This window comes from Dreissena polymorpha, chromosome 10 (genome assembly GCF_020536995.1).
Source record: "Dreissena polymorpha isolate Duluth1 chromosome 10, UMN_Dpol_1.0, whole genome shotgun sequence".
NCBI classification, from domain to species: domain Eukaryota; kingdom Metazoa; phylum Mollusca; class Bivalvia; order Myida; family Dreissenidae; genus Dreissena; species Dreissena polymorpha.
Genome location: NC_068364.1, coordinates 70866776 through 70938864, shown reverse-complemented (window position 1 = coordinate 70938864; position 72089 = coordinate 70866776). Strand labels below are relative to the sequence as shown.

At 35.0% G+C, this 72089-nt stretch overlaps 1 protein-coding gene across 1 annotated transcript; it reads left to right on the top strand.

Annotated features, from left to right (window-relative positions):
• The first annotated feature begins 22415 nt into the window (after window positions 1–22415).
• On the top strand, window positions 22416–42897 carry LOC127849219 (carbonyl reductase [NADPH] 3-like). Its single transcript, XM_052381938.1, has 8 exons — window positions 22416–22457; window positions 24414–24495; window positions 25723–25901; window positions 34546–34658; window positions 35228–35356; window positions 39949–40090; window positions 40919–40982; window positions 42275–42897. The coding sequence occupies exons 1-8, from the start codon at window positions 22416–22418 to the stop codon at window positions 42370–42372; spliced, it is 849 nt and encodes a 282-aa protein (XP_052237898.1). The 3' UTR covers window positions 42373–42897.
• The last annotated feature ends 29192 nt before the right edge of the window (window positions 42898–72089 follow it).

Genomic DNA, 72089 nt, shown 5'->3' with positions numbered 1-72089 from the left:
GTAACAGATGATATAAATTAAACTGTTTTTGCTCATTCTATTCACATATTGTGAAAATGTGCATTTTGAATTAAACGAAACGAAACTCGCGTAAAGTGGTATAAAGTTGTTTATCGATCAGGTGCGCTTGATAATTGATCAAAAGCCACGCGATAATTAATTTTACAGTTCTGACAAACTTGTAAACGACTAAATCGTTATTGGGTTTAGTTATAGATGGCATAGACACTTTGTATACAAGCTTGTATTTTTGTAGAAACAGCATTCTCACAATTTGTGATAAAACGCGACGTTACAATTCCAGCGTTTCATAATTACCACAAAAATGCTGCACTGCATCTTACTTGAAAATGCTTACGAATGAATACATAGTTTGAGTAATCTTTGTGTGACGTGAACATGCTTATTAATTTTTAATTAAACAGTATTTTATATCAGTTGTTGTACCAATATTTTGCTCATTCAATATCATACACTTGAGAAAAATAGTGTATACCAACAGAGTCATCTGAAAGGTGAAGCTAAATATTTTTGCCATCGTCAAACATACTTTAGATACAATCGTTTATAACTGATTAAACGTTTATTACATTGTTTGCTACCAGATTTTAAAATTGTTACCCCTACATATTTAGCTTCAATTCCATCATCATTGTTATGTTTTGTATATGTTGCGTTGAACGGTAATTAGTCAAGATGAATAAATAAACTAAATAGGATATTCTGTTAATGAAACAGAAAAGCAGTGTAGCTTCAGTATTGTTTATTCAATAAGACTGCATATAATCAGTGTTTTTCTAGAAAAAATTGAGTAGCCAGTTATATAAGGCCGGCAGCCATGCAGTAAAACGGAAGCATTTGTGACATTTTACTTGATATATTTGGGAAAAGTAGCCGGCATCTAGAGTAAATGTCACCGGCGAAATGGCCTGCTGTCGGTACTTACAGAGAACACTATATATATGGCCTGCAGCTATGCAGTAAACGATTATAAAAGTCAACAAAATCATCCTTTTCAGGTTAAACACAACACGCAAACGTTATTTTCTCGATAATTTAAACATATTACAATGTAAATAGCGTTAAATATAGTGACTTTGGATTTTCTTTGAAATTGACCTTTAACGGAGGTATAGAGATTACCGAGGCATTTGAATATTTAAAATGAGTGCGTCGAAACGTGTTGCAGTTGTAAGTATATATTGTTTAATTTATAATACAAATGTATTTTAATAGCAATATAAGTTAAAAAAAATTTCGGTTAACGTGCACTGGTTGTATTGTAAAGTTTGTTCGTTAGTTTGCATTGCTAATTCAGTCAGTTTTATTATAGTAAACGTTGCATGAAAATATGTGTTTAATTATGAACAGAACAGAACAGAACATAACAGACAGTTTATAAAGACTTATACATAGGTACATCGTCTTTAATGCATATAATTATCAATTAAGTAATGTCACGTATCAGTATACCATAGTAAGTAACCAAATCAATATACTCATGTATATATGTTAGAAAGTTCAGAACTAAATTCAATGAAATGACATTTCTAAACAAAATAAGAACAGAGAACAATAACGATTTTGACAAGAAGAAACATAATAATAGTAAAGGCAGTAAGGACAAACTATTACAAATAATATCAGTGACTGAAAAGTGATATAAACACTTCTTACAAGCAAGTCAAACTATTAATTCAAGTTGTGTAATTTCAAATAGCACAGTTAATGCTTCCTTTACATATTTACATACATTTAATATTACAAATTTACAAGTTGATGTTAATAAACTATGGAACTTAACAACCGATGGATTTATGAAATAAAAAACGTTGTTTGAATTTTTGCCGTATAGAACGGTAACATGAACAAACACAGATGAAATGGAATTCATCCTCTATGTCCCGTTGATTACAACACAAGCAATAACGTTCTTCACGGGGAATATTGTTGCGTGCGTATCTTCCGGTCTGAATTCTCAATGGATGGGCAGATGCCCGTAATTTCACAAAGTATAAACGTAGACTCTTGGGTAATGAATCTAAGTAGTTATTATATTCAAGAGTAGTTTTAAACATTCTATACATATCTAGAATAGAAATTTTATTCATTTCACCAAACCATTCTTGATTAAAGGTGTCAATAATTCTGCATTTAAATTCACATACAAAAGCATGACTTTTAGTTATATTTGCAGCTTCAAAAACATAGGAAAATCCGTAACCGTTTAACAATTGTTTAACATTTGCGACCCAATTGTTGCGTCCCTTATTACAATCATTTAATGCTTGCATATAAACAGTTTGTATAATAATATGTTTAGTGTTAATAATTTTTAACCAATACTTAACAATTCTTACATATCTATTAAAATATAATGGACATCTTCCTAGCTCACCATAAACTGTAGCGTTACATGTGTTTATTTTCACATTTAACAATCACTTACAAAAATTTTAATGAATGCGTTCGATCTCTTTTGATTTATTAAAACCCCATGTTTCAGAGGTATAACAACAAATAGATCCAATAAAAGAATCAAACAACTGACAAAATAATTTCGGCTTAAGGTCATACTGCTTACATTTATATAGTAAAATATTCATAGCATTAAGGGCTTTTCCAAACAATGTTCTTGATTTAAAGTGAAACCACCAGTGTAATTCAAAACAGTGCCGAGATAATTAAAATTGTCGACGATTTCTCTATCTTGGCCATTATATGTCCATTTTTCATCTTTTCGAATTTTACCCCCTTTTACGAAAAACCATTATTTTTGTTTTTGAAGTATTCACATTAAGCCCCCATGTATTACAATAGAGATACAGGTTATCTAAATGGTTCTGTACTTCTTCTGGTGATTTGCCTAGAATAGCCATGTCATCCGCAAAATAACAATAAAATTAAGGTTATGTCGTCTATATTTAGGCCAGACAATGTGTTATCTTTTAAAAAATAGTTCCAAATCTTCTACAAAACAGTGAAACAAGAATCGGGGACATTACCCTCCCCTTGTCTTATACCGACAGCATAACTAAAGTATTCGGAATATGATGTCAACGACTTAACACACGATTTAACATTTTCATACATATTCTTATTTATTCTCAATAGTTTACCGTGTACACCAGATTTATACATTTTTAACCATAATGCATTACGATATATACTACAAAATATTTGAGCAAATCAACGTTTATAACATACAAACGTTTGTTTTCATTAAAAAATGCTGCACAACAGACAACAAGATATAAATAGCATCAACAGTTGAACATCCTTTTCTAAATCCTAATTGTGCATCTGAAATTTTAGCATTATCTTCACGAAACGATTCGTTACGTTTGTTTAAAATGGTTGTAAACAACTTGAAATTAACTAACAAGTGTTATCCCTCTATTATTACTAACATCATCAACAGATCCTTTTTTATGCAGAGGTATGATAACTCCTTCTGTACACTGATCGGGAAAAAAGCCCGAAACTAAAATACTATTAAACATGTCACATAAATGGTTTGATTTAATATCCAAACTTTCAAGAAAATATTCATTTAAAATAAAGAACAAGCCGCTTTACATTTTAAGGTCAAATTATTGACAAAGCCATGTGAACACTGTAGATACCCGTTAATTATTGTTTAACATTGAACTTAACATTTAACCCAAAGATATCTCAGCTGAGTTTTAAACTATGTAATGTGGGGTAAAACACGGTTACTATTTCAACTTATGGCAAATGGTTGTGAACACGTTAGAAGCGTTGTGGTTGTGCGCAACCTGTACGAAAAACTATTTTCTAATCTGTCTATGCCGATATCGAGACGGTTCCGATCCGATAAAAAAAAACATGGTTTGCAATGCTGCGGGTTAGGTTTTTATTATTTGAGTATAGAAATACCAATTTAAGGCTTTAAAATAACAGTGATGGCAAAATTATTCGAATAATCGAATTTTCGATTGAATGGTCAGCATTCGAATAATAAAAATGATATCCGCATTTTTTTCCAATCGTAATTTCACCAATATTAATGACCTGCGAACCGCTTCCTAAAAAGCAACCGATATCACTTAGGAGTAACATGTTTGACGTGTCGTGTCAAACTGATAACGCGGGCCCCGTATCAGTGTTGATTGCGCTCTAAGAAAGGCCCCCGACTGTTGTTTGCCAATGGGGTGCCAATTAACGGTTTCAATTGACTGGCGAATAATAATTAAGTTTTGTGATCACAGTATGTACAGCCATTAAAATGTGTGAATTACTCAAATCGCGCAATGCAATATACTTTCTTTAAGAAAGGGCCCCGAACTGTTGTTTGTCAATTAGGTACCAATTAAGGGCTTCAATTTACTTGCGAATAATAATTTAGTTTTTGTGATCACAGTTTGAACAGACATTTAAATATGTGAATTACACAAAAGTAACAGATGATATAAATTAAACTGTTTTTGCTCATTCTATTCACATATTGTGAAAATGTGCATTTTGAATTAACGAAACGAAACTCGCGTAAAGTGGTATAAAGTTGTTTATCGATCAGGTGCGCTTGATAATTGATCAAAAGCCACGCGATAATTAATTTTACAGTTCTGACAACTTGTAAACGACTAAATCGTTATTGGGTTTAGTTATAGATGGCATAGACACTTTGTATACAAGCTTGTATTTTTGTAGAAACAGCATTCTCACAATTTGTGATAAAACGCGACGTTACAATTCCAGCGTTTCATAATTACCACAAAAATGCTGCACTGCATCTTACTTGAAAATGCTTACGAATGAATACATAGTTTGAGTAATCTTTGTGTGACGTGAACATGCTTATTAATTTTTAATTAAACAGTATTTTATATCAGTTGTTGTACCAATATTTTGCTCATTCAATATCATACACTTGAGAAAATAGTGTATACCAACAGAGTCATCTGAAAGGTGAAGCTAAATATTTTTGCCATCGTCAAACATACTTTAGATACAATCGTTTATAACTGATTAACGTTTATTACATAGTTTGCTACCAGATTTTAAAATTGTTACCCCTACATATTTAGCTTCAATTCCATCATCATTTGTTATGTTTTGTATATGTTGCGTTGAACGGTAATTAGTCAAGATGAATAAATAAACTAAATAGGATATTCTGTTAATTGAAACAGAAAAGCAGTGTAGCTTCAGTATTGTTTATTCAATAAGACTGCATATAATCAGTGTTTTTCTAGAAAAAATTGAGTAGCCAGTTATATAAGGCCGGCAGCCATGCAGTAAAACGGAAGCATTTGTGACATTTTACTTGATATATTTGGGAAAAGTAGCCGGCATCTAGAGTAAATGTCACCGGCGAAATGGCCTGCTGTCGGTACTTACAGAGAACACTATATATATGGCCTGCAGCTATGCAGTAAACGATTATAAAAGTCAACAAAATCATCCTTTTCAGGTTAAACACAACACGCAAACGTTATTTTCTCGATAATTTAAACATATTACAATGTAAATAGCGTTAATATAGTGACTTTGGATTTTCTTTGAAATTGACCTTTAACGGAGGTATAGAGATTACCGAGGCATTTGAATATTTAAAATGAGTGCGTCGAAACGTGTTGCAGTTGTAAGTATATATTGTTTAATTTATAATACAAATGTATTTTAATAGCAATATAAGTTTAAAAAAATTTCGGTTAACGTGCACTGGTTGTATTGTAAAGTTTGTTCGTTAGTTTGCATTGCTAATTCAGTCAGTTTTATTATAGTAAACGTTGCATGAAAATATGTGTTTAATTATGAACAGAACAGAACAGAACATAACAGACAGTTTATAAAGACTTATACATAGGTACATCGTCTTTAATGCATATAATTATCAATTAAGTAATGTCACGTATCAGTATACCATAGTAAGTAACCAAATCAATATACTCATGTATATATGTTAGTAAGTAAAATGAAACTTCAGAACTAAATTCAATGAAATGACATTTCTAAACAAAATAAGAACAGAGAACAATAACGATTTTGACAAGGAGAAACATAATAATTGTAAAGGCAGTAATAATATCAGTGACTGAAAAGTGATATAAACACTTCTTACAAGCAAGTCAAACTATTAATTCAAGTTGTGTAATTTCAAATAGCACAGTTAATGCTTCCTTTACATATTTACATACATTTACTATTACAAATTTACAAGTTGATGTTAATAAACTATGGAACTTAACAACCGATGGATTTATGAAATAAAAACGTTGTTTGAATTTTTGCCGTATAGAACGGTAACATGAACAAACACAGATGAAATGGAATTCATCCTCTATGTCCCGTTGATTACAACACAAGCAATAACGTTCTTCACGGGGGAATATTGTTGCGTGCGTATCTTCCGGTCTGAATTCTCAATGGATGGGCAGATGCCCGTAATTTCACAAAGTATAAACGTAGACTCTTGGGTAATGAATCTAAGTAGTTATTATATTCAAGAGTAGTTTTAAACATTCTATACATATCTAGAATAGAAATTCTATTCATTTCACCAAACCATTCTTGATTAAAGGTGTCAATAATTCTGCATTTAAATTCACATACAAAAGCATGACTTTTAGTTATATTTGCAGCTTCAAAAACATAGGAAAATCCGTAACCGTTTAACAATTGTTTAACATTTGCGACCCAATTGTTGCGTCCCTTATTACAATCATTTAATGCTTGCATATAAACAGTTTGTATAATAATATGTTTAGTGTTAATAATTTTTAACCAATACTTAACAATTCTTACATATCTATTAAAATATAATGGACATCTTCCTAGCTCACCATAAACTGTAGCGTTGCATGTGTTTATTTTCACATTTAACAATCACTTACAAAAATTTTAATGAATGCGTTCGATCTCTTTTGATTTATTAAAACCCCATATTTCAGAGGTATAACAACAAATAGATCCAATAAAAGAATCAAACAACTGACAAAATAATTTCGGCTTAAGGTCATACTGCTTACATTTATATAGTAAAATATTCATAGCCTTAAGGGCTTTTCCAAACAAATGTTCTTGATTTAAAGTGAAACCACCAGTGTAATTCAAAACAGTGCCGAGATAATTAAAATTGTCGACGATTTCTCTATCTTGGCCATTATATGTCCATTTTTCATCTTTTCGAATTTTACCCCTTTTACGAAAAACCATTATTTTTGTTTTTGAAGTATTCACATTAAGCCCCCATGTATTACAATAGAGATACAGGTTATCTAAATGGTTCTGTACTTCTTCTGGTGATTTACCTAGAATAGCCATGTCATCCGCAAATAACAATAAAATTAAGGTTATGTCGTCTATATTTAGGCCAGACAATGTGTTATCTTTTAAAATAGTTCCAAATCTTCTACAAACAGTGAAACAAGAATCAGGGACATTACCATCCCTTGTCTTATACCGACAGCATAACTAAAGTATTCGGAATATGATGTCAACGACTTAACACACGATTTAACATTTTCATACATATTCTTATTTATTCTCAATAGTTTACCGTGTACACCAGATTTATACATTTTTAACCATAATGCATTACGATATATACTACAAAATATTTGAGCAAATCAACGTTTATAACATACAAACGTTTGTTTTCATTTAAAAAATGCTGCACAACAGACAACAAGATATAAATAGCATCAACAGTTGAACAACCTTTTCTAAATCCTAATTGTGCATCTGAAATTTTAGCATTATCTTCACAAAACGATTCGTTACGTTTGTTTAAAATGGTTGTAAACAACTTGGAAAAACAACTAACAAATGTTATCCCTCTATAATTACTAACATCATCAACAGATCCTTTGTATGCAGAGGTATGATAACTCTTTCTGTACACTGATCGGGAAAAAAGCCCGAAACTAAAATACTATTAAAAATGTCACATAAATGGTTTGATTAAATATCCAAACTTTCAAGAAAATATTCATTTAAAATAAAGTCACTACCAGCCGCTTTTTACGTTTTAAGCGTTTAACTGCATTTTTAACTTCACCTACTGTTATCGGCTGATCTAGTTCGGGAAAAGTACAATTTTCCTCATTAAAGTTATTATTTGAACAAAATTCTTCAGCTTCGGCATTATTGGTATGAGAAATAGCATTACTCAAATTATCAAAATAATCCTTGAATGCATGTATTGAAATTTTATTGCCATTTATTTTGTTTTTAGATTTAAAATATTTCCAAAATTCCTTTGACTTTTTACTCTTTAATTTTTTTATTTCTATCATTTTTCGTTTAAATGCATCCCTTTTCTTTTTGTTAATTAACTGCTTATAAAGACGTTTCTTTTCACACAACGTTTTTCTATTTATATCAGTCTTAATACAATTAAAACATCGTAAAGCGTCATGGTATTGATTTTGAGCAATTATACACTCGTTGTCAAACCAATCAGCGTGTTTAATACAACTATCAACAAATAACGTGGGTTTATTCTTGTAAACATGAGATTTTAAAAACAACGGAACCGCAACGTTCCGGATTGTATAAGTAAATTTTTCTACAGCTACGTTAATTGAAAGTTTACTTGTACAATCAATATTTTCAACAATTTCTGTCAAAACGGGAAGTCGAGAGATAATTCCTGAACGAAACTTATCTCGAAATGCATTGTCCCATTGATATTTAACATCAGTGAAAGAATCAACACAAGGCGAATAATTATTACAATACAAAGAAAACTGCAATGGTGCATGATCGCTCCATTCGTTAAAATCACAAACAGTAAAGTTTGGTAACGATTGAAAATTGCTTTCTGTTGTCAACAGATAATCAATCACTGAAGAACCGTTATTTGAGAAAAATGTGGGTTTACAACTATCGCCTATTTTACCATTGATAATGCGTAATGTAGATGAGTTACACAGATCAATTAATTTAATACCATGACTATTGTGTATTTTATCTATTGAGGCCCTGGCAAAGGCTTGGTCTGGTGAATAATCGACATCATCATGTTCGGTATTAATTGTATCATGTACAATAAAATCAATTTTATTACCGATTTTACTATTCAAATCGCCTGTTATAAAAACATTTCCAATTTCAGAAAAATATGTGATATCATTTTCTAAAATATCAAAAAGATCGACATTAATTGTATTGTAGACTGGTGAGTCCTCTCCTCAAATATAGCTTCCACATATGTAAATATCAAGGGCAGTATTAAAAACACATGATTTAATTTTATCCAAATAATTGTGTCTTAATGATTCCGTATAATTTCCATTCCATTTTTTAAATGATCTTTTTTATAAATAGCAATACCACCGCTACATCTTCGAGCGTTTCTATGTTGAAATTTTCTAAAGACATTAAAAGATAGATAGCCGTCAAGCGTAATGTTACTAGATAGCTTGGTCCATGTTTCAAACAAAAACATATATCGAATGAACTTAAAATATTTGTAAACTCTGTACTAGATCTTTTAAAATCAGTTAAACCATGAATGTTCCACGATAATACCGACACCTCATCGCCGTCGTGCCCCATGACCTTATATCACAGCCATTATACATACATTCATGCCCTTCTGTATTTGTGAACGCGGACTTTTGTGAATGTAATAACCACGCCAAAGTTCAATTATTGTTCGAAGTTGTTAGGCGTTTCAATCGTTTGAAATATATGTTTTCCACGTAACTTCGTGGTGGTTTTAGTATTGTCTTATTTATTATTATTATTATCATTTTTATTTATTTTTTTTTTTGGGGAGGATGGGGGGCTGTGTCGATCGTTTGAGGGCAGGTCCGTAAACCATTTTCGTCTCCTCATAATATCTTATGACCAATGTCTTATACATAATTAATTAATACCCGTTTTTTTTGTTGAATTTCTGACGTGGCAACATTGGTCGTTTTGTTAATTAGGCGATAAATAAAACTCCAATCAATGTTTAGGTCAACATGTGGAAGGTCACAAGGGCTTGCAACTTTGTACTTTTAATCAATGTCACAGATGTGTACATAATGCTTTGATATATCAGCATCCACAGTTTGTGTGTGTTTTGTGTTTCTGGTAAGGAAATAAAGACGCCTATTGATGCCTAGTGATACAATATCTGTATAACGCGCAAACATAGGATCAGGTACGTTGCGCTGGTTAGTCTATTGAATGACCCCCGCTCCCATTGATTCGATATTAAGAGGTCAAAAGTCAATTTACAGGTGCTTGCAATATTTAAAAAAATATATCTTACCAATTTCACATCGTTTTTTCATTCAGTCCTTATGGTACTAATATGCTTATTCCAATCCTTATTTGGTTCAATGGCAACGCGTCATTGAATTAGTGAGATGTGACATAAACTTTCCCGACGTTATGACCTCCTTTTTTTTCCTAAACGATTGTAACTTTCCAATTGAAAGCAATGGCGTAGATAACCTCCAAACATTGGGGTGGCGGTCTAGTTTATGTACTGGTAACATAAAGGGATTCGTTTGAGAGGGTTGTCCTCTCCCGTGGTTCCGATAATTGTTACAATAACAATTAATATGGTGCGTTTTGGGGAAACGATTTTTGTCTCACTCTCAGTTTGTAATGAAATCAGTTTGTCCAATGCCGCCGACGACGACCCAGAAATCTCAACATTTTTTTCTTTCCAAAAACTCGAGCTAATTAAAACATAAAATAATGATTGCTAATCAAATAATAACTGTTATACTAAGAGAACAAAAATATATTCAATCACATTAATGTTTTTCACGCGTATATTTACTCAATATTGTTTTAATTGGAAGTTACATCTGAATTAAAGCGATCCATTAAAATTAAAAAGAATAGCCTGTCCTTAATCAAAACACCGACAGCGCTATCACGGAAAAGAACAATAAAACAATTAACGCAATGACATTTACCCGGGTCCATGGTTTATGACACCTAACAAGGGATATTGACATTGGCAACCTCGGAGCAGACGGAGAGGGGACACATGGCTTCTGCACTGACGCCGCGTGATTACAAAAATACTGTTTTTGGGGTGGCGATTTTTGTAGATTTTACGTTTAATTATATAACGACGACTAGCCGAAATATTGGGGCGGCGGCTGCCACCCCATTACCTACGGCCTTTGGAAGTTTTTGGAAAACTTTGAGATGCCAATTTATCTTCCTATGCAGCTTTTTGAGTTGAACCACGAGTGTACCTTAGGGATAACAAAATATGCCGAATTCTTTGCGACCTGATGTGTGTTTTGATGTATATTTAGAAGAATGTTAATATTTTACCATCGATATCAATTACAAAGTTAATCATTTGCTAATGAAGATACAGTTGTATTACAATTAAACTTATCATTCGTGCCATAGCGTACACAGCAGTTCGTTAAATTTTCGCTTTTGATTATTTTTAATTACATAATATTGGGTTATGAAATTCCGTTCACTCGGGTTTGCTTTAAGTCGCTTGGTTCGAATTTCCGGTTACCTAGAAGGGCAATTTTTTATAAAATGTACTTTTGAATGAATGAATGAATTTTATCGTTTGGCTCGAATTCGATATGATCGAATTTTCAGTTGGTTCTAACTTTTCGCTCTGTTCTTGTCACAGTTTTCACAAGTCCTTTTGATTGTTTATCTCGAACCACTGTAATCCTTCTCCATTTATGCCCTTAAGGTTACAAAATACTTGAATAAAATGATCAAATCTACATTTACTAAACCGTTACACACGTGTAAATTCACATGATATACATCAGGGTGTCGCCTAATTGAAAACAATGGTAAAATTACACTACAGTGGTAAATTGATGAAAAACGGGTTACATTTTACTAGGTTAACTAATAACTCAGTAACCACAGTTAAAATAAATGTTTGATCTCTTGCAAGTAAACACTTTAATAATCGTAAATTTGGACCAAAAAAGCATTAAACATAACACAGTTTTGTTTATTTATAATTCTGCATGTTTTATGTTTTCACCGTTCTCTCCTGAACGCAATAATTAACCTTTGTTTTCTGTAAATGATGTGACTCTGTTATTATGTTGTATAAACTGTATTTGCTCATTCTATTCACATATTGTGAAAATGTGCATTTTGAAATAAACGGAACGAAACTCGCGTAAACTGGTATAAAGTTGTTTATCGATCAGGTGCGCTTGATAATTGATCAAGAGCCACGCGATAATTTATTTTACAGTTCTGACAAACTTGTAAACGACTAAATCGTTATTGGGTTTAGTTACAGATAGCATAGACACTTTGAATACAAGCTTGGATTTTTGTAGAAACAGCTTCCTCACAATTTGTGATAAAACGCGACGTTACAATTCCAGTGTTTCATAATTACCACAAAATGTTGCATTGCATCTTACTTGATAATGCTTACGAATGAATAAATAGTTTGTGTAATCTTTGTGTGACGTGAACATGTTTATTAATTTTTAATAAAACAGTATTTTATATCAGTTGTTGCACCAATATTTTTGCTCATTCAATATCATACACTTGAGAAAAATAGTTTATACCAACAGAGTCATCTGAAAGGTGAAAGCTTAATATTTTGGCCAACGTCAGACATACTTCGGATACAATCGTTTATAACTGATTAAACGTTTATTACTTAGTTTGCTACCAGATTTTTAAATTGTGACCCCTACATATTTAGCTTCAATTCAATCGTCATTTGTTATTTTTGTATATGTTGCGTTGAACGGTAATGAGTCAAGATGAATAAATAACCTATATAGGATTTTCTGTTAATGAATCAGAAAAGCATTGCAGCTTCAGTATTGTTTATTCAATAAGACTGCATATAATCAGTGTTTTCTAGAAAAATTGGAGTAGCCAGTTACCGTATATATGGCCGGAAGCTATGCAGTAAAACGAAAGCATTTGTGAACAGAACAGACATTTTATTTAGACTTATACATAAGTACATCGTCTTAATACAAACAGTATAAAATAAATATGTCACGTTTTCATTTCATTTAAGTAGAAAACAAATATATATATAAAACACGATTTTGGTCAATATGGCCAAATTGACAAAATTAATATTACTTTTTTACAATCTGTTAAACCATTAACGTTCCAAGACAAGATAGAAATCCTACTGTCATCGTGCCCCTATGCGCGCTGCGGTACCCCATCTATATAGAGGGTGTCGTAAGCAAGGTACGCACGCTTCCCTTGCCGCCTCGCGTCTTTCATCTTGGGAACCAGTTTCCGCCTCTTCTGAATCACATCCTGTGGAAACTGCTCAAACACCCTGAAAACAGTTCCATCGAGTTTTTCCACCGCTTTCGCACCATTTCCCTGTCTTTGAAGTACGAAAACTTCGCCACAATGCTCCTTACTTTTCCCGCAGTCGGTGCGCCAGGGAAACGATGCAAACGTTCGAATTTAATGGAATCCACCAACTCACGTGCAATATGGAAAGCTACCTCGAGATGTTGACGAAGCTTACGCTCCGTCACTTCCGGCGTCTCGTTACCCGAAGCGTTGTCTTCCTGAACACTGGTGAACATAAGATTATTTCTCATGCTCTGTGACTATTATATTTGCAGCTTCAAAAACATAGGAAAATCCGTAACCGTTTAACAATTGTTTAACATTTGCGACCCAATTGTTGCGTCCCTTATTACAATCATTTAATGCTTGCATATAAACAGTTTGTATAATAATATGTTTAGTGTTAATAATTTTTAACCAATACTTAACAATTCTTACATATCTATTAAAATATAATGGACATCTTCCTAGCTCACCATAAACTGTAGCGTTGCATGTGTTTATTTTCACATTTAACAATCACTTACAAAAATTTTAATGAATGCGTTCGATCTCTTTTGATTTATTAAAACCCCATATTTCAGAGGTATAACAACAAATAGATCCAATAAAAGAATCAAACAACTGACAAAATAATTTCGGCTTAAGGTCATACTGCTTACATTTATATAGTAAAATATTCATAGCCTTAAGGGCTTTTCCAAACAAATGTTCTTGATTTAAAGTGAAACCACCAGTGTAATTCAAAACAGTGCCGAGATAATTAAAATTGTCGACGATTTCTCTATCTTGGCCATTATATGTCCATTTTTCATCTTTTCGAATTTTACCCCTTTTACGAAAAACCATTATTTTTGTTTTTGAAGTATTCACATTAAGCCCCCATGTATTACAATAGAGATACAGGTTATCTAAATGGTTCTGTACTTCTTCTGGTGATTTACCTAGAATAGCCATGTCATCCGCAAATAACAATAAAATTAAGGTTATGTCGTCTATATTTAGGCCAGACAATGTGTTATCTTTTAAAAATAGTTCCAAATCTTCTACAAACAGTGAAACAAGAATCAGGGGCATTACCATCCCTTGTCTTATACCGACAGCATAACTAAAGTATTCGGAATATGATGTCAACGACTTAACACACGATTTAACATTTTCATACATATTCTTATTTATTCTCAATAGTTTACCGTGTACACCAGATTTATACATTTTTAACCATAATGCATTACGATATATACTACAAAATATTTGAGCAAATCAACGTTTATAACATACAAACGTTTGTTTTCATTTAAAAAATGCTGCACAACAGACAACAAGATATAAATAGCATCAACAGTTGAACAACCTTTTCTAAATCCTAATTGTGCATCTGAAATTTTAGCATTATCTTCACAAAACGATTCGTTACGTTTGTTTAAAATGGTTGTAAACAACTTGGAAAAACAACTAACAAATGTTATCCCTCTATAATTACTAACATCATCAACAGATCCTTTGTATGCAGAGGTATGATAACTCTTTCTGTACACTGATCGGGAAAAAAAGCCCGAAACTAAAATACTATTAAAAATGTCACATAAATGGTTTGATTAAATATCCAAACTTTCAAGAAAATATTCATTTAAAATAAAGTCACTACCAGCCGCTTTTTACGTTTTAAGCGTTTAACTGCATTTTTAACTTCACCTACTGTTATCGGCTGATCTAGTTCGGGAAAAGTACAATTTTCCTCATTAAAGTTATTATTTGAACAAAATTCTTCAGCTTCGGCATTATTGGTATGAGAAATAGCATTACTCAAATTATCAAAATAATCCTTGAATGCATGTATTGAAATTTTATTGCCATTTATTTTGTTTTTAGATTTAAAATATTTCCAAAATTCCTTTGACTTTTACTCTTTAATTTTTTTATTTCTATCATTTTTCGTTTAAATGCATCCCTTTTCTTTTTGTTAATTAACTGCTTATAAAGACGTTTCTTTTCACACAACGTTTTTCTATTTATATCAGTCTTAATACAATTAAAACATCGTAAAGCGTCATGGTATTGATTTTGAGCAATTATACACTCGTTGTCAAACCAATCAGCGTGTTTAATACAACTATCAACAAAGAACGTGGGTTTATTCTTGTAAACATGAGATTTTAAAAACAACGGAACCGCAACGTTCCGGATTGTATAAGTAAATTTTTCTACAGCTACGTTAATTGAAAGTTTACTTGTACAATCAATATTTTCAACAATTTCTGTCAAAACGGGAAGTCGAGAGATAATTCCTGAACGAAACTTATCTCGAAATGCATTGTCCCATTGATATTTAACATCAGTGAAAGAATCAACACAAGGCGAATAATTATTACAATACAAAGAAAACTGCAATGGTGCATGATCGCTCCATTCGTTAAAATCACAAACAGTAAAGTTTGGTAACGATTGAAAATTGCTTTCTGTTGTCAACAGATAATCAATCACTGAAGAACCGTTATTTGAGAAAAATGTGGGTTTACAACTATCGCCTATTTTACCATTGATAATGCGTAATGTAGATGAGTTACACAGATCAATTAATTTAATACCATGACTATTGTGTATTTTATCTATTGAGGCCCTGGCAAAGGCTTGGTCTGGTGAATAATCGACATCATCATGTTCGGTATTAATTGTATCATGTACAATAAAATCAATTTTATTACCGATTTTACTATTCAAATCGCCTGTTATAAAAACATTTCCAATTTCAGAAAAATATGTGATATCATTTTCTAAAATATCAAAAAGATCGACATTAATTGTATTGTAGACTGGTGAGTCCTCTCCTCAAATATAGCTTCCACATATGTAAATATCAAGGGCAGTATTAAAAACACATGATTTAATTTTATCCAAATAATTGTGTCTTAATGATTCCGTATAATTTCCATTCCATTTTTTAAATGATCTTTTTTATAAATAGCAATACCACCGCTACATCTTCGAGCGTTTCTATGTTGAAATTTTCTAAAGACATTAAAAGATAGATAGCCGTCAAGCGTAATGTTACTAGATAGCTTGGTCCATGTTTCAAACAAAAAACATATATCGAATGAACTTAAAATATTTGTAAACTCTGTACTAGATCTTTTAAAATCAGTTAAACCATGAATGTTCCACGATAATACCGACACCTCATCGCCGTCGTGCCCCATGACCTTATATCACAGCCATTATACATACATTCATGCCCTTCTGTATTTGTGAACGCGGACTTTTGTGAATGTAATAACCACGCCAAAGTTCAATTATTGTTCGAAGTTGTTAGGCGTTTCAATCGTTTTGAAATATATGTTTTCCACGTAACTTCGTGGTGGTTTTAGTATTGTCTTATTTATTATTATTATTATCATTTTTATTTATTTTTTTTTTTGGGGAGGATGGGGGGCTGTGTCGATCGTTTGAGGGCAGGTCCGTAAACCATTTTCGTCTCCTCATAATATCTTATGACCAATGTCTTATACATAATTAATTAATACCCGTTTTTTTTGTTGAATTTCTGACGTGGCAACATTGGTCGTTTTGTTAATTAGGCGATAAATAAAACTCCAATCAATGTTTAGGTCAACATGTGGAAGGTCACAAGGGCTTGCAACTTTGTACTTTTAATCAATGTCACAGATGTGTACATAATGCTTTGATATATCAGCATCCACAGTTTGTGTGTGTTTTGTGTTTCTGGTAAGGAAATAAAGACGCCTATTGATGCCTAGTGATACAATATCTGTATAACGCGCAAACATAGGATCAGGTACGTTGCGCTGGTTAGTCTATTGAATGACCCCCGCTCCCATTGATTCGATATTAAGAGGTCAAAAGTCAATTTACAGGTGCTTGCAATATTTAAAAAAATATATCTTACCAATTTCACATCGTTTTTTCATTCAGTCCTTATGGTACTAATATGCTTATTCCAATCCTTATTTGGTTCAATGGCAACGCGTCATTGAATTAGTGAGATGTGACATAAACTTTCCCGACGTTATGACCTCCTTTTTTTTCCTAAACGATTGTAACTTTCCAATTGAAAGCAATGGCGTAGATAACCTCCAAACATTGGGGTGGCGGTCTAGTTTATGTACTGGTAACATAAAGGGATTCGTTTGAGAGGGTTGTCCTCTCCCGTGGTTCCGATAATTGTTACAATAACAATTAATATGGTGCGTTTTGGGGAAACGATTTTTGTCTCACTCTCAGTTTGTAATGAAATCAGTTTGTCCAATGCCGCCGACGACGACCCAGAAATCTCAACATTTTTTTCTTTCCAAAAACTCGAGCTAATTAAAACATAAAATAATGATTGCTAATCAAATAATAACTGTTATACTAAGAGAACAAAAATATATTCAATCACATTAATGTTTTTCACGCGTATATTTACTCAATATTGTTTTAATTGGAAGTTACATCTGAATTAAAGCGATCCATTAAAATTAAAAAGAATAGCCTGTCCTTAATCAAAACACCGACAGCGCTATCACGGAAAAGAACAATAAAACAATTAACGCAATGACATTTACCCGGGTCCATGGTTTATGACACCTAACAAGGGATATTGACATTGGCAACCTCGGAGCAGACGGAGAGGGGACACATGGCTTCTGCACTGACGCCGCGTGATTACAAAAATACTGTTTTTGGGGTGGCGATTTTTGTAGATTTTACGTTTAATTATATAACGACGACTAGCCGAAATATTGGGGCGGCGGCTGCCACCCCATTACCTACGGCCTTTGGAAGTTTTTGGAAAACTTTGAGATGCCAATTTATCTTCCTATGCAGCTTTTTGAGTTGAACCACGAGTGTACCTTAGGGATAACAAAATATGCCGAATTCTTTGCGACCTGATGTGTGTTTTGATGTATATTTAGAAGAATGTTAATATTTTACCATCGATATCAATTACAAAGTTAATCATTTGCTAATGAAGATACAGTTGTATTACAATTAAACTTATCATTCGTGCCATAGCGTACACAGCAGTTCGTTAAATTTTCGCTTTTGATTATTTTTAATTACATAATATTGGGTTATGAAATTCCGTTCACTCGGGTTTGCTTTAAGTCGCTTGGTTCGAATTTCCGGTTACCTAGAAGGGCAATTTTTTATAAAATGTACTTTTGAATGAATGAATGAATTTTATCGTTTGGCTCGAATTCGATATGATCGAATTTTCAGTTGGTTCTAACTTTTCGCTCTGTTCTTGTCACAGTTTTCACAAGTCCTTTTGATTGTTTATCTCGAACCACTGTAATCCTTCTCCATTTATGCCCTTAAGGTTACAAAATACTTGAATAAAATGATCAAATCTACATTTACTAAACCGTTACACACGTGTAAATTCACATGATATACATCAGGGTGTCGCCTAATTGAAAACAATGGTAAAATTACACTACAGTGGTAAATCGATGAAAAACGGGTTACATTTTACTAGGTTAACTAATAACTCAGTAACCACAGTTAAAATAAATGTTTGATCTCTTGCAAGTAAACACTTTAATAATCGTAAATTTGGACCAAAAAAGCATTAAACATAACACAGTTTTGTTTATTTATAATTCTGCATGTTTTATGTTTTCACCGTTCTCTCCTGAACGCAATAATTAACCTTTGTTTTCTGTAAATGATGTGACTCTGTTATTATGTTGTATAAACTGTATTTGCTCATTCTATTCACATATTGTGAAAATGTGCATTTTGAAATAAACGGAACGAAACTCGCGTAAACTGGTATAAAGTTGTTTATCGATCAGGTGCGCTTGATAATTGATCAAGAGCCACGCGATAATTTATTTTACAGTTCTGACAAACTTGTAAACGACTAAATCGTTATTGGGTTTAGTTACAGATAGCATAGACACTTTGAATACAAGCTTGGATTTTTGTAGAAACAGCTTCCTCACAATTTGTGATAAAACGCGACGTTACAATTCCAGTGTTTCATAATTACCACAAAATGTTGCATTGCATCTTACTTGATAATGCTTACGAATGAATAAATAGTTTGTGTAATCTTTGTGTGACGTGAACATGTTTATTAATTTTTAATAAAACAGTATTTTATATCAGTTGTTGCACCAATATTTTTGCTCATTCAATATCATACACTTGAGAAAAATAGTTTATACCAACAGAGTCATCTGAAAGGTGAAAGCTTAATATTTTGGCCAACGTCAGACATACTTCGGATACAATCGTTTATAACTGATTAAACGTTTATTACTTAGTTTGCTACCAGATTTTTAAATTGTGACCCCTACATATTTAGCTTCAATTCAATCGTCATTTGTTATTTTTGTATATGTTGCGTTGAACGGTAATGAGTCAAGATGAATAAATAACCTATATAGGATTTTCTGTTAATGAATCAGAAAAGCATTGCAGCTTCAGTATTGTTTATTCAATAAGACTGCATATAATCAGTGTTTTCTAGAAAAATTGGAGTAGCCAGTTACCGTATATATGGCCGGAAGCTATGCAGTAAAACGAAAGCATTTGTGAACAGAACAGACATTTTATTTAGACTTATACATAAGTACATCGTCTTAATACAAACAGTATAAAATAAATATGTCACGTTTTCATTTCATTTAAGTAGAAAACAAATATATATATAAAACACGATTTTGGTCAATATGGCCAAATTGACAAAATTAATATTACTTTTTTACAATCTGTTAAACCATTAACGTTCCAAGACAAGATAGAAATCCTACTGTCATCGTGCCCCTATGCGCGCTGCGGTACCCCATCTATATAGAGGGTGTCGTAAGCAAGGTACGCACGCTTCCCTTGCCGCCTCGCGTCTTTCATCTTGGGAACCAGTTTCCGCCTCTTCTGAATCACATCCTGTGGAAACTGCTCAAACACCCTGAAAACAGTTCCATCGAGTTTTTCCACCGCTTTCGCACCATTTCCCTGTCTTTGAAGTACGAAAACTTCGCCACAATGCTCCTTACTTTTCCCGCAGTCGGTGCGCCAGGGAAACGATGCAAACGTTCGAATTTAATGGAATCCACCAACTCACGTGCAATATGGAAAGCGTCCTCGAGATGTTGACGAAGCTTACGCTCCGTCACTTCCGGCGTCTCGTTACCCGAAGCGTTGTCTTCCTGAACACTGGTGAACATAAGATTATTTCTCATGCTCTGTGACTGGAGATACGAAACATCATCGCGCATGGCTTCTCGCTCCTTTTCGAGCTCGTCGATACGTGACGCCATCTGCGCTGCGTGGATGTCCGCCCCGTCCACCTTGTCTTCAACCCGCTTCACTCGATCGTCCACCTTCTTCATCCGCTCGCCCAATGCCACCCACAACTTTTTGATGTCCGTCTCCATGCCCCCGATCCTCTTCTCAATGACTTCAACAATTTTTAATTTATTCTCTACGGACTCTAGTCGATTACTTATAGATTTCATAATCACCATAAGGTCCCTATTCGTAGGTTCGGAATTGCCACCGTCCGCAATTGTTTGTGACACTATTTTTGCATCCACCGGCACAAACACACTATCACTCAGTTGATCTCCATACAGCACCGAATTAGTCCAATTAAGCAAATCGCTTACCGGAGTAGATTCTGTACTCGAACTCCCGGGCGGGCCTCTTTGTTTATGCACTTTACTATTGTTGCTATTTTTTTGGCCATTGTCACTACTATTCCTCTGTTTTCTCTTTTTATTGTTCGAATTTTTCATCGTGCACCATTGTATCCACGTAGAAGAAGATTTAGCACGTTTAAATCTCTATACTAACATTCACAAATATGTGACATTTTACTTGATATTTTTGGGAAAAGTAGCCAGCTTCTAGAGTAAATGTAACCGGCGAAATGGCCGGTTGTCGGTACTTACAGAGAACACTGATATAACAATTTGAACAATTTGTTCACATCACAAGGTCAAATTATTGACAAAGCCATGTGAACACTGTAGATACCCGTTAATTGCCATTGTTTTAACATTGAACTTAACATTTAACCCAAAGATATCTCAGCTGAGTTTTAAACTATGTAATGTGGGGTAAAACACGGTTACTATTTCAACTTATGGCAAATGGTTGTGAACACGTTAGAAGCGTTGTGGTTGTGCGCAACCTGTGCGAAAAACTATTTTCTAATCTGTCTATGCCGATTACGAGACGGTTCCGATCCGATAAAAAAAACATGGTTGCAATGCTGCGGTTAGGTTTTTATTATTTGAGTATAGAAATACCAATTTAAGGCTTTAAAAATAACAAGTGATGGCAAAATTATTCGAATAATCGAATATTCGATTGAATGGTCAGCATTCGAATAATGAAAATGATATCCGCATTTTTTTTCCAAACGTAATTTCACCAATATTTAATGACCTGCGAACCGCTTCCTAAAAAGCAACCGATATCACTTGGGAGTAACATGTTTGACGTGTCGTGTCAAAATGATAACGCGGCCCGTATCAGTGTTGATTGCGCTCTAAGAAATGCCCCGACTGTTGTTTGCCAATGGGGTGCCAATTAACGGTTTCAATTGACTGGCGAATAATAATTAAGTTTTGTGATCACAGTATGTACAGCCATTAAAATGTGTGAATTACTCAAATCGCGCAATGCAATATACTTTCTTTAAGTAAGGGCCCGAACTGTTGTTTGTCAATGAGGTACCAATTAAGGGCTTCAATTTACTTGCGAATAATAATTTAGTTTTTGTGATCACAGTTTGAACAGACATTTAAATATGTGAATTACTCAAAAGTAACAGATGATATAAATTAAACAATCATCAAGGAATCATAATTCAAATCTGAAAATGCCACCAGCCGGAAGTTCCTTCTGCAGTGCGGTCTGTGGATAAGAAGACCGCAACGTGTAATGTGTGTAAACCTAGTTTTACGATTACCGGAATAAACCCCCTTCGGAAGAAACCCCCTTCGCTAAAAACGGCAGGGCGGAAGAAACCCCCTTTCATAGTTTGCATACGCGGAAGAAACCCCCTCGCTAGTTTTGCATACGCGGCACAAACCCCCTTCGAGTTTTCAGACAGGCGGAATAAACCCCCTTCGTGTTTTCAGACAGGCGGAATAAACCCCCTTCCTAAGTGTTAAGTCTTTCCCTTGAACATGTCGGCGGCATGGGTGTGCTCTGTCACTGACTTCACTACGGTGAGCTGAAACATAAAGCATACATATCGATGAAACAGGTCAATCGTTTTACTTATAATATCAAGTACTTATTCATTTGTCCGAGCCTTTTTAAAAATGTTAATATGACTAATATAGCGATACTCAGATGTGACGAATTGGAATTTTATGCAAAATTAATATTATATAAAAATAATCGCAATACATGGGTTTTGTAGAAAAAGACTCATTTATTTTTTAGTATAAGTACATGGTATAATATTACTTACCTCTAGATCAGTGGTAGCAATAGCACACCATTTCTGTGAACCCCGTTGGTCACACTCCCAACGCTGGCTAACCGCTGACTTTGCTTTCTTCGTGTAGCAGTACCCCTAGTAACACAACTTCTGCCCACCCTTGTTGTTCTTGATGATCTCCATTATTGATATATTCGAAATACCAACGATGTGTATATATATACATACCAATTAATCGAGCAAATGAAATTTAAAAAAAAAACTGTACATAACTTCACACGAGCCGCAAAGGCGCCGATCATGACACAACTTCTCATCATTATCTACAATAGCCGGTACATTAAAGGACCTTTTATATAATTAAATACAGGTGCGAATATCTATTTCCAACCTGTTATGTGCTGAGTAAAGAGGTGTACCGGCCGTATGTTCACAAGTTGTTAATGATGAGATGCTCGTGTGAGTTTGTCTTGCACTCGTTTCAGTGAGATTATACCGTTTTATATGCGTTAACTTGTACTAGATTGATAAAAGTAACAAAAACACAAAATTAGCGCCCAGAGCCGTTAGTGACGAAGATATTTCGTACATATTTTCCTATAATAACCGAAGCATTCGTCTTTAAAAAAAATTGAATCATGCAAAAAAACGTGCTTACCGAGAACTTTCTGAAAATGAAAGTGAATTTCTGTAAACAATTACCGTGCGTTTAAATGTAACTAAATCGTCTGGAAGGGGGTTTGTTCCGCTATGGAAGGGGGTTTATTCCGCCTGTCTGAAAACTCGAAGGGGGTTTGTTCCGCCTATGCAAAACTAGCGAGGGGGTTTCTTCCGCGTATGCAAACTATGAAAGGGGGTTTCTTCCGCCCTGCCGTTTTTAGCGAAGGGGGTTTCTTCCGGAGGGGGTTTCTTCCGTACACCTAGTTTTACATATGCGCGGTCTGCTATAAATCTGTGGAATCAATAAAAAATAAAATTCTATTACACGATGTTATTCATTCTATTTGTGACCGATCACAGTATCGGTCATAGTATTAGTCGACAGCGATACAATTATTCGATAGCAATGTTAATAAACAGCCTCGTATTTAGCAAACGGATATAACTTACAAACCAATGGAAATTAACACATAACAAGGTAAAATCAATCCAGCCGTTTTATGCGAATATTCGAATATTCGATTGAATGAATTTGCGAACATTCGAATACCGATATTGGTATTCGATGCCATCCCTAATTAATTTAAATAACACGTTTGATCCGTTCATCATGAGTCTTTCTCATACCATTAAATATTATGTTGTAATGGGATGCGTTCTAAATAATTATGTTGCTTGTTCAAAATCAATGATGTCGCATGTGAGGCAATTTTAATTGTCTATTGTGAAAAATTGTGAGCACTTAATGCTCTGAACAGGTTTGTTACTAGTCGGCTCTATCGAGCGCATTATAACTTACGGCTCTTTGTTGTTTTTTTTTAAACCAGTTCAATCGCTCAACCCCTCTTGTTTTTAAACCAGTTCAAACGCTCAACCCATCTTGTTCTTAAACCAGTTCAACCGATCAAACACCCCTTTTTAAAATCAGTTCAACCTCTCAACCCCTATTGCTTTTAAACTAGTTCATACGCTTTACCCTTCTTGTTCTTAAACGAGGTCAACCGATAAAACCCCCTTTTAAAACCAGTTCAACCGCTCAACCCCAATTACGATTGACACATATTGTTTTCTTTTGTAGGTGACGGGGTCGAACAAAGGTATAGGGTACGCGATTGTTCGGGGACTCTGTAAACAGTTTCCAGGGGACGTCATATTAACAGGTGCGTGTTATATAGAATTAGTCAATATTTTGTAGTTGATAACCATGCATATGCATATGATGCATATGATAACCATGTGGTAAGTTGGGACGCGAAATTTGTCATTCGATATTTCATTCGCAGCGTCATATGTCATTCTTAATGATCTCGATTATTTCTGACAATTGTGCTGCGTTTTGTGAGGTAAGTGCTATTTTGAATATCGTATGTCGCTCTGAAAGCGCTTTACACGAAGCGATAATCGACGATTTACAACGAAAGTAGACACTCGAAAACAGTACGCGACACTTGAACATTTGACTACGGAATACCGTAAGGGCCATCGTGGTTACACTTTGAAATCCAGAGGGCGACAATGCGATAGTGCGATAGTACGAGGCCGACAATGCGATAGTACGATGGCGACAATGCGAAAACGCGATAGTACGGTGGCGACAATGCGATAGTACAATGGCGACTATCGACAACGGGATAGTCCGATTGCGACAATGCGAAAGTCATATCGTACTGTCGTCATCTTATCATCGCATTGTCGCCATCGTACTATCGCATTGTCGCTATCGTATTGTCGAACTGTCGTCATCGTATTATCGCACTATCGCATTGTCGCATTGTCGCCTTCTTACTATCGCACTTTTGCCATCGTATTATCGCACTATCGTCATCGTATAATCGCATTGTCGCCACCGTATTGTCGCACTGTCTTCATCGTATTATCGCACTATCGAATCGTCGCCATCGTACTTTCGCACTGTCGCCATCGTATTGTCGCTCTGTCGTCATCGTATTATCGCACTATCGTATCGTCGCATTGTCGCCATCGTACTATCGCACTGTCGCCATCGTATTGTCGCACTGTCGTCATCGTATTATCGAATTGTCGCCATCGCACTATCGCGTTGTCGCATTGTCGCCATCGTACTATCGCATTGTCGCCATCGTACTATCGCATTGTCGCCATCATACTATCGCATTATCGCTTTCGTACTATCGTACTATTGCATTGTCGTCCTCTGGATTTAATCCGTGTTTGACAGCCATATTGTCTCGCTAGTATTTTGCAAGAAATGTTGCATCGGAAATTGTATTTTGTTTGCTCACTGTCGAGTGGCGACCTCCACCGACCGTAGTTTTGATCTCATATAGACATGGACTTATTTTAATAGTATTTAATTTTACTCGCAAAAATTTGATTAGCACGTTATTTTAATGTACTACACTTTCTAGCGCGCAGTGAGGAAAATGGTAGAGAATCGGTCAAGAAACTGAATGAAGAAGGGCTTAAACCATTGTTTCACCAACTAGACATCACAGATGACGCCAGCGTTCGGCGCATGCGCGACTTTCTGCAGATGAACTACGGTGGCCTGGATGTTCTCGTGAATAATGCAGCCATAGCTTACAAGGTTGGCATTGAGCTTTTAAATAGTTTCATGTCGTGCCGTATCCAAAGCTATCAATGAGATAAATCGCAAACTATACTGGAATACGTTTAAATGTAAACAAAAGCATACAATCAAATAAATGCCGCTAAATACCGATAATAAAATATAACTTAATAAAAAATATTTTTTTAATTACTTTTAACATAATTTATTTCAAAAGGCAAATAATACCATTATAATAAATCTATTTATAACATGACCTACGGTCCAGGAGTGAAATAAAGTAATGCTCAATTTTGTTTATTACACGGGTGTTATTACACTAGTTATATAACTGTGAAATGACGTCATTATTCCAGCGAATTTCTTCAGTTAAACTTTTTTACTATATGAATAAACGGTGAAAAGAGCATAAAATAAAAAGAAAATTTGTTGGTCATGTTATAAATAGAATCTTAGATTCGTGGTCATTTTGTATTGAATCCATTAAACTCGTCATCAAAATAAAGATAAAAACTCGACAAGCCTCGTTTTTATTTTTATTTAGATGACCTGTTTAATAAATTCAGTACAAAACGACCACTCATGCAAGATCCTATATATATTAACCCGTACATAATGGATAAAGGGTCAGACATGAAGTTCTACAGCATTATCGATGTTCTTTTTCCTGGAATAAAAAAATATTAATATTAGTCTATATGTCGTTATATCAATTGACCGTATAAGTCTTATAATTTTTAATACCCATTTTTACGGTTTGCAGTTGGCGAGGGAAGCTGTAGTGCGTTCAGTTACAGCGAACGTTCGCTATAGTTCGCGAACCGTCGCGAACGTTCGCTATTGAACGCTCGGTTCGCAGCGAACGTTCGCGAACCGAAGCGAACCCTCTCGGGAGGTAGTTCGCTAGCGAAACCAAGATGGCGGACATATAAGTTGTCGTTGTTGTTCAGTGTAACTTCGATATTTTTTGTAGTACATAGAATGAATTGAATTATAAACAAAGTGTATAGGAGGTTTTGGGGATTCCGATAATGACGTCAAGTTTGCGCATGCTCAAATTTTGGCCGTCAACACTGCGGCCATTCTGCTAATGTTTGCGTTTGATGAACCGCATCGTGATAAGGTTTCATTCATATTCGCGACCCTTTTTAAGAACAACAAAATACTCAGAAATTGAAATTCTTTCAGATTAAATAGAATCCAATGAACGAACACAAATAAGGACGAAAACAAACAACAATTTGATTGATTTTATGTAATCAACATAAAGAAACTGATTTGAACCTATATGTCTGTAAAAACTTACCTTGTTACAGATTAACTACATCCTCTTGATACATGTAAATGTTTTATTTAATTGTTCACACCAATGTTGACACTCTTTATTTCAGCATTTTTAACCACCCAGTGTTTAATTGCCCCTTTGTTAATCACAAAAACCGATTATCTCGATATGATCGGATACTGTCCAGACAATTACTAAGAAAACAGGGTGTCATAAACCCAGGGACCTATACTTGTATATCTCTGTATGGGGTCATAGACCGCATGTGTCTGGTCATTAAACACGATTTATGATACCTCCATGTCATCTATTGGCATGTCAAGCCAAAAACTTTACAGTTGCTTTAATAAAATATTTGAACATATTTTAAGAATAGACGTACATTTGTCCGAAATGGATCAACAGGAACTATTAAGTATATATATATATTAGCCAGTTTAAACCAGAGACCTACGTCTCTGTTTAAACATAACAATAAAGTGTTTAATAATAACAATACATTAAAAATATTGTGGAAATTTACTGCTACACAATTAACGTATTTAACGGTAACTTGCAAATATAACGTTTAAATATCGTGCGTTACTGCAGTGTTCGAAACATCATCGTGAAAGCAAGCAATCGCGTTTGATCATAATATGGATATAAAATGCTTGGGTAAAATAAATGTATTGATTTATGGTATAATAAAATGCCAGAATTGTATCGCTCATTATCACTACAAAAGAGTTTTCAATATACATGTACATTCAAAGACAGTTCAATTCGCAAAATATGCATGTGTTTTTTTCCATTTGAATGCTAAAATTTATTAATGTTTTCATTAAATGTAAACGAAACGAAAATTCATTCAATGTAAAAGAAAATTACAACTACATTTGAAGATTGTAATGTATTGCGCTATTTTAGGGCTTTATTTTATAACTGATTCAATGCACCTCTTACACTAAATTTCGATCGCTAATGAAAAATAACACTCGCATCCACACCACTTATAATTATAATAAAACTATTATAGGTTTTATTATTTTTGAAATATCTTTTATTTAAGTCTTAATCTAAAAAAGAATACGGGTATTTATAATTTTGTATTATGAAATTGTCAGTTATTTAGTCTTCCGACGACCTTTCCTCTGATACAATGTTGTTATTCGCGAATTCCTCCATCAAAATCGCAATCAATTTTCTGGGAGCCGCCATCTTGAAACGTTCGCGCCGAACTTATCGTTCAATAAGACCGAATCGGAAACGAACGATCATTGGCGAACGTTCGCTGTAACTGAACGCACTACTGGTGTCACGAGTACCAGCGGTGTTAAGACTCCGCCCACTGATGCGCTAATGGTAAGGGTATTTCTAACGGCGCATTTATAAAGTGTTTACCAATCATGATTGATTTTCACGATAATAACAATGTGTCCATGATCTTGATTTACTGATTAAAATGATATTAATACGAATGGACACACATTAAAACGTTTATGTTGTTAGTATCAATTTATTATGCCCCCCTTCGAAGAAGAGGGGGTATTTTGCTTTGCTCATGTCGGTCGGTGTGTCGGTATGTCCGTTCACCATGTCGGTAGGTCCGTCCACCAGGTGGTTTCCGGATGATAACTCAAGAACGCTTGGGCCTAGGACCATGAAACTTCATAGGTACATTGATCGTGACTCGCAGATGACCCTTCAAGATTTTGAGGTCACTAGGTCAAAGGTCAAGGTCACGGTGACCCGAAATAGTAAAATGGTTTTTGGATGATAACTTAAGAACGCATACGCGGGCAACAGGGCGAACTCTGAACAATATAACTGAAGCAACTGGTCTGTAATCCTAAATCTATAATTATCAGTCCAATGAAACATCATCATTTGAGTAAAATAAAGTGGATCAGTTAAAATATTATCAAAATATGAGTTTTTGTTGTACATTTTGTACATTAAAAATTGTGTTAATGTTTAATTTTGTTGATTAATATAAATATAAGCAGGACAGGGGAGGTTATACACTATTATATCTTTCTTATATACAGGGGAAAAAAATGCAATAAGTTTAAATTTTATGTTTAATAAATAGAGGATATATGTTCATGTCAGTGTGAGATCATTTGTTATTTTTTCATTGTCCCTTGATATATTGCTTTTATATTTTGCATACTTGTTTACCAACATCACCCCAACCTATATTCCCCCCCCAACCTCACCCCCAATTTTTTTTTAAAACATCATCTTATAAATTACCACACCCCACATTTTACCCCCCTCTCACCCCCCACCCCTACCCCCTACCCCCTACCCCCACCTCGCCACATTTTTTGTAACATCTAATAAATTACAACACCCCACATTATACCCCCCCTAACCCCCCCAATTTTTTTTTAACATCTAATAAATTACCACACCCCACATTATACCCCCCTCTCACCCCCACCACCCTATCCCCCACCCCCCCCCCCTAAAAAAACATTTGTTTAAACATCTTATAAATTACCACACCCCACATTATACCCCCCTCTCACCCCCCCTACCCCCCACCCCCCAAATTTTTATTTTTTATTTTTTAAACATCTAATAAATTACCACACCCCACATTATACCCCCCTCTCACCCCCCTACCCCCCACCCCCCGATTTTTTTTTAACATCTAATTAACTACCACACCCCACATTATACCCCCTCTCACCCCCGCCCCCTACCCCCCCACCCCCAATTTTTTTTAAACATCTAATAAATTCCCACACCCCACATTATAACCCCCCCTCTTACCCCCACCACCCCCTACCCCCCTCCCACCCCCATTTTTTTTAAACATCTAATAAATTACCACACCCCACATTATACAGTCCATATGGGGGGCATGCATGTTTTACAAACAGCCCTTGTCTTTCCAGATATGTATTGCTATAGTGACACTGGCGGCTGCTGCTAACTTCATAGCAGCCCTTGTTATCCATCACCGCCAGGAGGCCTCCAGTCTCCGCCCCTTGGTTACCCTGGCGGTTGCCATAGTGACATGCCTAGGAGTGTGGCTGGTGAAGTCAAAGTGTGGCAGGCAGATACAGAGATTGACAATGAGGCTTAGACAGATATTCAATAAGAAAGTGATGAAAGTTTTCAACATGTAAGTCAATAGTTTTCATGCCAAATCTTTAAAGGAAATTGAGTTCAATGCACATTTGAGACCAAATACACAACCACCATAATTATTGCATAACATAAATTTGCTTTCAGGTGTTTTTTTTACTAAGAAAGTGAAGCCCTTAGTTGGCGTTTTCCCCAACCAGAATTTTTCCCCTCAAAATACAATTTCCCCTCCAAGAATATCATTTTTTACCAAAACATATCTTTAATTAGCATTTATTTAAGCTTTTAATTGAATATTGTTAATTTTGATTGCTAATTTATTCATCACAATACAAGCTAATTTGCGGTGATCACAAAAACACGTTAAAATATGATTAAGCGTCTACGGAGTTGGATTAGAATGTGTAGTTTACGGTTCCTGTTAATTTTTGCAAAGTCATGCGGAACATTTTGCACTTTATCGCTGTAAATTTTGGTAGAAGAATCGTATAACTAAACGTGCTTACATCTGAGTCGTTAAGCGCATGCTATATATAACGTTTTGGATAAAGGGAAGTCACTCTAAATGTTTGTAAACGTAGTTTTTTTTAATGATTTTGACAGAAAACTTCTTTATTGTAATTGGGGAAAAATGTCATATAGATTTGATTGAAAATAGGGCCGTTTGCTTTGGGAAGGCCTCCATTTTCCGGAGGCGCAGACAGTGTTGAATACACTCTGAATTCAGAGTAGATGAGTTATAAACATTGATTAAAACAGTTTTTATTTTTTCCCCAAACATGTCTCTTTTGCACTCTATTTTCCCCTTTCACCCAGCGTCCAGCATCTTCCCCTGTTTCTGAAAAAAATGGCTTTCTAAACCAATGTGGCTAACTGGCTATTGCAGAAGTAATATCAATTTTATCAAAATACTTTTGTTTCTATTCCCACCAACCCCACAAAAGTATGAAGATACAAAACAGGTAACAAGTTCAGTAACACATCATTATATGAAAATTTGCTACAAAATAACAAAGTTAATAGAAATAACCAGAAAAACATGACTGTCAAAAAACTTTGTGACTGCAGTGTTGTTTTTCGTTTAAATTTGGGTCCAGTAGGGGGACCCATTTCAAATGGAAAAAAGTATATATATTTTTCACAGATGGGACCTAAAAATTCCCAATAAAATGTTTTCCAAAAAGAATTCTAAACATGTCATTCATCTCAAAATCAGATCTATAAGTTGAACCTTAGAAAATATAATATTTAAATCACTTTTATTATCAATTTTAAAGTATATGTTAGCATAAGATAAAAAACAACAACATTTATATCCTATTTTGAGTCAAAAGGACGCAATATTTCCCAATCCAAAGGGACCCTGCCCCATTCCCAAAATGGTAAACAAAATCACAGTGCTGTGTAACCTCTATATTGCTCTGTCCCCAGGGTGATTGCACTAGTTGCATTCAGTGGAATCCTCTGTGTCCTTGTCTTCACCTGCGTTCAGTCGCCTGGTAACCTGTTTTCCCTCCTGGGGTTTGGAATCTTCGTGCTGTTTCTATGGTTCCTGTCCGAACATCCAACCAAGGTTTGTTTTAACAAATACGGGAGTGCCTGTTGTGTGTTTGATCAAGCCATGGACTGAACTACATATGTTTTTTATTTAACCCTTTACCACTAAGATATGTATTTAGATGCATTTGCAGTTTCTTAGAAAATTATATTTATTCAAAGAACTTTCTTACAAGAATCAATTTTTAAAGGCTTCATTTCCAACTCTTATATTCTTATGAGCAGCCAACAGCTGCGAGTTACTTAAAGGCTGTTCTGGTTTTATGCTGTTTGTACATGGCCATTTTCACTTTACCTCTGAGTGGGATAGGGTTAAGTTGTTTATTGTCATTTTATGCCCAAGACATTTCAATACAATAAAATATTTTTTTGTGGGACCTTCTGTCCATAAGTGGGCTTCAGGTCAAGTTGATTTTACCATTCTATCAAGAACCAACAGCAATCTCTACAACTCTTTGATTCATACATCGTTATTATTATGCCCCCTTCGAAGAAGAGGGGGTATATTGTTCTGCACATGTCGGCCGGTCGGTCGGTCCGTCCGTCCACCAAATGGTTTCCGTATGATAACTCAAGAACGCTTAGGCCTAGGATCATGAAACTTCATAGGTACATTGATCATGACTGGCAGATGACCCCTATTGATTTTCAGGTCACTAGGTCAAAGGTCAAGGCAATGTGCAAAACTCACTTTTTTTGTATTTATAGCCAATGTGGCTATGAAACTTCAAAAATGTCATAGCCAGGGGAAATTTTTCATAGCCAGAAACAAAATGAATTAATTTACAACGACATTATCATGAAAGGACGAACACAGTCGTTATATATAGATTGCATTCGGGGGGTAACCATTAGATTGTAAACAAATCAGTATTCCAGGGGTTAAACGTTTATTCCGTCGTAGCTTTTAGTTTCAGTTTTAAAATTATAGGCTTTAGCAGTACAATAAAAGTGTAATTCTCAGCAGCAAGTAGTTACCAGTAAAAATACATAACCGGTGCTCACGGGTAGCAATCTTAATCATATGAATGATAAACACCAGGGCTCATGAGTTCAAGTGCTTTGATTTAATTGATCACTATATTTTGAAAAATATTTTTGATATTCGTATGCATTTACTTACATAATACACTAAGAGATATGAAATAAAGTCGTCTACGTTTGGATACATTGGCACTATGCACGGGTAAGTTACTTTACGTATGTATGGTTATGAATTAAAAAAAAATGCGCATCGACTGGGGAATTATTTTTTAAAAGTTTTGAAACACGAAACAAGTTAACAATATAACACCCTAGATAAAATCGTATTCATATTTACTGTTGGGAATGTGTTGCGCGCGTTAACTTTTTTGTGAGAAAATACATGTCCATAACGACGTCATTTAATCGCTTAGGTAAACTACTGCAAATGTAAATACAATGCGCACATTCTCATTGGTTACTATCGATGTTAATGTACCGCTTAACTCCGCCTGCAAGGCAGTGAACTAATTGCGCTAGAAAACTATCAAAATGGAAAACTATCAAACCTGTCGGCAAAATGACACTTGCTTTAATCTTTTGATCTAAGCCTTTATTGTTTGGAATGAATGCCCATGTATGCTAGTTGACTGAATAAGCTTTTACATCAGTCAATCATGATAATAAACTGATATTTTAAAAGCGTCATCGGCAACTTTATGACATGTGTAAATATTGAAGTGTTACACTGTTACGGTTATTTAATAATTTCAAAGCTATTAATAACACACATTCAACTGTTTTACTTAATTTAAAACAAAAATTCGCACTATTATTTCATTTATCGGCGTAGAATTCAATTCAGATTACCAACAGTATAACGAAATTTTTAATACGCGAGCCGGACTTTTAACTCTCTATAACAGCTAAGGGAGATCACTGATGATACAAAACTAAGGGAAGTAACCAAGCGGTGTCACTGTTAGAACTTACACATGAAATGCGTAAATTGATTATTTATTTATTTATTTTCTCTGATTTTTTTCATCGCATATCAGGCGATCTATATTCAATTTTTCTATCGCCAGAGCCGAGATTTCATCGCATTGGCGATCAGGCGATAGGGAAATTTTGCAGACTGGGTGAAGGTCACAGTGACTCGAAACAGTAAAATGGTTTCCGGATGATAACTCAAGAATGCTTACGCCTAGGATCATGAAACTTCATAGGCACATTGATCATGACTGGTAGATGACCCCTTACGATTTTCAGGTCACTAGGTCAAAGGTCAAGGTCACAGTGACTTGAAATAGTAAAATGGTTTCAGGATGATAACTCAAGAATGCTTACGCCTAGGTTCATGAAACTTCAGATGACCCCTTTTAATTTTCAGGTCACTATGTCAAAGGTCAAGGTCACAGTGAAAAAAATCGTATTCACACAATGGCTGCCATTGCAACTGAGAGCCCATATGGGGGCCATGCATGTTTTACAAACAGCCCTTGTTTTACTTATCATGAAGTATTAAATATACGGAGCTTGGTAGTATTAGTGTAGTCACCGAAAGGATAACCTTTTTAAAGTTATCTACGCGAAAATTTCATGAACGGAATGTCACTCGTCCAAATAAAATCAATGACCACTCGTGATATTTGTTTTGTTTTCGAGTCGATGTGTTAATCTTGTCACCTGAAATTGAGGCCGAATTTCTACCAACAGTTTTAATCAAAATCACTTCATTGTTTTACTGTCATCTTATATCGTATTATTTTCCAGATGGCCGCCAAAGAACCGTTTTCTAAACAGGTTGAGGTGACCATGGCAACCAATTTCTGTGGAACGTTAAACGTATGCAGGGTTCTGTTTCCATTACTTAGGCCTCATGCTAGGTAAGAGTCACTTCGGCAGATTATTTAAGGATTCTAACTTGTTATCTCTGCGTCGCAGTTAAAGTTGGTAATATATGTGTCGCACGGGAACTACATATAAGGGTGGTAATCCATTCGCCCCGTGGGGATGCTATTCAAGGGTATTATTCCATGCCTCGCACGAACATTTTATTTAAGGATGGTAATACGTAACCCCTCGCGGACAATATTTTCTAGTTTTTTACCCCATGCGTCACACAGGCAATATTCGCAAAACAACAACTACAAACAACAGCTGCTGTATTTTTGCTGAATAGGATTTTTTTGCTGTTTCAACTGTGTTATTTTTGTTAATATATATAGTGGAGTATATATACCCAATTCAGTGTGTACAAAAACACATAACACTCTCACGAATAATGTATTATTATCTTTATTACTATATTTTTTCCACGCATGAATGAATGTTTTATATTGATCACGATTAGCTGTAAAACGCTTAAGTGAATAAAAATATGTGTCCTGTTCTGTATTTGTTTCTTATTTCGGTGCGTGATGATTGTGTAAAATACCACGTAATTTCGTTTCAGAGTCGTGCATTTGTCCAGCAGGTCGGGGTCATTTACCGCGGCGAGATGCAGCAAGGCACTACAGACGCGCTTTCTGGATCCGGAACTGAGCATGCTCAAAATCGAACAACTCATGAACGAATTTGTCGAGTAAGTTCACCTCCCATTGGCTGAATTTTAAGGATAAATGAAAACCGGTTATAGCTGTCAGTCTTTACATATATGTCCTTAGATTCAAGCGACAATTAATACATTTAGCTCGGATTTGCGTCGAATTGCTTTAATTGGAAAAGTTTAAAATGTATTCAATGTAAATAAAAGACACACACAAATCTGAACAAATTTGCCTCAAAAGTTAACCACCTCGTTTCTTGTAGTAAAAGAATATTTGCTTTTAATATTTAAATGTCATAAAGAATAGAAACCTGTACACTGTACTTCACTTGCGCGAGATAACATTTGTTCAAATATGGTCGGTATGCCGCATTTGTGTGAACAATCTCACGACTAAACAAAATGAGCTATCAAGTTGCTCTAAGCTCACCACATGTACGTCGATAATCCAAACTCAGTTGGATAATTCAAGTGAAGAAAAAAATGTCGGCCAAAACTGAAACTGAAAGGAAGTTGATTATTTTATCATTTGTGCTTATTCAGTAAATATAAGGACGCTATTGTTCTACACATGTGATAATGAATGTCAGACACACACATGCGTTTTGAGTTCTGCAATGATTTAATAGTTTTCTAGTAAAACAACGATATATTTGTCTTCGGAAAATGCTAATTTTCATGAAATGCGACCTGTGTGTTGAATTATTTACAAGTTAATTGAAAAAAGAGCGAACGAAACTTTAACAGAGATATGCCAAATTATATAACGAATATCCTTTAAAGGTTTACTTTTAACACCTTGTATGTTTATGTGTTAAAAATCATGTGTTTGCAGGACGGATATACCTAGTATGTTTCTGTGTTAAAATCATGTGTTTGCAGGAAGGGTTTAAAAGTTTATGAATAGATCCAAACTGATAAAAAAATAATGTGGATAATAACCAAACTAAAAATGGATGATGCACAAACAGCGATGTATCTGACATGTTTTCCAAAGACAGGTTGGATATTATTCTTTAAAAACAACTATTTATAACCAAACATTCAAACGATGCGTATAATGGAATCTAAAAAATACTTTCCACGAACATCAACATTAATTTATTTGTTATTGATGAAATCAATTTCAATGGAATTTGCATAGATATACAAATGAGATTAGAAGCAAAATAAGCATGCGAAATTTGCATTCCACGTACACAGACATTCCATAACACGTGTTCCATGTCATTTTGGATAGCATGAAATGCAAGAAATTTAAAAATGTCCCTACTTATTATATAATCACTTGATTTAAAGGAATTCGAGTCGAAGCTGCATGTTAAAGTGGCACTTGCCCTGCTGATTCGTGTATTTGTCACCATATTAGAGGTTTCGAATATTATTCGAGGCATAACTGATATGACTCATAATACATTATATCAGAAAGATTGCATTGAATTGTACACAACTATTAAAGGCAATAACGACAGCTAGTATAGCATTTTACTTTCCGAAATATATTTACACATTGAAAAGAATATTTTTAAATGATTTCTAAATACACAGACATAGATATTAAAAATCTTCTGTAAATGACGTATTTTAATAATAATAAAAAGTTTTCCCCGTGACCGTTTTCGCCGGCGCGGGAAAATTGGAGTAGTAGTAAAATATTCATGAGTGAATTGTACAGTACCCCGCTATGCGCATGCTCACTTGCGATAGACGACTTTTAACGGCATTTAAGCATAGAAAGCTTGCGAGTTCTATATGAAATGACTTTGAACCCTGTTGAAACCTTGGTGGGAAAAATATGTGTGGACTTTTAACTATTTTTCTTTCCGATTTCATCGTATTATTCCTTCCGATTTCATAATAAAATATAATTTGGGCTTTTTGTAATAGTGATTATTTGATATTTCATCATATAGGAAAATACCGTCGATTCGCTCTTTTAAACTGGTGGCAAATAGTTTTAGAGCCGGGGCGATGGGCAGGCACTTTGATTAACTTTTTCTATCACGTTGATAACGCCATTTTAAATAGCGAGTTGCTGATGTTGTTCATCTATGTTTTTTGGAGTAATATCAGCATATATTTTTGTCCGATAACATAATTGCCGGTTGTTTTATCTAAGGTAAGTTCTCTAAAAAAATTATGTAATGGTTAGTTGTGTTATGGATTAGTATTTCTTTCGGGCATTAAAAGGACTCTATACAAAAATAACATCTGTAGTTTTAAATTATCTTCTGTTTTACATGAAAAGAAAACACAATCATTTTTATAAAGATTGTTTAACAATGTGCTACAATGTTTTTGTTGTCAGCAATTCAATAAATCTCGAAATATTTTACAATAGTCTTTATTCTTCATAGAGCTTTACATAAAGACATCTTGCAGTTTGGTCAGTATCCACCGACTTCTTAATGTTAGTTTGGAATTATCCATACACTAGTTAGGTCATTATCCTATTTGTATATTCTTGTCCCAAACAAATACGAATATATTGCGTTTTCGAGAATTTACGCCAATCAAATTTTTTATATATATATATATTAAAGGGATCTTTTCACGCTTTGGTAAATTGACAAAATTGAAAAAAGTTGTTTCAGATTCGCAAATTTTCGGTTTAGTTATGATATTTGTGAGGAAACAGTAATACTGAACATTTACCATACTCTAATATAGCCATTATATGCATCTTTTGACGATTATAAAACCTAAAAATTATAAAGCGTTGCAACGCGAAACGATTGAATAATTTGGAGAGTTCTGTTTCTGTCGTTAAATTTTGTATAACTACGAAGATTGCTTATATAAGGTGTAAAATACGTCACGTATGTGTACTCGGCGGAATAGCTCAGTAGGCTGAAGCGCTTTTACTTCAGGACTCTGGCAGGACTCCAGGGGTCACTGGTTCGAAACCTGCTCCGGGCAATGTTCTTTTCCTTTTTTAAATTTTGTTCTTGATTTTTTACTGGAGCTTTTACGATCCAATGTTTACATTTATCAATATAAAGCATTTAATGAATAAGTTAAAAAATGCCAAAATCTGTGAAAAGGCCCCTTTAAAGGTTTATGCATAAGTCCAAGCGTTAAAACATAAAAAAATATTCGATTATAATTTTTTTGGCCTCAAACTTTCGACAATTTCATTTACTTTTCCAGATTTCAAATATATTCATTATATTTCGATGCAATGGTTTTTAATTGTTATGTTTTTTTAGCGCATTGTATCCGGAAAATAACATTTTATCAAAAAGAAACGTTTATTATGTCACAACTTACCTTAACTAAACGTGTTCTTATAAATAAATGACTGGCGTCTTTATTTCTGTTGCGATTTTTTCTTCAGTTTGAATTATCCTACATAGTTTGGATTATCGACTTCCAGGGGGTGAAGCTAGAGTGTGGAGAATGCGAGCTTTTAAAGCAGGATGATAGTAATTAGTTCAGTGGACCGTAACAATCTACAGTAGCCAAAATCCGACTGATTGCAAGGACATTGTACGTCGAAAAGCGGCATGATGCAAATTAGTACAAGTCTTGTAAACACTTGTATAATGAGTTGCTACGTTTCAAGGTTAAAATAAATTGGTTTATGACTTTAGCAACTAGGCCGCGAAGCCTGTACATTTTCACTGTGCTTATATTCGGATTCGATACCAAGAGTAATCGTACAAGCCTTCTTGTGTAAAACCGAATGAAATTAACCAGTGCGAAACTTGCGGCTTTACTTCTTATAGTAGTCATGGCTCGCCAAGGCATGCGTTTAGTTTTTACAAGTTTGACTAAACGTATCTTTATTAAATAAAGAAAACAATGAAAAGTCCATAAACTATATCAGGAGAGAAAATCTTCAATACCTTTATACCAAAATACCAATTTTAATAATTCATTGACAGAAACTGGAATCGCCGCCTTTGTGGTGTTTGAACTGGGATCGCCGCCTTTGGGGTGTTTGAACTAGGATCGCCGCATTTGGGGTGTTTGAAAAAGAATCGCCACCTTTGGGGTGTCTTAACTGGGATCGCCGCCATTGGGGTGTTTGATCTGGGATCGCCGCCTTTGGGGTGTTTGAACTGGGATCGCCGCTTTTGTGGTGTTTGTACTAGGATCGCCGCCTTTGGGGTGTTTGAACTGGGATAGCCGCTTTTGTGGTGTGTAAACTGGGATCGCCGCCTTTGGGGTGTTTGAACTGGGATCGCCGCCTATGGGGTGTTTGAACTGGGATCGCCGCCTTTGGGGTGTTTGAACTGGGATCGCCGCTTTTGTGGTGTTTGATCTCGGATCGCCGCCTTTGGGGGTGTTTGAACTGGGATCGCCGCCTTTGGGGTGTTCGAACTGGGATCGCCGCCTTTGGGGTATTTGAACTGGGATTGCCGCCTTTGGGGTGTTTGAACTTGGATCTCCGCCCATGGGGAATTTGAACTAGGATCGCCGCCTTTGGGGTTTTTGAACTAGAATAGCCGCTTTTGTGGTGTTTTAACTGGGATCACCGCCTTTGGGGTGTTTGAACTGGGATCGCCGCCTTTGGGGTGTTTGAACAGGTTTAGGGCAAGCCGAACCTTATTCTAAGCCCATAATTTATCGAAAGCCAAACGCGCTTATCAAGGATTCCTTCTCAAATATCATTTATTATACAGATCCGCAAAAGCTGACATACACAAGACTAATGGCTGGCACGATTCGGCCTACGGCACAACCAAGATAGGGGTCACACTGATGACCTATGTCCAGCAACGAGAGTTCAGCGCCGACAGTCGGCCGGATATTGTGGTCAATTCGGTATATATATATATATATATTTCTAACTTTGCAAAGACCCCAGTCATATTAGCTTGACCCGTAGCGAATGTCACGAACAGTTATTCAAATTGTAAGAACCGCATGTACGTTTTGAAGCGTTTAATGCATGCTACACCCACTTTAATATATCTACAGAAAAAGGTATTCATCGAGTTATTTAGTGTTATTATAGTGTGTGTCATTAAGGATCAATCAAAATGTTTCATTGTTTAAATATCACTTCTTTAAAATAAAACCAGATGTATATCGATACCCGAGTAAACATGTATATGCATGCAATCACCCGAATAAAATGTATATGAGCCCCGCCGTGAGAAAACGGGGTTTAATACATGTTCGCTAATTGTCGTCGCAGATTAACATGTACTGTCCGCGCAAGCTAATCATGGACGGCATTATCGGCTTTTATGGTATTTTTTGTTCAAAGAAAGCTTCAACTTAGCTAAAACTAGTCCAGGCGGAAAGTGTCGTCCATGATTTGTCTGTGTTAACTCTTTCAGTGCGGGAATTGAATTTTGAAGGCCTGTGCAAACAGTTTGGATCCAGATGAGACGCCACAGAACGTGGCGTCTCATCAGGATCCAAACTGTTTGCTATTCTGATAATATTCTTTGAAAAAAATCGAAGAAAATGCTAATTTGAGAAATTCAGCAGACGACATTTTAGCAGACGACAAATTTCCCAGCATGCAAAGGGTTAACTGCACATGCTACTCTGGGAAAACACTGTACGCACATGCAATAAGACCCGTTTTCCCAGGACGATGCTCGTATATATTGTAGCATTCTCAAAGTGTTTATATTTCAGTGTTGCCCAGGCTTTGTTGTAACAGATTTGACCAGTCAGAGAGGAACGAAGACCATCGACGAAGGTAACGACCAAAATATTAACAATAAGCCGTAATATTTTCTATTACCTCAGCCAACTTACTCTGGACCATATCCAGCCTATCAACTTTAAGCTTTATCCTTTCGTTAGTTTTAATTTTAACAAACAGTTATTGGATAAAGGATTTTGGACCTGTATTTATTTTATTATGACGTAATCGTGTGAGTTCTGGTTTCGCGTTCTTAAGATAACGTGTTGGACCATTTTTACACCCTTTACATTTTGCCTTCATTCTTAGATTTATCTACCATTGGTGTATATAATTATATATGGCGAGCTTGAATGGGATATTTTTTAAAGAACAGCTCAAAGAAAATAAAACGATTGAAAGTGATTATCTTTACCAAAAGTAATCGAAACATCAGTTTCTCTAATTGTCTGTGTGTTTGTGTGTAAACATGTGCATGGCTCTGGGAAAACCGGGCTTAACGCATGTGCGAAAAGTGTCGTCCCAGATTACCCTGTGCGATACACACAGACTGGATTTTTTAGAAGTGACTTCATTTTAACGAACAATTACATAAACGCGGAGAGTGTCGACCCGGACTGCACAGGCTAATCTGAGACGACACTTTAAGGACATGCATTAAGTCCCCGGACTGCTTAGGATAATCTGAGACTACACTTTAAGGACATGCATTAAGTCCCCGGACTGCTTAGGATAATCTGAGACTACTCTTTAAGGACGTACATTAAGTCCCCGGACTGCTGAGCTAATCTGAGACTACTCTTTAAGGACGTGCATTAAGTCCCCGGACTGCTAAGGCTAATCTGAGACTACTCTTTAAGGACATGCATTAAGTCCCCGGACTGCTTAGGATAATCTGAGACTACTCTTTAAGGACATGCATTAAGTCCCCGGACTGCACAGGCTAATCTGAGACGACTCTTTAAGGACGTGCATTAAGTCCCCGGACTGCACAGGCTAATCTGAGACGACTCTTTAAGGACGTGCATTAAGTCCCCGGACTGCTTAGGCTTATCTGAGACTACTCTTTAAGGATGTGCATTAAGTCCCCGGACTGCTTAGGCTAATCTGAGACGACTCTTTAAGGACATGCATTAAGTCCCCGGACTGCTTAGGCTTATCTGAGACTACTCTTTATGGACGTGCATTAAGTCCCGTTTTCCCAGAGCAAGTTTTTTTTTCCGATGCTACGCTTGCTATTCAAAAATAACTAATGTTCAGGGTAGCGGATTCTGCGGAATCCCTTATAAATATTATCAGTGAGCCTTGCTCAACAATGTTCTTAAATATTTCGTTCACGGTTTTAGGCGCGGATACGCCCCTGTACCTCGCCATGCTGCCAGCGAACACAACCTCTCCGAAGGGCCAGTTCGTCTGTGAGCGGGAAATCAAAACCATGCTTTAAGTGGGGAACATTCAGGGGAAAAAGCAGATAACTTTACTCTGTTCGCTTTTCTCACCTGGTTTCGAATGTGCGACCCTTGGCTGATCCAATGAGGATTTTTTAAACAAAATCTTTGACAATTTACCAGTGAAGACTTAAGTTGCAAATATTAAGTCACGCATGTAAATATAAGCGTGAAATAAAAGCTTACGGTAGCATTTTCAAGGCACTCGCGAAGTGGCATTTTCAAGGCATTCGCGTGGTAGCATTTTCAGAGCACTCGCGTGGTAGTATTTTCAAGGCATTCGCATTGTAACATTTACATAGACAGCGAAAATAATGATTTGTTAAATTTGAATTTTTGTTTCAAATAAACGAATTAAATTAACTGTGTATTTAAAAAAGAATATTTATACAAGCTCTACAAATTTCGCATTTTTGCTCGAATGTAAACACTTATAAACGTTTTCTGCAGGGATATACATACTGTTTAATGGATATTTTATAACATTGCAATTTGACCTGTCTGCATCTGAGTCGCCCATATCAGCCTGATGTGTATTAAATGATAATAAAACTTTACTTTTATCCAAGTTTTTATCTAGAAGTAAGCAAGTTCATGTGCCTCGACGCCTTCAAAATAAAAGTATAACACATTTATTGTTGTTTATGCATAATCAAGTTTAAATGGTACTGTAACAAAGACGTGGGTCTTTAAAAAAACAGTTCATGCATGCTGACATGCTCAACTATAGATTTGTTGCAAACATTACTTTAACCCTATACCAGTTTCTTAGTTACATTTAATAGCAATTAACTAAAAACTGTGTTTTGCACATCTTAATCTCTTGGTGATTGTAAGTTACAAATATTAATTAAATCGTTTGAACATAACGGTAGTAGATGTAGTTTGCTCCACGAATTTCACCATTATTGCGGATACAGAGCCGAGGGCTGGGTATAAAATAATTTGTCTCCGACTTCTACACTTTGTGGTAATGACATATTTTAGAAAGCACTTAACTTAATAAACAGCAAATAGTACAGTTACTGGTACATCAATACAACCCAGTTCTCACTATATTAAAGCACTTAAATAAGTCTGTGTTTAAAATGATTTCAGTCGAATATATGTTTTAAAATAAAAAAGGATGTTTTCTCTGTAAAAAATTTATGAACAAGCATAGAAGATAACAAAGGTATGATTAACATATACAATATATATATATATATACTATGTTACATCATCAATAGATGCGACAGTATTTGAACTATTTAATTGTTGATTGCAGCTTTGTTAAATTATTGTAAATCGTACGTGTATGATGATTTGCAAAACTACGTTGAACAAGCATACACTCAATACGCCATTTGTTTTTTTTAACACAATTCTTAAAAAGCTAAAAAGTAGCGATAGTCTTACATTAATTTAGATTTATTTACAGGCAAAATTTAAGATTATGTGTTAGATTTTGTTTGTTTTGTTTTTGATTCGTTTACAGAATCCAACACGTTTTGAGTCAGGGCATTCAGTTTACTTAATGCCTCACTCTGTTTTGGGGTAAGCTGGTATACCAGTTTTAAATGAGTCGTGTTCTGAGAAAACTGGGCATAATGCATGTGCGAAAAGTGTCGTCCCAGATAAGCCTGTGCAGTCCGCACAGGCTAATCAGGGACGACACTTTCCGCTTTTATGACATTTTTCGTTTTAATGAAGTCTCTTCTTAGCAAAAATGCAATTTAGGCGGAAAGTTTCGTCCCTGATTAGCCTTTTCGGACTGCGCAGACTAATCTGGGACGACACTTTACGCACATGCATTATGCCATGTTTTCTCAGAACACGACTAATATGCATTTACGTATATCAGTCATAGTATCATAGTTCTTATATCCGTTACTGCAATTAGAAATTTCCTACTTGAATCAGAGGTTGGAGCCTTCAGTATCACCGTGAAGATAGTTCACTGTCAAATCAATACTCAATCCGGCCGTTCTGTGTGATTAAGCCCGCCGTCATATATAAAGGGGCCTTTTTACGTTTTGGTAAATTGACAAAATAAAATAAATGTTTCAGATTCGCAATTTTTCGTTGTTGTTATGATATTTGTGAGGAAACAGCAATACTGAACATTTACCATTCTCCAAAATATCCATTATGTGCATCTATTCCAGGGCTCCAGGGGTCAGTGGTTTGAGCCATGTTGATTGTTACTTTTTTTTTCTTTCTTTAATTGTATTCTTGTTGTGTTTTGTTTGCGCTTTTAAGATCCAATGTTTACATATATCACTATAAAGCATTAAATGACAAACTTCGATGCATGCCAAAATCTGTGAAAATGCCCCTTTCAATATGTTTACTATGAACACGTTTGTGCCTAGTAAAGTAGGATTCCTACTGCGATAAAAATGAAATTTTTGCACTTATATGGGATGTACTAATATTTTGTTAATCATATAAAAGATAATACAAAATAGAAATCTATAGAAAGAACTTAAGAGAAAAATCAGAAAAAAATGAATCCGCAAGTTTGTATCGAACTCATAAACTTGGAACCGTACGAAGATTGACAGTAACATCGCCTTGACAAACTGCATTATCTTGTTTGGTAATTTACCCTGTTGCACCTTTGGATATATATAATATTCACGATAATGACGTCAAAATTTAAACATAACAAAGCCAAACAAAAAGGCCCCATTTTGTTAACTACTTTTTCGCACCACTTTTTTATTATGTATAGCGAAAATAAACCGATTTGATATGCGCTTAGTTATATTTGTTTAATTCAAATAATATGTATGTGTGAGAAGTGGTCTCTCTGGGGCCCTTTTAGACATATTAAGTTATTTTTGCCACCGTATGTACACACGTCTATACGTTGCTCTGTCTGCCAGTTGTTGCTGGGAGAGAAATCGTAGTTAGTATAGTGTTGACTTTTCTCTCCCTTTGTTTAGAAAGCCATTTTCAAACCGTCCGCTCTGAATCTTTTGTTGTACGAGTTGTTTTATCCATGGCATATACTGCACATTACTAGGCAAATTGTAACATACAATGATTTGGTGGTGGTTTAATTAATGAAAAAGCACGATAATATGGCCTGTCTCTGGATACAATTTTTAAAATTATGTTTTCTTTTACCAATGGAACTTAAAGCTGAAAGTTTGTGCTTATATAGCTTAAAACATTCAAAACCAACTAGTCTTAAACAATAGACCCGTTAAGTTATTCGCATTTACTAGTGTAAGAGTTGTGTCCCTTAGCCGGATGTGACGTAATGAGATGATACAAAATCAGCCAGAGAGAAAAATGTAAAGTGTCGCTGATAATATCAACGTCTCTTGCACTATACCGTATATGCGTAAATTGCACACATATTTCATTTTTAATTATATTGACGCCTATTAAAGCTATCGCTTTTCGCATATTTCATTTTAGTACGTTGAAGCGTGAAAATACATTATTAAAACATTCCGTTCAATAACCCTGTGTGTCGCAAGACAAATCCCGCACTAAATACAAATACCACTAAACTTTAAACGTAAATATTTTATTACATATCCAAATATTGAAAAAAGCACCGAACGTTTATATTTTAATGGTATTGATCATTGGCATATGATTTGAGTGCTGTTTTACCACTTGGGAACATGACCTTAATCATTGAAAATGGGAATTGAAGTGTCAATTCACCTCTTCTGCAATGTTTAGACTACTCCCACTGGTTGGTAAAAAGAGGTGGAATTCATATAAGCGCATAATGAGAAGGCTGACAAAATCATCGTTTGTAATGATAATCATGCAACATATCAAATAAAATTTTACTAGTCATGTTTGAATAAAACATTTGCATGCAAGGAAATGCATTTTTGAAACGATTACATTGTTGTTTTATTTTGTTTTTTACTAACAACGAACTCGGGAGTAGAACACAATGTAAGAGCTCGGTATGTGATTATGACAAAAATCTTCATACTTGGCACTTCTTCGCGACCATTTTTTTGTTAAAAACTTCTCATCAATTGAACTTATTTCAGAATAAACTAAATTTTACGAACGAAAACTAGTAATGATGAAAACAAACAACAATTACATAGATCGATTTTATGTACGCAACATATTGTACTGATTTGAAACTTTATTTGTCAAAAAAACGTACCTTGTTAAACATAAAATAAATTCTCTTTAATAATGTTATTGTTTGATTTAACTGTTCACACCAATGTTGACACTCTTTGTTGCAGCATTTTTATCTCGGTGTTTTATTGCACCTTTGTTCATCACAACCCGATTATATCGTTATGCTCGGATACTGCCCATACAATTACAAAGAAAACAAGCAAATTCGTAGAATTGATATCCCCCGCAACATGTTTGAGGATGGGTGCAAATCGGACGGATGAACATACTGACAGATGGACGGACGGACGGAGGACAATAACTCAAAACTAAGACAGAGGAAGGTTCTTAAGCCTTCAAAATTTATTTAGGTGAATTAGTAAGTCGTGCGTTTTCAACAAAAACATTCAATGTTTATATACACTCAATTTTCAGAGTGATGCAGAGTGAACACAACATCTGTTATGTTAAAAAAGATATGGCTCCGGACACAAAAGTGCCTTTAGTAAAAAGCATTTTTTCAAGATACAAAGGGCCATAACTCTGGTTTTAACAGATGGTGTACAATGCCATTTGGTGTGAATCATCCTCTTATGCTTATATACACTCATACGAAGTTTCAATGAAATATGCCAAAGCACTTCCAAGATATGGCTCCGGACACAAAAGTGACGGACGGACGGACAGCCGGACGGACAGCCGGACGGACAGCCGGACAACGCCAAAACAATATCCCTCCGCCTCTGGCAGGGGATATATACTCATACCAAGTTTCAATGAAATCCGCCAAAGCACTTCCAAGATATGGCTCCGGACACAAAAGTGCCTATAGTAAAAAGCATTTTTTCAAGATACAAAGGGCCATAACTCTGTTTTTTACAGATGGTATACAATGCCATTTGGCATGCATCATTCTCTTATGCATATATATACTCATACCAAGTTTCAATGAAATCCGCCAAAGCACTTCCAAGATATGGCTCCGGACACAAAAGTGCCTATAGTAAAAAGCATTTTTTCAAGATACAAAGGGCCATAACTCTGTTTTTAACAGATGGTGTACAATGCCATTTGGCGTGCATCATCCTCTTATGCATATATATACTCATACCAAGTTTCAATGAAATCCGCCAAAGCACTTCCAAGATATGGCTCCGGACACAAAAGTGCCTATAGTAAAAAGCATTTTTTCAAGATACGAAGGGCCATAACTCTGTTTATAACAGATGGTGTACAATGGCATTTGGCGTGCATCATCCTTTTATGCATATATATACTCATACGAAGTTTCAATGAAATCCGCCAAAGCACTTCCAAGATATGGCTCCGGACACAAAAGTGCCGGACGGACGGACGGTCAGCCGGACGGACGGACGGACAACGTCAAAACAATATCCCTCCGCCTCTGGCGGGGGATAACAAGGTGTCATAAACCCAGGGACCTATACTTGGGTCCCTGCATACACCATATGTTGCAGCCAATAGTGTCTGGTAATTAAACACAATTTATGATACCCCCATGCCACCCCCCCCCCCCTTTGGCATATTAAGCAGTCATTTTAGCGAAATTTTAAAGCCAAAATACTGAACAATTGCTTCAATAAAATATTTTAACATTAAAGATTTTCGGACATGGATTGACAGGAACAAGTGTATGTATATTTATTAGCCAGTTTAATCATAATATTACAGTGTTTAATAACTATAAATAATTTTAAAATATTGTGCAATTTAACTTCTACGCAATTGAGGTATTTTAGGGGCGTTGATGTCGGGGATGAAAAAGTGTGTATATTGCTATATGCAGATGATATGGTACTGCTTACAGACAATGAACAAGATTTACAATGTATGATAAACAAATTGTATGATTGGCGTGTAAGCAATTGCATGTCTGTTAATATAAGTAAAAGAAACATTGTACACTTCCGACGAAAGGCAAAAGCTAGAACAGATTATCAGTTTTTGTATGGCGATGAGACGTTATCCTTTATTGAGCAGTATAAATACCTTGGCTTAGTCCTTAATGAACACTTAGATATTAATGTCACTGTTAAAATGGTTGCACAAAGTGCTATTAGAGCACTAGGTTTGTTAATTGCAAAATATAAATCGATGGGTGGAATGCCATATAGAGTATACAGTAAATTATATGATAGTATGGTATGGTCGGTCATAGCCTATGGGGTAGCGGTATGGGGAGATAAAACGTTTTCATGCATTAACGCAGTTCATGATAGAGCTATGCGATTCTTTATGGGTCTAGGTAAATATGCACCCACTGCCGCTGTCTCTGGGGATATGGGCTGGCAACAACCCGAAACTCGCCAATGGATAGTTGTCAGTCGGCAATGGCACCGATTAATGAACATGGATAATGCAAGAGTTAATGATAAAGTCTTCAAATGGTGCAAGGGCAGAAGTACTGTCTGCAGAAATTGGTGTTTTTCTGTTGCAACCATGTTTCGGTCTCTACAGGCAGACGTCTACAGTAGGGGCTGTAGCTCGGTTAGCAAGGCAATCATGCTAAGGGAAGTGTCAAATGAGCTAACTAATCCATGCACAGAGACAATAGTGTAACCGGAAATGGACATAATAAACTTAGAACATATAGACATATTAAACGTTTTTATGAGCCTGAACTTTATTATACTATAAACATGCCCCTATCTCACCGATCAGCAATTGCTAAATTCAGATGTGGAGTTGCTCCACTTAAAATAGAAACTGGTAGATATAGTGGCCAACCACGGGAGGAAAGGTCATGTCCGTTTTGTGCCAATGTAATAGAAAATGAAGCACATGTTATCATACACTGTCCTGAATATATAAGTGAACGAAACTCCCTATTTATGAAGGCCAATGCATATGATAGCAACTTTAGTCAACTGGCTGACTGTGATAAATTTAGATTTTTATTCTCCACAAATGCAATTGTTAGAGATGTTGCCAAAACCTGCTCTTAATTCTAAAAAGTAGAAATGCAAAGCTGTACAGATAGTTTTAATATTGATGTACATACACGTTTTACTTCTTGTTGTATATAACTTTTCTTTGCATGGTATATCTTAGCTTGTCTTATATTATTTTATCTCTGTATTAATATACTTGCTTTATATATAACTAACAATTTTATGTGCTTTAACACGATGTTTTAGTATTGGACAGGGGCACTTACAGTGTAAAAGCACTGCAAATGCTAGTTTTAATGATACGTTTTATTGTATGTATTTAAATGCTTACATAATAGTATCTTATAATTCAAAAATGAATGGCATAGTTAACCCTGTTTGTAAATTGCTGTATGTACGTGAAAGCATGATGAGACTCTAATAAAGATATTTATATTTAACGGGTACCGGCAAATGTAAACTCCGCTATTACGTGTATAGATTTAAGTACTTTATTTCAGTGTACGAAACACCATCATGAAAACAAGCAATCACAATAGGGTTAACAATACTTGTGTTAACTGATTAAATATAAAGATTTGTTATGTATTCCGCTTTTTTAGGGCTTTGTTTTAACAATTGATTAAATGCATCTTTTACACGTTCGATCGCTGATGAACAACAACAATATCCACACCACTTATAATTGTGATCAAATAAATACATGTTTCATTTTTTTTAAACATCATTTATATAAGTCGTACTATAAGAAAGAATACGGCTTATTTAGTTGTTTTGTTTTGTGGGATTTTCAGTATTGAATCTTCCGGTCACGTTCTCTGATGAACAATACCTCTGCTGTATCAGCAGTATAAACCGAATATCAAAATTTTATTAGAAAATAATACATTATTAACAATTAGTTAAGTACAAATCTTTTGTGCATATGTTCACTCCATTTACTTCGTTGAAAAACCATTTTCTAACAAGATTTCTGTTCTCAATACACTCGATTATCATCGCATGACGTCACACAAGGGAGATAATAAAAACAGGCAATAACTTAAAGGGTCTATTAACAGCAGGTTATGATTTGTTCTCTCGCCACTTTCATTTAAAAGTCTTAAACTCAGCAAAATAAAACGCATGCATGAAGATCTATTTAGCATTGCTCACTTTTTCAAGCTGTCGTGCAATATTCGATCTACGGTAAGTAATGTGCAGTTAGCCCAAATGTGCAGGAGCTTCTATAAGCCGTCATTTCGCGCATATGCATTTAGACAAGTGCCAGGTAGACTTTAAGGCTACAAGAAGATAATAAATAAGCTTTAGAACTGCAAACCTATTGTGCATTTAATTTGTTATTTGTAAGAAATGATTATTTGTTTTCCATATATATTTCCATAAAAATTACGTATGTTATGATGGAAGTTGTTTCTTCATAAATTAGTCTTTAGTTTTTATAATGGTGATAGTGGTGTTGGTGACGACTGTGTGCAAATCAGTCTTGGAAGTAGTGGTTACATTGGAATGCTAAGGGCAAGTAACCTCTGAGAGGGTATATCCAGGATGCTGTTGTCAGCGAAAAATGCTGAGGTTAAGTAACTCCTGAAGGGAATGTGCCGTTATGGCTGTGATTAGTGGAAAAAGCCAATGGGAAATAGTCACTAAAATGATAATGTCGTGGTGGCAATGGTTGCTAAAGAATGCTTAGGGGTGGTATTCACTGCGAGAGGTATTTCGTGGTGGTGGTGGCTACGGATAAAGGTTAAGAGGAGCTCAGTATTCACTGAGATGAGTACAAGTATGTCTTTGTTTGAGGGGTTAGTGAAGAAAGCTAAGGGGGAGTAGCCAATGAAAAGAGTTTTGCGTGGTGGCAGAGATTATTGAATACTTCTAAGAGGAAGTATTCATTGCGGATAATCTGTAGTGATGGTGGTATTTTCTTTTATCATACCACCGCATCGATATCTGCCTGATATAACGTTGCTTGATATATTTTTTATATCATGGTCAACAGGAAGTTCTTATTTCAGTCATGTATGGAGCATGGTCATATTACTCGGAATCAACAATTAAGTACTCATTTGTATTAAAACAAATCAGATTCAACAAAAACACAATTGATACCGAGATGTAAAATATTTTAAACACAAAATGCAACACAAACTGCAAAAAACATTTTTACAAATATTAAGCGCGCGTGCTCATGTCGTCATTATTAAAGGGATCTTTTCACGGTTTGGTAAATTGACAAAATTGAAAAAAAGTTGTTTCAGATTCGCACATTTTCGGTTTAGTTATGATATTTGTGAGAAAAAAGTATTACTGAACATTTGCCATGGTTTAATAAAGCCATTATATGCATCTTTTGACGATTTAAAAACCTAAAAGGTATAAAACGTTGCAACGCGAAACGATTGAATAATTTGGAGAGTTCTGTTGTTGTCGTTTAAATTTGTGAAACTTCGAAGATTGCTTATATAAGGTATATAATACGCATCTTATGTATGCTTGGCAAGATAGCTCAGTTGGCCAATGCGTTTTTACTTCAGGATTCCGGGGGTCACTGGTTCGAGCCCTGCTGCGGGCTACATTTTTTCATTTTTTAAATTTTTTTTTTTTGATTTTTAACTGGAGCTTTTAAAATTTAATGTTCACCTTTATCAATATAAAGCATTTAATGACAAACTTCAAAACACGCCAAAATCTGTGAAAAGGCCCCTTTAAGACGTCAAACGACAAAGTTCATATTCCTTCCCGCTAAAACTGCAGCTTTTAAGCGATTTTTCATTTTTATTTTTTTCAAAATCGGGGACGTAGAGGTATGGTAAAAAGAAAAACAGGTTACTGTTTGATCTTTGTGTAATATATCAGGCTGGGTTCGAATAAAATAACGGCTCGGCAAGCCTCGTCGTTATATTATTCCAAGCCTTGCTTGATATATTACAAAAGGATCAGGAAGTAACCTGTTATTCTCTATATACAGGTTTAGGGGAGAATGAGAGGATCATCTCTACCAAATAGAGGAGAATGGCTATGTTACAGAGCTAAGTGAAGAAATCTAAGAGGAAGTAACCACTAAGAGGAGGATGCCGATTTGGCAGTGGTTAGTTAAGCTTAAGGGAAGTAAACGCTAAAAATGTTATGTCAAGGGGCAGATATAAGTGAAAACGAAAAATTGACGTAACCTCTGGGTAGAGTGTCTGAAAATAAAGTTAAGGGGACATAAACGCTGAGATGAGTATGTCATGGTTGCAGCGATTGATAAAAAAGGCTTATGTAAACCCGCTTAGAATTAACGTTATAACGCCATTGCTCGAACATAAAAGGTTTCGTTGGAATGATAACCATAAATCCAAGTTTATTACAAAACTCGGACATCTGCTTCGTAACAAACAACATCAGTTAATGACAGAAATAGTACCCAATATTGACACTAGCTATATTAATGTTCACGTCAATTTTTTTAAAGAAGCAGGATCGTGTATGCGTTTAAAGCCTGTAAAACGCAAACCACCACAACCTCCTTGGTAGGGTGGACACTGAAATACATATAAACATAATAAATACGCCGCATTGCGTAAGTTTAAAAAGTCCAACTTATTACATGACCTATGAAATTATCAAGGAAATAGAAATATATTCAAATCGTATTGTCGTAGCAGACAGCTACTCTTTCAACGCGATCAGGGACGCAAACTTATAAATGTAAGTGATAATCCTAAAGTCATGTGGTCACTTCTTAAACGAACGCGTCCGTTGAAACGCGCAGTGTGTAAGATTTTGCCAAACGAATGGTAAACCTACTTTTAAACTTTGCTTAACGATGAATCATCATTATCTTTAAATCCCGATGTTCATTTGTATGACAACAAGATAAGTATTGATGCAAAGATTCAACGGGCGTCGGGAATTTCAGTGTAAATGGCACTCAATGAAGTTACATATACATGGAACGATTTTTTTCTACTGTAAATCTTAATATATTGACCGATTATTTTAAACAAAATATAAAAAGATACTGGTATAACCATTATCTATGATTTTGTGTTATAACCCCCAAATAACCATTATCTATGATGTTGTGTTATAACCCCAAAATAACCATTATCTATGATTTTGTGTTGTAACCCCCAAGTATTTCATAGTTCATTTTATTTACATTGGTTTCCCTTTTTTTAATGGCATCCGTGTGCAGTTTTCATTAATGGAACAGGACTGTGTAGGTTTTAAAAAATCTGCTTCATCTTGTAAGCGTAATTATATATTTTTCTCAACTTCAAGGGGAGATGATTCTGAACTTATTCTTAAGTTGCTCATTTACGATAGGGGTTGAGTACTCATTGATATGAAAACACTGTAAAAGTTTTAATGTGTTTACGACCCCCCCCCCCCACCCTCTCACTCATATATTTAATGGGCATAATAAAAACAAAAAAATGGTTACAATAAAACAGCATATTTATTTAAACTAAAACGTCTACAACAAAACAAAAAGTTAACATAGAACACACATACAATAATTTGATTCTACTGGTGCTCGAACCTTGGACCTCTCACATGTGAAGCGAGCGTGTAACCACTACAATACGGAACCGCTTGAAAAATCACCTTCTAACTAAGATATTAATAAGTGACTGTATTGTAACGGTTATCAATAAAGCTATAAACCGTGTAATCGATGTCGTCTTGAAAAATTGAAGAAAATACGCGTTAACCAAAACTCGAACAGCAAAAGTCTGCGCTATTGTTAGAAAAACCACACAATAAATATATTTTGATTATGTTTTGTTTTTATACAAAACCAGAAAGTTTCACCGGTTCGCGTATTTGCCCAGTCCCTGTGATCTATTATTATTGCCCTATCCCTGTGATCAGTTATTAATTAAAAGAATTAGCTTTGCATTATTGGCAATAAATGTTGTAGAAAATATAATAGGCACAAATGCAGTACTTACTTACACTAATTAACACAGAAAATCACCACTATGCAAGATATTCTGACAACAAAAATATATACATTGATCCGTAAAATAACTTCTCCTCCCATAAGCGAAAAAAAAAACGTGGAACATACTAGTCGCCGCACTTCAGTGCGACGCCAATAATGACAGGGGAAATGAACTTGATCATCCATTTTCTCGCGCTGAAATTGAAACAGCTATTTACAAATTATCGAATGATAAAAGCCCTGGACCGGGCGGTAAACATTTAGAGTTTTATAAGTTTACACTCAGAGAATGCATTCATGTATTGGAAGCGCTTTTTACTCATATATATGAAACTGGTATTTTCTCTAAAAGTTGGGGCCAGAGTGTGATAACCACTATACACAAAAGCGGATCAGTGAATGATCCAAATAATTACAGGGGTATCTCTGTCACTAATACATTTTACAAAATATTTTCTCGTTTGATAAATACGCGCCTATATAACCGGGCAGAAAATCATAATTAATTAGACGAATCGCAGGCCGGCTTTCCGGCAAGGCTTTTCGGCAGAAGACAATATATTTTATTTACAGGCTATGGCACAAAATAACTTATCTAAGCAAGGCGGTAGATTCTATTGTTTATACGTCGATTTAAAAAAGCATTCGACAGAATCAACCATGTTAAATTGTTTGAGGTATAAAATTCGCAGAGTCTTTACGGCGCTCGTGTGGTACAGGAATATTTATAACCAATGATATAAATGATATTTATTTCCTTATGTTTGCAGATGACATTGCTAACTGTGCGGAAACAGCTGCTAAATTACATCAACAAATTCATATAATTAATGTTTTTTTGTTAAAATACAGGAATGGAACTGAACCTAGATCAAACTGAGATTATAGTCTTCCGTAATGGCGGCGGCCTGTGAAATTACGAGTCATGGAGCTATCTAGGATCACCAATTAATGTTGTACCTTTTTTAAATACATGTGTGTTTATTTTACTCCTACTGTGTCCTGGTCCTCCATACGTAATAAATTATCTATTCAGGCCAAAAAGTAAACATGGTCAATTAATCAATTTCAACAATCTTTTTTATATTTCCCTATTAATGAGTATTTTATATTATTTGATACTCTTGTTTAACCAGTAGTATGCTATGCCTCGCATGTATGGGGTTATTGCTATGTTAATACTATTGAAACTGTCCATAAAAATTTTTGTGTTGATAGAACAACTAAAAACTCGGCTGCTCTGGATGAATGTGGCAGGTTACCACTTTGTGTATTTTATATATCAAATTGCATAAAATATTGGTGTAAGTTGCTTATAATGTCAAATACCAGATACCCACGCCAGTGCTTTATTATGTTAAAAGCACATGATGACTTTGGAAGATGTAATTGGGCTACACAGGTTAAAACATTATCATATGAGCATGGTTTTGGGTATGCCTGGATCTCTAAGGAAATTGGAAATATTGATGTATTTATTGGTATGTTTAAACAAAGACTTATAGACTGCTATACCCAGAATTGGCATAGTGATATTAATGATTCCAGTAGATGCTATCATTATAAACATTTTAGATCTCTTCTTAATGTTGAAAAGTATTTAGTTATGGATATGCCTTTTATTTATAAGAAAGCATTTTCAAAATGTAGATGTTCAAATTATAAACTTAGAATAGAAATAGGTAGGCACATGAATATTCATCGAGAACAAAGAATTTGTATATATTGTTTAAACGATAGTAATATTTCATTTTCTTGATTGTGAATTCCATGCATTTTTCCATTGTATAAGGTGTAATGAAATTCGTCAACGCTATCTTTTTAACAAGCATGACAGAGGATTAGAACAGAACGACTTTTATTCATTAATGAGCACCAGTTGTGAAAGAACTATGTTGTTTGTACTTATGTTCACCAAATCATTTCTTAGCAAAATGTTGATCGAGTGATGTTAATGATTTTCTATTGTTACCTATATATTATGGCCAGCTATCAGTTGTGAAATAACTATTCGCAAAGTTTGTACTTATGTTCACCAAATCATTTTAAAGCAAAATATTGATAGAGGGATGTAAATGATTTTCTATTGTTGCCTATATATTATGGGCCAGCTATCAGTTGTGAAAGAACTATTCGCAATATTTGTACTTATGTTTACCAAGCTATCAGTTGGGAAATAACTATTCGCAATGTTTGTACGTATGTTTACCAACTCATTTCGAAGCAAAATGTTGATCGAGGGATGTAAATGATTTTCTATTGTTGCCTATATGTTATGGGCCGGAGGCCTTATTATTGAATAAACTGAGTTGAGTTGAGTTTAGTTTAGTTGAGTTGAGTTGAGGTTATAACAACCGCGAGTAGTATTTCGTGTTGAAAGTGTGTGGTAAAGAATGCTTTCGTAAATCAACCATTGCGAGGAGAATGTCGTTGTTGGATCAGTTTTTTTTTTAATATGGCCACGGGGAAGTAGCGACTACGAGGAACCTGTTGTGATGGCAATTGCGAGTGCAGAAGGCAAAGGAAGTAGGCCAAGCAGGGTGTAAATTCAATCTTCTACGCAGTGATCTCCTTTTAAAAATAGAAACTTTGTATAAAACAATACTAAAATTAAGTAATCTATTTTCATGTAATGTTATTTTTCATTTGATCAGTGCGTATTGTTGTGAAATCAGTATTTATTTTTCATAAGAAATGGGTCAACGTAGTGCTCAATAAACATATAAAGTATTGTTTTAATTTTTAATATAGCAAACGGAAAAATGTTGGTCCAAGCATTGGTTTCATTTAAACAACTTAATACATTTCTCGATGATCAATAAAATCGAACACATTAACTTATAAATTCCATCAACAAATAATACGTATTCCGTTTAACGTGTTAGTACCTGTATATATAATGGGCGTACTACTTGAAGCTTAAGCTTCAGCAACGCTTTCAATAAAGTACGACATAAATTGTGAAGGCATAAAGGTTTTTGTTGTGCAGGGCGAATACACCTCTGCAGCCCGATCGTTACATAGTTGACATAAATGGTGTACATATGCATTTAATATCAAGCCGAAAGGCCATGATATATTTTGACTGCAATGCTTGAATGTCTATTGAGTGACAGTAAATATCAAACACATTTGATTACACTGTCATTCAAATCTGAATAAGACTGACTTAAAAATCGCATGAAGCATTTTACCAAAAGTTAAGAGTTTTTCATAGATGAACGATATATTTCACAACATAGAATCCAATATAAAGTAATACGAAAATTTCAATTGTATTATCGGCAAGATTAAAATAACATTTAATAGGGTAAAATGCGTTTGGTTCGCGGATGTAAATATTGAGCTATTTTATAGCGTGGGACGCTGAACTGTTAACACGAGAGGAATGTAAGAGAGGTGTTTTTATCTGCAAAAACCACTGCAATAAAAAGAATTATTGCGCACTCATGTTGAAAGTATTATATGTTATTGCGCACTCATGTTGAAAGTATTATATGTTGCTTACTCCATTTCATTTTGTATGATATTAATTTACACATTAACGATCAATCATTTGCAAATTTTATTGTGTATTTTACTTAGACTTTTGGAATAACCGACCACATGGAAACATTACTACGAGTTATTGTCCCCTACCGGTTTCACTGGAGGGGACTTATGGTTTGCGCTCTGTGCGTCTGTCTGTCTGTCTGTGAGTCTGTCTGTTACACTTTTATGGATCCTGCGATAACTTAAAAAGTTCTTCATATTTTCGTCATCAAACATGGATAGATGGCAATATGGACATTATGCACGTCATTTAATTTTGTTCCTACGTCAAAAATTCTGGTTGCTATGGCAACAAATAAAAAATCTGACACTGGTGGAGCCGGTAGGGGACATATATTGCTTGGCAATAGTCTTGTTGTTATTTTTACTTTGTAGTTATTGGCATTTCAGTTTGGATTGTAATTTGTCCACTGTTGGGAAAGATTGGTGACTGACGTTTTAATGAACTATACAGTAGACTGTTGTGTATTTAGATAACGTCTAGCGTAACAACGCTCCGCCCCCAAGTTCTATATAACTGCATGTTGAACTCTGATCTTGGTTTGATAGTTGTTAGGCATTGATTGCTTCTATCTTTGAATGATAATAAAGTAGCCACTGAAATCATATGCGTTACACTTCGTTTGTTCAGCCAAACACAACACATTGGCGACGAGGATAAAACTTTATGGATTATATTTCTAGAATTTTATCAGTTTTATAAAATTGTGCGTGAAATTCTGAATATAATCACAAAATGGCCAAGGTCCTGATTGAGAACATTAACGCATATGACAGCAATGTCGAAACATGGACTTCCTACCAGGGAAAGAATTGAAAAGTACTATATTGCCAATGGCATCGATAATGAATGAAAAGTGGTAGGACTTTTAACCCCTCTGTGAAAAGACGTACGGTTTGTTAAGGAACCTTACTGTTCCAGCGAAACCGTTCGAGAAATCGCATGAGGAACTTTGTCAGCTTTTACAGACTCATTTGTGCCCAAAACCGTTAATCATCGCGGAACGATTCCGATTTCCCAAGAGGAATCAAGCAGGGGCAAAAGTGTGATTTGTTACGTGGCTTCACTTCGGTAGTTGGCAGAATTCTGTGAGTTCGGATCGAACTTGAACGATTCTTTAAAGAGACTGTCAACCACGACGACGAAGAAAAGAAAAGTTGTAAAATACCGTATTTTTTACAAATATTAGTTTATATTGATTACAATATCACGACTGGTATATTACATAACTTGCAAAAAGTTGTTAAGTTTTTATATTTTCAGTATATTCGGTATTAAATTTTACTGGGTATGTCTACCAGGTAACTACCAGTTAATTATAAATGACGCCAGTAGATTGATCATCATCGTCACGTGGTAAACCCAGGAATGCAAATTGTGCATGCGTTGTGAACTGTATATATTTTATATATCAACTGATCAATCTACTAGCGTTATTTAAAGTGTGTATATCGTTATGTCACCTATTTTCGCGATGTATTTTCGATTTCACATCGCGAAATTTTATTACCGAATATACTGGAATTTTTTCAAGTAATGAAATATACCAGTCGTGAAATTTTTAATCAATATAAACTAATAATTAAAAAAAACAGCGTATTTTAGAACTTTTATTTTTTCGTCATTCGTGGTTGACAGTCCCTTTAAGAGGCAAGGTTCGTGTATGGACTTAAAGATGCAGGAACACAGCGGTTGTCTATCGCTGGTCGCTTGACACTGCAAAATGCCATATAGTTAGCGCTTGCCATGGAAGCTGCGCGTAAGGACGCCGCCGATTTACAGTTGTCTGCAGCCGCAGATGAGCCTGTTCACCGAGTTAGACATTCAACAAAACCCAAATGAATGAAAGCAATACAAATATGCCAAAGAGAGCAGCAAGTGCATCTATTGTGGGAAAACTAACCACACCTCCGAGAATTGCAGACTGAAGGATGCAGTCTGTCACCACTGTAAGGCAAAAGGACATATACAGGCTATAGGTAGGAGGCTTAAGTTGTAGAAGTATATGGAGGAAAAAGTTTCAGTGATCAACACTGTGAAAAAAGGAGACAACGAGAAACTCATCGTTAAGCCGAAGATTAACGATGTCGAGGTACCCATGGAGCTTAAAATAGGATCAGCAGTTACCCTCATATAAAACAAGGATTTCCCAAAACGAATCGGAAATATGAAGCTCGATCCTGCTCATCCATAATGAAGACATATTCAGGCGATGTCGATGAGCAACAATGGACAATTTTATGGTGCATGTCAGTTATAATGGGAAATCGCAGACAATGCGACTTTGCGTCGTAAAAGGTGATGGGCCTGCACTGTTCGAAAGGGACTGACTGAGTCATATCAAACTGAACACTTTTTAAGGTGAACTCTGTGAGAACGGAAGGCCTGAAGGTATGTCTAAATTGTATACTTGACAAATATAAAGACGTGTTTAGTGACGGTATAGGAGAGGTGAAGGGAATTAAGAGTCAAAATTCAAGGACGGTGCCAAACTCTATTGACCCAAAAAATAGAGAAAGAACTGGACAGTCTCGAGAGTCAAGGAAGACATCTCGAAAGTGAACACCAGTGAATGGGCGACACCGATCGTTCCAGTCGTAAAAGGAAACGTTGATGTGAAAATATGCGGTGATTTCTAGGTTATCGTAAAGCAATCAATCAAGGTTGATAAATATCCTCTCACAAAAATCGTGGACATTGTCGACAATCTGTCAAATGGGCGAAATTACAGCAAGCTTAATATACGAAAAGCGTACCTACCACTAGAATGCGAGGACGAACCCAAGGAGTTGCTAACGATCAACATCCACCGAGAATTGTACCGTTACAACCGAATGCTATATGAGGTTTCTTCTGCTCCAGCTATATGGCGACCCACAATGGACCATTTTTTTTAAGGAATCCATGAAGTGCAGTGCATGCTGGATGATATGGTGATTGCTGGTAAAAGTAATAATGTGCATCTGGGAAACTTACAAAAGATGATGTGTAGGTTATAGCAATATGGAATTCAAGTAAATAAGGATAAGTGTGTGATTTTCATGCCAATGATTACATTACGTGGTCACAAAATTGACGAGCAAGGTTTATGGAAGTGTTAGGATAAAGTAGAGGATGTATTGAATACACCACCTCCATGAGATGTTACATCACTTGAGGCATATCTCGAGGTACTCAATTATTTACATCCTTTTCTGCCAGATCTCGCGACCGTAACAAAACCCATGAACGCGTTGCTTGAGAAAAATGAAAAAATCGTCTGGTCAAAAAAATGCCAGAGCGCGTTAGAAAAGTCGAAAACACTTTTAATTACGGAACCTGTTCTTCTATAACGCGGAAGTTCCGGTAAGGCTCGCATCGGATGCCTAACCGTTCGGTATATCCGGTATACTGTCACACGATACGCCAGATGACTCAGAAAAGGCGATCGCGTGCGCATCAAGGTCACTTTCCAAAACTGGGAGGAAATATTCTCAAATCGATAGGGAAGAATTGGCAATTTTTCGGGCAATAAACAAGTATTACCCATAGCTCTATGGTAGAAAGTTCACATTGCTTACTGATTGCCAACCCCTAACTTGAATATTCAGCCCGAGCAAAAGCATTCCGGCAACGATTTCCGCACGCGTTCAGAGATATGCTATATTTCTCTCTGGATTCGATTACGATATACAGTACAAAAGTACTAAAATGCATACTAATGTTGACGGATTGTCGCGTTCACCCGCGACGTCGAAGGAAAAGGGTGAAGAAATTTCGGTTGAAGATGTGTAACTTCGGTTAGAACAAATTCCGGTCACGAGCGCGGAAAACAGCCGTGAAACTAGGCGAGAGCGCGTAATGTCACACATATTAAGGCAAGTTCAACAAGGTTGAAATTCAAATGCTAATGACCCTCTTTTGAAAGGTTACTACGCGCGACGGAATGAAATAACAATTCACAACGGATGCCTTATGTGGCGCATTAGAGTGATAATCCACATTAAAATGCGAGAACGTAAGCTAGATTTATTGCACGTCAGCCATCCAGGTATCGTTAAAATGAGAGCATTGGCACGTAGTTGCGTCTGGTGACCTGGCATTGACACTCACATCGAACAAATGGTTAAACGATGTGAAGCGTGTCAGATGCAAAAGAAATCGTCCGCGAATGTTCAGTCACACCCGTGTGAATGGCCTACGCCAAGTGTCGAGCCAATACATGTATATTTCATAGGTCCATTTCTTAGACGCATGTTTTTGGTTATCGTAGATGCTCATTCTAAATGACCAGAAGTCATCGAAATGAAATTGATAACTTCTGGAAGAACAATTGAAAAATTACGAACAATATTCACAAGATAAGGCTTGCCCAAGCAATTAGTTTCAGACAATTGTTTTCAATTTACATCTGAAGAATTTTCTCTGTTTATAAAAAGAAACGGGATATGTTATAAAAGAACTGCGATAGCAAAACCGTCCACAAATGGTTTTGTAGAAAGGTTCAATGGCTCTTTCAAATCTACAATGCGCGCTTTATTGCATGGCAACACCGATTTTAATTTGAAGATTAACTCTGTCTTGTTCGCATTTCGTAATACGCCACATTATACGACGGGGGAAAACTCATGCAAAACTGTTTTTCGGCCGGAACTTGCGCAGTTAACTAGATTTGATGATACCCGACACACAGACACGAATCACAAATGGTCAAATGAAATTGTCAATTGCTGACAATAGAAAAGTACGCGAATTCGAATTAGGCCAACGTGTCTTAGCGCGGGATTTCAGATCTACTTCAAAGAAAAAATCGATTCCTGGATCAATAGTTTCTCCAGATGGTCCACTTTTATACAAAGTAGAATCTGGAATAATATGACATAGAAACGCAATATTGATCAGCTTCGCGCCACAGAAATTCAGAATTATTCTGGTTTAAATGTACCGGTTCTCACACCCTTAGGAAGTACTTTAGATGCCGCGGACATAAATGTCAGGGAACTTCAGTCAGCACCAAAACCGATGGAAATAAATAAGTACCGGTATAATCGTAGTAATGGATTCACGACTGCCAGAAATACGCTATCCATTAAGAAATAGGAAACCGCACGCACGCCTGCAGTACTAATGACACTGTTGGTTTAATGTAAAGACAATTACGTTTTATAGTCGGAGAAAGGCATACACTTTAGTTGACAGGAGAGAAAGAAAGGTTATCGGATGTTTTTACAAACTGTGTCGAATTCTGACGCTCACTAATGTTCTTAAATTGCATCCTGTAATGAAGAAAAGGTCATGCTTAGTTAAGAGGTCATGAACTTGAAATGGTCAAGATGTTATTGATTATTCATTCTAGTGTTTAGAATTTTGTACATTGCTATTTACATGTAAACGCATTTTTATGTATGTTCATTTTTATTTACATGTATGATCAATGAAATCAAAAGGGGAGAATTGATGTGTATTTAGATAATGTCTCTACGCAACGACAGCGTAGCAACGCTCTGCCCCCAAGTATTATATAAATGCATGTTGACCTCTGATCTTCCGACGATCCGGTCATCTGAATGAATACACCCGGGATTTTTAATCGAACATATTTGACACATGTATGATTTTTCAAGTTGTAGTGAAATGTAAATTAAAAAACATTACAACTCAACTTAATTTTTAATCGACAATATGTTGGCAAATTATTGACTAGATTAAGCTTTACGTAATAATCCTATAATGTTTTTCACCTTTCTGACCTTCTGATTGGTTACTTAGGTTTGTTACGATTAGCATGTGCTTGTTTTGTAAATATTTAATGAATGGAAATAACACACTTTGTTATAGTATACTTATTTTTTTCACACAAAAAGCGACTTATTACACGCGAAGCATATAATAATCCCTAAATCACACAACTATTTGTAATGTGATTTTTTTATAATAATTACATCAGTCGGCAGTAAACTTGAACTTCTTCTTAATGTTAGCTAGAAATAATGAGAGGGATGGTCGTGATAATTATTCAAAAATAGCAAATAAATTGAAAGCATTTTGGCCTTGAGAACTTTTGTGTGCATTCTGGCGGGTTGTTTTAACAGTACTGATGATGGCATTACGTTTTCACTGGAGTCCGCACCTATTTTGCTTCCCAAACTTAACAAGATGCAAGTTCTCAGTAATGTGAAATGATTGTAAAATGACCGTTTTTAAATTGTCATCAATGTCAGTTTTCCACAATTTGAAATAGCAACACATGTCAAAAATTGTTAGATTTGTGAATGTACGTGTCTTAATTGTAAAATGACCTTCCGTGGGCGATCTCTATGAACATTGGTTCTGGCATTTTAATACTTGCTTTACAACATTTGTTTTCGACACTTACATAGTTTTCTCAGTACATTCATACAAACGTGCGTAAATTTCAATGGTTATTAAGTCCGTCTGCGCCTTTAGGCTTCATTATATATCCATACAAGCATATGCTTTGATATTCTTAACCCTTAACTGGCGAGAGGCCTGCGTTATGCCCATAGACCTAGAGACCAGTGCAGCGTAAAATCTGCAAGACCCGTAAATTATGCAAGTGCGCATGTGCAGAGCGATCACAACACCCGGCGTTAAAGGTGCAAGTTGCATACGTTTATATATAAAAAAATGCATGAAGGGCTATGATAATTACCATAATTATCATTATATAATGTCAGCCTCCTTAGCCATGCTGTTGATTGATTAGATTTAACAAGGATTTAACGGTGTAATGCACGTTTTTACGGTGATATAAGGTGATATATTCTGTCCGTCAGTATGGTTACAATAAAAATGACTTTTCTAATCTTACTTATGCAAGAAACTTAATATTGACTAATTTGCTACATGAAATAGATCAATTAAAGCCAACATGTACATGTTGAATGAATTCAGCATACAAGAAGCTTGACTCGCTTATCTTACGGCATAAAATACATTGTTGAACAAAAACAGTATCTACGGTTTAACCCAAAGCAAGCATGAACGATTGGTTTAGTCTTTGATCATCTATCTAAAAATTAACATTCTAAATTAGCTATATTTGTTAAAGAAGATGAACAGTTGGTAGGTAAAGCACAAGGAATCTTAGCTTGCATATTTTATGGCCGAACTTGCAAATTTTATGGCCCAAAATGCACCTTTTAACAATACTTTTTTAACTGAAACTATGCAAATGGCTTCTAACCTTTGAGTAAAAAACTAACTATTTAGATCTAAAAGGATGATTACATATTTAGACGATGAGTTTTAACTGACAACTTAAAATAAGATAAACTTGTCATATTCCTAAGAGATGAAGGTAGTTTGTTCCACAGAACACAAGCGTTATATGCAAAAGATTTAGCACCAAAACATTTGACTTTGGGTAAAATGTAGCACCCACTTTCACTTGACATAGTCTTGTATGAATTAAGAGTGTCAAAGAAAACAAAGTTACTTCACTCATATATTCTGGAGCCAAACCATTTATGCTTTTGAAAATATGACAAAGGGTGGTTTTTCCACTCTCTTTTAAACAGGTAACCAATTCAAAACCTTAAAATGTTGATCACCTATATGTCACAAATGACCTAGATTGAGGCAACCTTACTAATTTATTTTGTGTAACCTGAAGTTTATCTTTCTAAAATTTAGTAATACCTTGATACCAAAAACAACATGCGTAATCGAAATTACATTGGTTTAGAGGAAAGACCAGAGGTTTCTTAGTTTGGAATAAGAGAAAATCACGTTTTCTATACAGGGAATTTAACCTTGCATTGGCCGTTTTAACAACAGAACTAGCCATGGAATCACCAGACAGAGACTGATCAAGTGTAGCACCAAGATATTTGACTGAAGAAGTTGACTAAATATGAGTACCATTACAACTAACATTGACAAAAACACATGACTTAAACATAGCTTTAGAACGAAATAGAATAGTCTCTGTTTACCTAAATGAAGAGAACTGAAGAGTTTATTGTCAATTAACCCTTGACTTGTAATTCACCTGTCAGTTCTTTTTCAATGAAAGACTTGTTGTACCTGCAACAAGAATGGCAGGTTCATCAGCATACAGAATAAGTTTATTTTTAACCACTTCATTATAAAGGTGATACCTTTCAAAATGGAACCTTTATCTACCTTGATGAATTAAATAGAATGTCCAATTTGAACACACGTATCATTCATTATACAGGGGTTACAAGAGTGATAGATAAATTAAACAATATTGTATATCTTGCTCTACCCAACAAATTGTCAAACCATATGCCTCCACTTTTACAATTTGTAATGAAAAAAGTATCTGGTGTAAGAAGACTATACACCATTCTAAATACAAATAATGAACGTTCATCAGCTGAAGCAAAATGTTTACAAAACTCAATACCATAATTAATGAAAAATAATGGAACTGCTTATTTGAGCTACCCCTTTTAATAACCAATGATGTAAAGGTTCAAAGGTTCAGTAGTTCCAATACAGAATAATTCACAGGATTCGTGGAACAATAAGTCTTTTAAATAAATGACAATAACTGATATCATATATCAAATATGTTTTTTTCAGCAAACAAAGTGAGGAAAACTTATACCATTTATTCTGGGAAACTCAGATAACTAAAGCAATTATTGACGACATTTTACCAGAAAAATATTTTCCATTCATTAATATGACAAACCTTCTACTTGGATATTCAATTACGTCTGCTAGAGCCATCGATAATGTTATTTGGTTCATTAAGCCATGCTTATAAAAATGTAAAATGATTAAATGTATTCCAAGCATAACAGAAGAAAAGCAATACATTAAGTATGAATATGATATCTTGAGACAAATATCAATTTCAAAATATAATTTTGAATCCTTTTACAGTGAATCGGAATTATTTAATACTTTTGTTGCATAAACTGAGAATTTAAATGTGATGCTTGATGACAATTTTTGTAGTTTTAGTACTAATCACAAGTACTTAAGCGTACCGTTACTTAACAAAACTCAAATGACTTATGTGTTATAAAGTATAAATATATGCACCTACTATTGCTTCTATATGCCTTTTCAACTGTCATTTCAATTTGGACGTGCTTTGTTGTCTATACACACTACAAGATGTTGTTTTTTAGGTATTTTGTACATGTTTTTTTTCATTACAAAACAAAATGTAATTGTGAAGTTTACAAGATACTTCATTAACGTGTATGGTGTGTCTGTCATTGGCTACTATTATATATAACTTAAGACAAGTGTTGGATGGATGCATTGCATGTTTTCTGTTGGCGTTTTCTTTTGTATAGTTGCAAAACATTATTTTTATAATTCATATTGTATGTGTACTTGTCTGCAATCTTGAAATAGAATGTGTTGAAAAAAAGAACAAAAAATCTTATGTGTAGAAAATAATGAACAGTTTTTAAAATGTAGCGCATTGTAAGCAATTTTACTTACATTATAGTGGACCATTTTCTACCCCAGCATATGCGAAAAACTGCTTTTAACAAAATCAAGGTCCGATTGTGACTGATGCCATTTGAAATTAAGATATTTTCGATCAATAAGATAGAGCATAATCAGCACACAAGGGGTCTGACCTGCATATTTTAAGATAAAAACGACATTAAAAAAGAACACAACTGTTTTTTAACACAAGTTATTGAAAAAGCGCTGTCTTGGTCCTTACTTAGACAAAAACAATTATGGTGTTGAATGAGAAGCTCCATTTTTCGTGGCTGAATTTCTTTTTCTTGAAAATACTTTCTAATGAAATAGGTTATTTAAGAAAGCTACAGTATAGGCAATCCCAGAATCGATCATTGACCGCCGCCATATTGGCTATCACGTGACCCGCTGCCATTACGGTACTGAAAAATCTGGTAGACTACTGCGTTCAAAGATCTAACAATAAACGAAGATTTGAAAGATTTAATGTAATGAATTATATTTCACATCGTTAACGAAAGTGAACTAAAATTAAGTCAAGAAAAATTTACAACAATATTCAGTGAACACACGTAATGTTTAAGGCCGAAACAGATGAAGAAGCTGTTTTTAAATGTTATCAGCTAGACCTTGCAATGCTATTAAATGTAATCCGCTAGACATTGCAATGTTATAAAAATATAATTCGCTCGACCTTGCAGTGCTATTAAATGTAATCAGTTAGACCGTGCAATGTTATGAAATGTAATTCGATAGACATTGCAATCTTAATAAATGTAATCCACAAGACATTGCAATTTTATAAATTGTAATCCGCTAGAACTTGCAATGACCCTAATACAAATGGTAAGTCAATCAGAGTACACAGAGTTGTTTTGTAACATCTGATCCGTAAGTTATAAGCTTATTTTAAATTTAACTGGTTATTAGTAAAAAAAAAAATCAAACTAAACAAGTTTAATGAAATATTACACGATATCAAACTGAACTAAACACCTGATTCTTCACCAGATTCTGAAGTGTTATTAAAACCAATAGCTTTGTAGACAGGTTTTCCTTTCATTGTTAGGCACTCGAAGAATGTAATACGCACATGTGCTACCGACGTGGCACAATTACACTTTTTATTGTGTTATTGTGCCTCGTCAGTAGCACTTTTTTAATTAAAAGTTGCGTTTTTAGACGGCGAGTGCATTTAAATAACAACAGTATTCAAGAGTTTACAAAATGCCCTATTGTGTTCCGCCCACGTTCACTCCAATACGTTATGCTGCTTGATTGACTATGGGGGGGGGGGCACCTAGAAACTAATAAGCTACATAGAAGCAAAAGCCACCGACTCATGGTAGCCTACACCAACATAACTTTAACAAGAATGGATAAGTTTGTACTCAGAATAGTATAGTTGGAACAAAAACAGAAAAGATGATTTTAATTTTGTATTCTGTAATACATTTGAGTCTATGTTTTACATATAAATATAGCAGCTTTTGCACACACAAAATACAAAAATTATCATCAATACATAAAGAATACAATATTTACACTTAGAAATTTAGCTTGTACTTCTCATGTACTTTACTTGTTGCAATCGTGTTTAAAAAAACGTATAAATACAAAATAATATGAATTGTTAGTGGGGTCTGGTATAAAAAAAAACTTGCGAACAAATAATTTTTCTTTAATCTAGCGTATTTGTTTTAAAGGAAGTACCATCATTTTCGATTTTCACATGCTACATGGGGTGTTGTCGAACATGAGATTCGAGATATGTGCAACATGTTCCAGAATTAAAGAAACGTCTATAAAGTTGGAAGATAACAGCATGGAACCTTAGCTTAACGGAGTAGTTTGAATAAGATAAAATCATACGCCAGAAAACAACAAACCTATATTGTATGACTTACATCAACATAAATGTGATTTGTACGGTTCAAATGTTAGTTGTAATTGACATGTTTCGTACTCTGGACAGTCATACAACACGATACAATGAAGTCATTCAGTGGCGAATTACATGTACAAGAATTCAAGCGCAAAATAACAAAAACAAGACCAGCAACAACGTTCTCGATTAATGTGTGTTTTTTTTCTGATTACTGTGTACACGATCGTTATGTCGAAAATAAAACAATCTGCCATCGGAAATGAAAATGGTGAGCTCAAATTTTCAAATATTATGTGTCCTCAACATTTGAATTGATTCAATCATTACGTTACAAATATTACAAATACCAAATATGCGTAAAACAATTTTGGACCTGATTTCCAAGATAACACCAATGTTCTTAATTTGATTATTTTACTGTTAAGCAAATGACGTTGATAAAACACATGTTCAGTATTGATAGAATCTTTAGTTTAACATTAAATAAGAATTAAAGGGGCCTTTTCACAGATTTTGGCATTTTTTTTAACTTATTCATTAAATGCTTTATATTGATAAATGTAAACATTGGATCGTAAAAGCTCCAGTAAAAAATCTAGAAAAAAATTAAAAAAAGGAAAAGAACATTGCCCGGAGCAGGTTTCGAACCAGTGACCCCTGGAGTCCTGCCAGAGTCCTGAAGTAAAAACGCTTTCGCCTACTGAGCTAATCCGCCGTGTACACATTCGTGACGTATTTTATACCTTATATAAGCAATCTTCGTAGTTTCACAAAATTTAACGACAAAAACAGAACTCTCCAAATTATTCAATCGTTTCGCGTTGCAACGCTTTATAATTTTTAGGTTTTAAAATCGTCAAAAGATGCATATAATGGCTATATTAGAGCATGGTTAATGTTCAGTATTACTGTTTCCTCACAAATATCATAACTAAAACGAAAACTTACGAATCTGAAACAACTTTTTTCAATTTTGTCAATTTACCAAAGCGTGAAAAGATCCCTTTAAATCAAACAGGCACTGAAAACATTGACCGGCATTACATTCGATATTTTCACAAATAGAAAATTTCAAATGTGGAAAATATATATTGTGGAATTTGCATAATTTTATTGCGAGTTTCTGGTATAACTATCTATTGTATATAATTCACCCAATGATTTATGTATCATACGTATCATTGCTATTGTCTATACATACGCACATACATATTTTTCTGCACGACGTTAATACTTTTATAACGCTTTGTAATCTGGCATTTTGAACTGAGTGTTACGATATCACCCTGAGATAAATTATATGATCTAGACTTAATCAAAGCAAGCTTTATCATCCAGACAACAAAATGAGATTGAATGTATACTTGTATTAACTCATTTATGCCTAGTGTACTCTCCCATCCTTCTAAATTGGATCAATTTATTTTCCAAATTAGGGATGTCTAGTATATTTATTTCTATATTTAGAATATTTCCTATGGAAAATACTTTAAGCAAACAGCGCAGAACCTGATGAGACGCCGCATCATGCGGCGTCTCATCTGGGTCTTCGCTGTTTGCCAAGGCCTTTATGCTAGACGCAGGCATAGGGTTAATTTTATTTTATCATGCCTCAGAAAGGTGTAATTATTGTATTAAAATACCGAGTATTTCAATTGTTGCTTTTTTCCCTAGCTAGTTGTGCACCGTTTGTTGTTTTTGATTTGATGAAACTGGTGCTTATAAATCTTAGTGAGCTGCTCAACTGTTCTATGTATATCGTTTTACCATTTATCTCCGTCAAACTAAGCACATATTTTATAATGCATAACATTACAAACCATCAAAGAGAGTAATGCACATGACTCGTTATTCTTGTGTCTATCCAAACGACCAAGTATCGTACAGTTAAAGAAGTCGAAAATAGCAGAAAATAATAGAATTGAAAAAGTGCATGGTCTATAAGACGCATTGAACAAAGGTATAGCTACTCAACGTGGAAATAAATAGCTAGAGCAAGAAGAACAACACGTTTTTTTATCTATCTGTTTATTGTTGTTTGTTTTTAAGCTAGTCAACCGCTTTATGTCTGCCGTCTTTGATTTAACTTGGGTTCTTCCTCTTTAAATCTGTCGTTTTCAAGCGTACAGACTGACAATTCTGTATTACGAACTTGGCCATGTGTATCTTGGTCGAAATGTACTTCTGTATCTTATGTGTGCACGAGAATATTTAAAGATAATAGTAATGGACATGAAACGTATAAGGTGGATAAAAAGTTAGGAAACGTCAATTTCACAATTATTTCGAATACATCTTAGCATGTATATACATGTACATACGACTGACTGTACTTAACATATACATGAGATTCCATTAATGGCATGATCATGCAGATACAGAAACCTTAATGGCAATTATAAAACAGGTTAGTGATGGGGTATATAATAAAAACTACAGGGAAGTAAACACAACTTTGCTAAAGAATATTTCAACACATCAACATACAATATATAAATAAATAAATATATATATATATATATATATATATATATATATATATATAGCTATATATATATATATATATTATATATATATATATATATATATATATATATATATATATATCTCCGCCCCGCCCCGCCCCTCTCTTTCTTAAATCATCTAGATGAAAATAGAATGTGTGGTAAGCTGGAATGGGTTAACAGCTAATCAGAGATCCTGGTGGTGAACAAAGCCGACAAATACTTCAAGTCTGAACATATCATATGCATTTTTGTACAAAGATCCAAATAGTTACTAACCACTGATGGTACTGATTAATATTTTAGAAATAGAGACTATTTCTAACATAGTGTGCTCCAAGTTTGCAGCCACTGAGTGCCATACATTTTATTTACGTTAAATGCGATATAATGACAGTAGGTAATGCA

Coding starts and splice junctions, on each gene's coding strand:
- LOC127849219 (XM_052381938.1), top strand. CDS start 22,416: ATGTCGGCGGCATGGGTGTGCTCTGTCACTGACTTCACTACG. Junction 24,496..25,722: donor AGGGGACGTCATATTAACAG/GTGCGTGTTATA, acceptor TACACTTTCTAG/CGCGCAGTGAGGAAAATGGT. Junction 25,902..34,545: donor ATGCAGCCATAGCTTACAAG/GTTGGCATTGAG, acceptor ATTATTTTCCAG/ATGGCCGCCAAAGAACCGTT.